This window comes from Cupressus sempervirens, chromosome 6, assembly GCF_028749045.1.
Source record: "Cupressus sempervirens isolate cs-2001-9-10 chromosome 6, ASM2874904v1, whole genome shotgun sequence".
NCBI lineage: Eukaryota > Viridiplantae > Streptophyta > Pinopsida > Cupressales > Cupressaceae > Cupressus > Cupressus sempervirens.
Genome location: NC_143123.1, coordinates 429,713,372 through 429,774,766, shown reverse-complemented (window position 1 = coordinate 429,774,766; position 61,395 = coordinate 429,713,372). Strand labels below are relative to the sequence as shown.

At 35.8% G+C, this 61,395-nt stretch overlaps 1 protein-coding gene across 3 annotated transcripts; it reads left to right on the top strand.

Annotated features, from left to right (window-relative positions):
* The first annotated feature begins 647 nt into the window (after positions 1–647).
* LOC149552878 (ubiquitin carboxyl-terminal hydrolase) lies at positions 648–24,425 on the top strand. 3 transcript variants are annotated; one of them, XM_089788419.1, is made up of 4 exons: positions 648–803; positions 21,395–21,877; positions 22,471–22,754; positions 23,661–24,425. In XM_089788419.1, exons 2-4 carry the CDS (start codon positions 21,637–21,639, stop codon positions 24,039–24,041), a joined length of 906 nt encoding a protein of 301 aa, XP_089644545.1. In that variant the 5' UTR covers positions 648–803; positions 21,395–21,636; the 3' UTR covers positions 24,042–24,425. The 3 variants fall into 3 exon arrangements, with proteins under 3 accessions (XP_089644545.1, XP_089644543.1, XP_089644544.1); XM_089788417.1 differs by having other exon boundaries at positions 648–918; XM_089788418.1 differs by having other exon boundaries at positions 648–918; positions 21,378–21,877.
* Positions 24,426–61,395: the final 36,970 nt, after the last annotated feature.

Below are 61,395 nucleotides of genomic sequence, written 5' to 3'. Positions count from 1 at the left end.
TTCAATGCACTTTAACTTTTTAATTTGTTTGTCCAATTAGAACAATTTATTATTCAAATACTTTTTGACATATAAAGTTTTCATATTTATTGCATTAATAATAATTCAATACAAAATATTTATTAACACTTTGATTGGTTATTTTCGCTAGAGTAGAGAGTGCAACTTTTTAATCTAATAAGAATAGTTTATTATTCAATTACTTTTTGCAACTATAAAGTTTTATTATATATTTATATTTAAATTAATTTACAAAATAATATATATTGATATTTCATATGTTTGTCCAATCAGAATAGTTTATTATTTAATTACTTTTTAAAACTACGAAGTTTAAATATATATTATATTTAAACTAATTCACAAAAATCTATTTATTGATAATTTGATTGGTTGAACTTACAATTTTTTAAGACAAAATACAACAAATTATTTTAAAGTCTTTCGAAAACATATATATTTTTTTCCTAACAAAAATCTCTAACACTTATTTTAATTATTATTGTTAAACAACACTTCATATTAATATTATTTCTTTCTATTCAACTCAACAAAAATCAAAACTAATATCCAAACTACTCAACTACCATCGGCACATTGATCTTGTTAATATATATTTTAATACGTCAATGCTTCGCCCTAAAATCATGCAAATGAGATGTAATCGTTCTCTAAGATTTGGACCGGTGAATGTTTTTCTCTCGTTACTCAGAAATCGCAACTCAAATCCCCTCTCGAATGGTCGGATCTAAAATCACTGTAAATTATTATTTATACGATGATTCATCATAAAGCTTAGCATCGTACGTAACTCTTTCGATTCTTTTGGAGCGATTTATATACAGTTTATCATTGGGAATGAATCCAACTACAAAACTAGGCATCTGCAATATTTTCAATTCCTGCAATTTCGAACGGGTACTACTTGACACAGTTGTTTTCTGCTTTCCATTTTTGTCATGGTTAAGTTCTTCAAGCAAAAATTTCATATCTTTATTGGCTTTGGGTTCTAGCGGGTTTAAACTTATAAAACCCTAATGTTGACAAAATTATGCTAAACAGTTCATTTTCATACTTTAAAACTCTTCAAGTAAAATCACCTACTTTGTTTCCTCTACTTGATGTGTCGTTTTATATACATTATGTTTACACAAATCAGAATACGGAAACCCTTTTTGACAGTTTTATTGCTATATCTTTTATAAGATACGTTGAAAGTTAGTGCTCTTTACAGTTTTTACTTGGATATTTGTGGAGGTAATGAATGTCTCTAAGATCTTTTTACTGGTTTTTAAATATAGTTTTTCTTGCTTTTACGGACTGCTTGAATTCTTAGGAACCTTTACTCTTTTTTTTTTCTTTTTCTTTATAAGTAGATTTTAGCTGTTAGCGCTTAACCCCACTGTATAAATGCAAGCAGTGCATTATCAAGCTTAGAGCACCTATCGGCTTATTTATAAGGAGTTGATAATTTTTTAGTATTTGTATCCATCATTATCTCTGCACAGCTTGCTTAAGAGGCTTACGCGTGGGCTGGATTATTATAGCGGTAACCGCTCTTTTATACAACTAGAATGGGTCTGTTGGCTTAACAATAATTTAATCTGGCGAAAACTCACTATGTAGCTGTTTCAATAGGCCCAGTTTACAACTAGAGAAACCAATAATATTTAAATTTAGCAAATTTTCCAGTGAAAGATGCAATGCGAGCGTTTATTTTCTTTTTTGTTTCACCAAAAAAGATAATTATGGGCAGGGAAGCTTTCTTGTCGGTATATCTTTTTGTGCTCGGACTTCCATCCAGCCTCATCGTGTTTCCGGCACACGCTGTCATTCTTAGTTTTCAGCACTTGAAGCACACTTTAATGAAAAGGCCTCAATGTATTTGTTCAATGAGATATACTTTTATATAATTTTTCTTTTACACGGATTTATTATGTTTAAGAAGTTGTAGCTTTCTCTTTGTTTATTCTTGCTTTGGTTTTACTGTTAACGTGCTCTAGCTGTGAAGAAATTACTGTTGAATGTTGGAGTTTCTTCATACAGCAGATCTATTCAGACGTTCTTGATTTGTAATTCTTTGTAGCAAAGTTGCAAATTTATACGAACCTTGCTTTTAAAGTAGATTTTATGGTCATTATTATCTAAAGTCTAAGATTCTGTGTTTTTTGTTTGTTTGTCAAGCTAGTAAAATTCACATCGGCTCTCCTTTTTTTTCATGGAAATTGCAATATCTATCTAAAATAATAATTAGCTTTAGAGGCTATGTTTTCTGAGTTTTTCTTCAGCTAAAATTCACTCGGGAATTGCGCTTGGTCTTCAATGGCTATTTTGTGTTTTTCAACTGACAACATGCTTGATGACGCTTGAACCTGGGCCATCATCATGGAACTTTCACCACTGTACAAGTGTTCATGAGACACTGGGCTGTAATCTCTATTTTTTTTTGTTACATTGCATCTGCTTCTCTCTTCTTAGTGTAGTAGATTGTTTAAATCATGCATACAAATTCTTTATAAAGCATCATGAGAAAGGCAATTGATTAATTTAGCTAAGAATACAAGTTCACCTGTCAGATGACTATTTACCTTAGTTACCGATTTGGGATACGAATCCGATTCGGGCACGTGAATCGGATCTGTGGATTTGTGATTTTTTTTTTCCCGGATTAGGATTTGTGGGGGATTCGTGAATATATATATATATATATATATATATATATATATATATATATATTATACTGATCTTGCCCAAGCCCCAACTAGTAACAGATATATATATATATATATATATATATATATATATATATATATATATATATATATATATATATATATATATATATATATTTGTTTCTCTCATTTATTAGTATAAATAATGCATAAAAAGGTCATTTTAGCACTAGAAAGCAAAAAAATATATTTAAAAAAGTCATATTAAATAACTTAGACTCACTTAAACCTGTCGATCCTTGAGGATTCATGCTGGATCCTTGAGAATTCGTGCCTGGATTCATGCAGATCCGGGCAGGATCCTTGTTTTACACAGTGGATTCATCAGACGAATCCACTATGTAAAACAAGGATCCTGCCCGGATCTGCACGAATCTGGATCCGGATCGGACCCGAATCCGGATCCGGCCTCTAGGGCACGAATCCGGTAACTAAGCTATTTACTAATGTCAACGACCCATGCAGAGCCTTTTGGATCATTTATCCTTGTGTGATAACGTTAAGGAGTGGTTGGCAAGATATCAGTTAGAGTGGAAACCTAGTATAAGTGGAAATAGTGTTATTTTGATAAATTTAATGGCTTCAGATGCTGCTCTTTTAGGCAATAATTTCATGTATTTAATCAACCATTGGATAATAACTTAATGGTGTCAAAGCTTCATTTGTTTTACAATTGATGAGACTCTAACAAATTACAGTTTAAGCCATTTCAGAATATTCAAGATGTAATGATTTGGGAAGATGTTGAAACATATGTTGACAAGACCAGAAAAACATACTAATTGCAGAGTGTTGTACATAATGTTGCTGATATTATTTTTTAACTTAAATGTAGATGCTTTGGAATGGTGTCATGGGGCAGTTTCATTTACAAAAAATCATCCTATTCCATGTCTTTCTTTGCATAGACATACAGGTTTCTCACAAATTTTCAGCCCTTTATGGAGTGTTTACAGACTCTAAATTTCTGTTGTTGGTAAATCTTGAAAGTAAATTATTTATTTGTTATTTACAAGAAAAAGTTTCGGATTGCTGCCAGTTTCTGACTATGTTACTACATATGCCTAGTGACTGGCCAGATTTGGGTTGAGTTTAAATTGGATACACGGTCTAGTTTGGTTCAAATGGATTAATTTGGGATGATCCCTGCATATGCCAAGAGTGTCCTTGTGAATCCCAGCAAACTTGTTGATAACTCGTAACATTTTTTACAAAATTTTAAATTGTTTCTTTAAATTTTATTCACCTTTGACTTTGATGGCGAGGTATTTTGGATGTACATTGAATAGAGTTTTTTGGTAAGTTTTGATGATTTTTAAATTGTACTCATTTGTTGGAAGTCTATTGGGAAAGTAAGATACTGAGAGGGGGGGGAGAATCAGGATCTATGGAAATTTTGTCCTTTGAAACAAATCTCAAACTATCATCACTAACCCTTAACTCAACAATACCACAAATCACATAAACAAGTATTGCAATGAAATGTCAGATCTAATCTACTGATCTCAATAATAAGCTTTACCCATAAACCCTCCAAAGTGAAGGTAAAACTGGGGTGGGGATGACACCCACAAATTTTCACTATTGCAGCAATAAATTGTGCCTGTTAAGGCTACAATGTTTGATTACTTCTGGTGATCTACCTTGTGAGGGCTCTGCCCTGCTAAGAACTTTAGAAGACTTATCTAGTCTACCTTGATTAAAGGATTTAAAATTTACAACAAAGTAAGCACTTTGTTAAGAGATTTACATAGGCCTGTTAGGACCACTCCGTTAAGAGATTTACCGTGATTCACTTGCTAGAATGTATTAGTTCATGATCCTTCAGTTAGCACCTTGATGCTTGATTACAGATCTCTTTCCAATTCATGGTCCTCTCTATGATCTGATAAACTCTGTTACATGCTTCACTACTTGGTTCCTTTGCCTGGTTTCTGCTTCTAACATCTAAACATAGCCTCTTTCGCATACACACTTCTTTCCTTCGCTCATACTTAATTTAGTGTTTGAATCCTCCCTAAATAGGGAATTGGTGAAGCTTCTAGATCAAGATCAATGATCTGTATTCAATACATTTGCCATTTATGCATTCCCTTTTTTTGATTGGTTGCATGCCTTGCATAGGGATTGATGATCAAAACAAAACATGTAGTCATCTCCTTGAATTACTCCTTGATCGTTTAAACATGCATAGAAGTCAGCCAAAATGGTTTATGTAAGTGTTTGTGCCATTTCAAACACATATACCAAAACTGGCTTACTTAGCATAAACATTCCCGGCGCTAGGCCATAACTGTTATCCATATATTGTCACTCGGCATTCGCATTGCTCTGTATAAATTGTCTCTTGGTATGCTTGCTTAGCTCCACACATATTGGAATTCTCGGCAACCACTAATTTGCTTGGCAATAACTACTGCTCGGTCCATACATGATATTTACACAAGTCAAATACATTGCTCGACCTTAGTAGAATGGCTTGGTCGCAGTGATGACCAACCAACTCTGCCTTAAAATGACTAAGTGTTTGACACTAGTTGGCAACATGACTTGGATGTCAAACGCTCATCATGTACTCGACAAATCTACAAGCCCTTGAATTGTGTTAAACACTCTAAAAGACTTCTATTTTTGGCTTATACAAAAAAATGGTGCGTGCCATGGAAGTTTGGTGGTTTTGAAGGTCATTTGGGCTCCTCTACCCTGTAGTGTCCCCAAGCCCCTAAAATGTGTGTGATACGTAGCTAGATTGATATTGACTTTAGATGCTTTCACTTTTTAACATGTTGAATTTGAGGAGTCCAAAAGTGAGCACACTGTGTTTTTTTCTAGTGTTGCTTTTGGGTTTCAAATGTTCCTACATCTCATGTTGATGATGATTTAGAAAATCCATAATGTTAAAAACTGATTATCGAGTTTGATTATATTTAATATTGAACTTGAATTTGGAACAATGGTTTTTTTAAATATTTCATCATTTACGTTTTAAATGATGTTCGATTTTATGATGGTTTTGTTGATTATATAATGTTATGTTGTAGGCTAGACCTAATTCTTCCGTTTAGGCTGTGGACATATACATATTTTTAGATTTTATGGTGGTCTAGTTGATAATTTAATGTTATGTGGTAGTCTATAAGCCTAATTACTGTGTTAAAGCTGCAGACTTACACATATTTTTAGTTATTTATGATTTTCACATGTTTTCTTTTATTAAACAACTCAACCTTGAATTTTTTTGGTTGGATCCAGAAAACAAGATTTTGACAACCACCTACAACTTTACATATACACATACGTATATGTAATGTGTATGCATAATGCATATATATGGATTTATTCTATTTACTCGTGCTTAATTTTATCTATGTTATCATATGTTAACTCTTAGTGTATTTAGTTTTGGTAGTTGGTTGTTGGTTTGTTGATTCTCTCCCTTCTTGCATTTGTAAGAGGGGCTTTGTAGATTATTATTTACATCTCAATATTTAGTATCTGCATTGGGTAAATAGCCTTGCGATTTTTTTTGTGTGTGAAGGTAGATTGTGGTCTTGGTAGGTGGACTACACCAACATTGTATCGAAGCCTCCAATCTGCAATCTCTTTGAGCTTATAGAGTTTTCAATAGTGTCTGTGGTATTTGAGTCCTCTTTCCTTAGAGGACATTTGATATCTTTGTTTTGTGTGCATCATCACTTGTGATGCAACTTGGACAATTTTATTCTCTCCATTGGGCATGCATGCTTGTATTCATCTGCCTGTGATGCAACATGGACAATTTTATTATCTCCATTTGGCAAGCATGCTTGTATTCATCCATGAATCGATCTTTGTACATTTTCCTTATATTCTATTGTCTCTAATTTTTTATTTTGCTTGGCGCTTTCACTATTGATTGCATTAGCTTCATTTGCTGTCCACTTTTTTTTTGATCTCAAACTGCCCACTTGTTTGTGCTGCCCACATTTTATTAGTCAAGCAATATCAAAAGTTGTTTGTGGCTTGGTTTCCTCTGCTCATGTGAACAAATAATTGTATTGAGGGTCACTATATTTGCATTGCTTTTCTCCATTTATTGTGTTTGAGTTCGCTTTTCTTTCACCACATAATGTTGGGTATTGTTTCGTCTGTAAGGGTATCACTAGCTTCATTTTCTTTGTATGCTTTGCATTTGTGATCATCTAGTTTGGTTTGTGCTTGGATCAACAACACACAAAGGAGGTTGCTTCTTGGTGGCAGATTTGGTCTAATCTTATGGGATGAACAATTTTTTGTGTTGCTAGCATAGAAGTTTAAGGGTGGTGCTCATTGGTTGAAGGCTTCATGAATGGGAAGGCTCTTGTGGTATCTTTTTGTGGTGTTTCTTACCATTCATTGGCCAATGGGCTCGCTGTTTCATCAGTTTTATTGTAGGCTTACATGATGGTTGTGGTTGCTCCCAAATCTTTGCATCAATTCCTTGCCTTAGGGGCCTCTCTATTGATCTTATTGATGCATAATCATTTGGGATTGAGTCTTTGCTCTTTTAATTTGGTGGTGCTCCTCCATATGATGTATGTTGGTGCCCATTATGGAGTAAAACTGGAGTTGCTTGCAGTGATAGTGAAGTTGAATGTTGGCAAGGGCTACCCACTACTCAATCGAGCAATCAACATTTCCTCGCTAGTTTATTTGTTGCTGTTGTTTTCAGCCAAGGTCATATGAAGCGATCGATTGTTGTCAGTTAAACTTTGTGGTGCCTGAAAAGTGCCTATTTATAGACCCTTTTCTTTTTTGCATAAATTTTTTAAATAGAGGACTTTTTCCAAAATTTGACATTTGACAAAAAGTCTTTCTCGTCAACTTTGTGACGGTTCAGGTATTCTTCAAATATTTTGTTTTTTGATACTCGTTTTCATTTCTTGAAGTCACTTCTTGATTTAGCACACTACTATTTTGTTGATCTCTATTCGTGATGTGAGAAGAGTATCATTGATGTAATAATGGGTTATTTAACACATACTTTTATTATCACTTTGATTGAGGATAATTATGATTGATGGGCAAAAAGAATTATCACACATTGTCAATGGCTTAATCTCTTGCCTCATATGTATCAACTCATTCTTGAGCCAAAGAAACAATGGAGTTTGGGGTTATCAAAATGATCATATCGTAGGGTTGATTGGTTGTAGCATTGTTCAAAGTTTTCTTTATGATATCCATTCCAATTTTCTAGGTATTAATTGCCCACACACAATTTGGACCATTATTTGGGAGATCTTTGGAGGTTTGCATGTTCCTCCATTCCCAAAAGATCTTGCTTCAGGTTGTCTTCTTTCGCCTGAGTGATATTGGTAGTATTTCCTTTGACGATGATACCTTAAAGGAGTTCGAATATGATGCAACACTTGAGAGTCACGATGATTTAGTGGCTACACCCACAACTCCTATGTCTTTAGTGGAAATTACACATTTATCTCTTGTATGTAATGCATTGCAAGAGGTATTAATTTTTCTTATTGATTGGGATTCCCATTTGCTAGAAATTGGTTCATTGTTTGTGTACTCTCACATTCCAAATTTCGAGGACACATTTAAGGGTTTATCTCTCTTATTTAATGATAGTTGTGGTATAGTTGTTGTCACTTTAGCTTTGTCTTTGGAGCTTGTTCATAATTAGTTTCCATTGGTTTATTGCTAAGGTATCTGATTCTCTCCAGCAAGCCTCAAAGTCTAGTTTGATTTTGTACAAAGTCTGGTCCATGTCAAATTTTCCCCAAATTCAAGGCTGCAAACTCTGGCAGAGGAACCCAAACAAAATTTGGAAGAATATTCTGCCTAGCAGCCGAATCTGGGCTAAATTTGGTCTCAAGACAACTTCTTTAACTTTTTAGAAATGTTTTTTTGTCTAAGTTGTTTTTTTCGACCCTCCAACCCTAAAAAGTGTCTAGTGAAAGGGCCAAATAGGATTCTTTATATGTCATTTGTGTTAATGAAAAAGAAAACTTGCTTATGTTGGAAATCCAAATTGACAGTGGGTAAACTCCAAATTGATGATTATAGAGGAAATTGCCCCCTTGATTTCGAAATATGTTCCATGCATGTGACCAAGCATGTGTATCATGTTGTATGTATGGCTAAATGATGCAATTGATATCCTACTGAACTAAAATATAGATATGGTGGTGTATTTGGCAGTGTTGCTTTACTATTATGTGCTGTATTAACTTATTTGTTGTTGCATACACACACACCCACATATTTTTAAGAATATATATGTTTTGTATGGACAAACCCATAGCCACCCCCCAAAACTTTCTAATGATCTTTGAACCTAAAACTTGAACTTGACTTTGAACCCGAGTCTGAACCAGCAACTTATGTTTCTTGTTTGCAACTTTCTATTGTGATTGAACATGTACTTGATTAGTTTGTGGCTTTTTCATCATCCAAGGACATAGCTATATATGAGTATATTTTAGAGATATCATTCTACATTTGAATTTTTGCTTCCAAACAATTTTTATCCAAGACATGGATCAGTCTTGAATGTGTACTTGGTTTATCTTCTTCCCAAGTGGAGAAATGTATTTTGTAGGCATCAGACTATATTTTGTCTTCAAGTACTCATCATTTTGGTAGGACCTTTTTTCCTTCTTTTGTGGGGTATACTATAATGCATGTAGTCCTTGGGGGTAATGTTTGAATCCACCATGCACCATCTTGTTTATAATGTGTGTAGTTGTTGCTGGGTATGATTGATTCCTCCATGCATTATCTTGCTTGTCTCTTTTCTCTCTTTTGGGGAGGAGTTTTTTCCATGTGCTTATCTTATTTTTCTGCTTATGAGACATTTCATTGCATTTGCATTCTACATGGGTACCTAAAATGGTTGTGTGTAGTTGAAACCCATATTGCATCTTGCTCATATTAAATAGAAATCTTCTCCCTAAGATGAAGAGGTACACGTGTGGGTTCGTATCAGGTTCCTAACCTCTCAACCAAAAAATAAAATAAAATATTGTTGGAAAGAGTTCATGGCAAACCTCAATTGGCAATGTCCTATGGCACAATAGTTTAGGGATTGGCTAGTAATTTAGGCTTTGGAAAAGATGAAGGTACATTTTAGTTGTATATGAGGAGATTCTAAGGAGTATCCTGTGAGGACTATGGAAAGAAACAAACAAGCGAATTATTTAGATGATGAACTATCAAAAGAGTAAGTTGCAGAGAATGGAAAGATTGGTGGTAGAATTGATTTCAAATGCTGCCAAGAATTTGGATCTTAAGAAGAATGTCTTCACTGGTTGGGATGATACAATTATTGTAGCCTTCTGTGGGCTTAGGTTCCCTCTTGTTAATACAATTAGAAAGGTTAATCTCTCCTGCAACCCTCTAAGAAAATGTTGATTTGATGAAACTTTAGGTTGATTGGATCAAGCTGAACTTTGATAGGGCCTCTAGGGGTGATCTGAGGCTTAGTGAGGTTGGGTGCTGTCTTAGGGATCATGAGGGAAGAATTCTTTGTTTAAAATTGGGTGTCTAGGGGTAATCCGTGGTTTAGTGGGTTGGGTGCCTTGTTAGGGATCATGAGGGAAGAATTCCTTGTCTAAAATCAGAAGGTTTAGAGACATGCACAAATAATAAAGTTGCATTTCAAGCGGGTCCGATGGGTTTGAGGTGCGGGCTCTAGTTGGGTGTGGAGAAAATTCATTTAAACTGTGGCTCCCCTGTGATTGTGAATGCAATTAGGACAAAATTGATTCTTAACTAGAAGTTAGGTAAGTGGCTTGGATCCATTCAATGCACCATTAAAAAATTCAAGGAGTTTAGGATTGTGCATATTTACTTTCAAGGGAACTTGGGGTAATAGGACTATTCTATAGGATTCAAGGTTGGTGCAATACTAATGCATGTGAGGGCTCGCGATGTCTTTATAAATGTGGTGATATGGGTGTTGTGTTTAGTGCTTGCTTACTATAAGAAACAAAGAACTAAGATTGGTCTGTGGTGTTGATTTTGTTGTATTATTGTCATGGATAATATAGTGAGATTGAAGTGTTGGAAATGAGAAATTACTTTCCTTAGTGAGACTTCAGTTAAAAGGCTAAAGAAAGTGGTCTTTGCAAGCCATGATTGGTTTTGCATACTATTCAGAGTGTTGGGTGATGGTTTCTTGAAGTGTGAGCATATATATAGGGTTAACTCAAATATTTCAACTTTCTACAATGTTTATGGCTTGCTTAGTGGATGCTAGTGAGCAAAAGGAGATGGTGGCTGCCTTATGGAGGAAACTGGTGAGGAAGTGTTTTCTTGGAGATTTGGATGAAGGTTTGGATAATGTGGATGATGGTGGAAGAATTCCTCTTCCCCAGAACTATTATGTCCCATGTTTGGATAATGTGGATGATGGTGGAAGAATTCCTCTTCCCCAGGACTACTATGTTCCATGTAGACGGGGCAAGGAGGTGCTGAAATACCCTATAATTCAGTATATGGATGACACAAATGTTAATGTTTTAGCCCAAAAATAGAGAGAAACAGCAATAAAAGAGCAAAAACTATACCCAAAACACTCAATACATTTATCTTGGGAAAACCCTACCATTGGAAGGGGAAAACCCAGCCACACCAGCAAAAATGACTTTTATTGATCATAAAATATATAAGTACACAGCTTTCCATTTGATTGATTTACAATATACCAAGCAATAATATAAATAGATTCCATAAGACTCTTTATCTTACACACGTAGGCCTCTTTGAGTCCCAAAAGTTAAAAATAAGACCCTTCATATTTTCACATATTCAACACTTCACATTTCCATACACATGCTTCTTCGCATGACATATGACAAGTCTTTTTTGCATAATATAAAATAAAATTTAATCACAAATATCTCTTTCAGCTGAAGATGACAATAATGGTGATAACAAATATATTTTTATCTCATAAAATCAAAGACAAAGATCTATATTGCAGCTACAAAATTCAACACTCCCTCTTAGCAAGAGAGAGATCTTTAATTAGGCATTCACACATAGCTGCAACCAAAGATGATAGATTCACATAACATATGTTATTTCAGCATAACATAATTCACCATAGTTACTTCATAAGCACATAGAATGGAGTCACCTACAACTTTCACCATGCATGCTTGCAGAGGGTAGAACGAAGACTTTTATCTCAGAACTTCTTCAAGAGAAGGATACATTTCCACCATGCCTACTCGCAAAGGATGGTCCATTGTACTTACTCACAGAGGGTGGAATGAGGGCTTTCACCACAAACTTCTCCTAGAGAATGCATTTCCACCATGCCTATTCATTGAGGGTGGTCCACCGTACTTACTTGCAGAGGGTGGTACGAGGGCTTTCATCTCAAACTCTCCCAGAGAAGAATACATTAATAACTGAGATTTTCCCTTAAGAAAGACTCCCTCTCAGTAGGGACAATTTCAATAACTGAGATTTTCTCTTAATATAGACTCCCTCTCCGTGGGGACAACTTTAATAACATAGTCTCCCTCTCAGTAGGGACAATCTTAATCACCAAAATAAGATGACTGACTATTGCATAATCTTGCAAAGGGTTGGACATCTCCCTTTGTCACATAATCTCTCTCTGAATATGAATAGTCTCTCTCTCTCTAAATATGATCTTCCATTTTTAATAATGTGCCACCAGTTTAGTATCAAGACTGCAAACAACATTTCATAATCTCTCACCATCCCATTGCATCTTGCAACCAAGAGAGATTCATAAGATCCATCTATCATAGAGATCAATGTAAACATATACTATCTCCAACTGTATACAAACATCATAGAATAGTTATCTCTTTGAATAAGTGCTGACCAATATTCCTATGATAATCATAGAACTTGTTTGAACAGAATGTGTTACTCAATAAAGATGTTATCATAAAGGAATGATAAGAATCAACATCTTCTAGAATAACCTGTCGTTCTCATCATGGGCTCAAAAGCAAGAAATTATATCTCAGACTCAATATTTATTTCTGAATGAGATAAAGATGCCATACATTCTCTGAATTTCATCAAACCTGTAAATTCAAAGAAAAACAGACTAACAATACAGAGTACTACATGTCTGGAGTACTTTGGGCAATAGACAAAATTATACAACTAAGAGTTCTATCAATGCAAACAATGAATTAGCATTCTAGAGTTTTACAGACTTTTCTATAAAAATTATAGATAGCATATCATTTAATCAAATTTATAACCAAGAACTTACCTTGAAGAATAATAAAATGATTAAATTTATAGAACTAAGGGTATAAATGATACTTGTACCTGAACAGATTGACAAACCTTTCTTACATCAAGAGAGATGGAGTTGCCCAGATTTAGATGAGTCAGACTGGCACCACTTCCAGTTTTCAAGCTCATCATCTCCTTGCTATCTCCTTCTGCATCACAACTTAGATTTGCTTAACTCTTATGATGTGAAGGGGCTATGCACCTGCTACTATTGTTAAGTAACATGGATCGGTTTCTGCAAATGTAATTATATTGCCATTGTTATAGATATTTTATAAATATGAGAGGAGACATGTCTTATGAAGAGACACGTCTCTATAGTTAATCATCATTAGTTATATATATAAAAGAATATTTATCTAATGATGATTTATCATCAATAATGAATCTCATGATCATATCAATCTGACAGTAACTAAAAACTTAACAACTATGACCTGGGTAAGGTTTGGAAGATCTGGCTCCACTAAGAAAGACACATAGTCTCTTGGCCCAAATGCATAGCTGGGCTCTCAAGCCGTATAGACCCATTGCTAACTTCATTGTCGCTGCTGCCAAAAACATAATCCTTGGGATAAACCATGAATGACTTGAAAGAAATGACCGACACAGCTAAACCTTAAAAATCAATATTTCTAATGACATATTGATGTAGAGCATACTACAAACCCAACCAATCAATGGGATCCATGCTGATCCTTTCAACATCCATTAAATAATTTCATTATTAGAGGCATCTCATGGGGTAAACAAAACACATTTCAACACAAGTTTTATCAACATTTCACCATTCACATAGTCTGATTTCTATTCCAGAGTATATCATCCAAACCATTTGGAAGAATTGTTCCAAACTATGCTTGCTAAAACATATCCAAATCTAAGCCCAATCCAATAAACATAATACATGCTATAGTCTCTACATCGAGACCTATTTTTACTATCATAAGCCAGAAATAAAATATGTAACCCTGCCTAGGGAATATAATATCTTTCTCATGACAAATCCAAGTGAAACAAAACCAATTTCACATGGACCATTAGTGAGTCTAGTTTCATAATTTGTAAGCCATTAATTTTTCCAATACATTAATCATTATACAAGCACGATTCTTTGCCTGCAACTCCAATGAATATCTTTAAAAACCGGTTTTCACTAAAAGATGTATTAACTTCCACAAATTTAAATGAAATTGACTCAAACCAAAAGGGAATGACAGCTGATTCACATATCTTTCCAATGAATCTATTTAGGTTGTCCAACCCGTCCAAATGTGTCCGTACCAAACCCTGCAATATGATTGTTTCCAGGGATTCTCAAATTTGCAAACAACCACTTTCACCAAAATGCTCATAACTTATTCATTTCTTCACATATTCACTCCAAACCAAAACAAAAAGGAAGCTTATTCATCCTAATTTAAACCATATACACTTTGCACAATATTTCTAGGCTGTTCATGTCTGTACAAGACATGGAATCAACATAAAATAGTTAACACCAATCAAAACAACAAATTGTGAAGACAACAATTGGTTCAAAATGATTTTCCTCTTCCCATTCATTCATTCATTCAGAATGACCCATACAATGATTTTACAGTGGTTGTGGTGGTTTATAACTTTCCAACCACCTTTTAAACCTATAATCCTTCCCTTTACAACATTATGCATTTTTGACAACATTTTATGCACTTCATGCATTTTTGCATTACAACTTTTTACTTAAATGTTGACAACTTTGCAATTTGAACTCCAAACTTAATAAATATTTTAATGGACACTTGAATCACCCTAAAATGGACTTAATAGACATTTTACATCAATTTTAGCCTTTATTAGGCATTCTTTCATATTCTAACCTTTTTGACCAAACTAGGACCTTAACAAGACAATACTAACAATGTCATACAAATGGCTTCACATAGGCTTACATGTGGAGCATTAATGGCTGCAACTCCATGGTGCCTTATCAGTCAGAGATCCACCTTTACCATGCTGCTTCAAACTCATCAAAAACAACTCTCCCATGTGCATCACCTAGGAGTCCCATCCTTCCTCTTTCCTTAGTCTTTTGGCATCCATTGGAACCTACCCATGGCCCTGACAAAACTTCCATATCTGCCTACACAACAACAAAACACCTTCTTTATGCAGCAAGATGGATAAGCACTTGCAACTAAAAACTCATCAACAAATCAAAACCAAATCTTCAAGGTCTTGGTGTGGATTGCCTCCTTCGGTGCTCTACCCACACACTCAAGATCTTCAAGCTCTGATACCACATATATTGAAAAGAGCATAAAAAGAAATCATCACTGGTATGAAAAAAATTGATGAGCTTCAGTGTCATAGATAGTTCGCTGTGACTTCAACACGTTAAAAAAAAATCGGTCAGTTTATTTGAGCAAGATTTTAATACAATTCTAATAAACACAACATGTTGGTGTTGAGCGCCCAGTATAATCATCAATTTACTATGTGGCACAAGGATATATTATTGTGCGGCTTAATCGCCTTCCAAACATTTTCCTTCTAGCTTCCATTAACGCATATGGTTATAAAATTTGGTTAGACAAACAATCACCTCCCTTAAAAGCAACTATTAGCAAATACAAGAGTTTTCAAACTCTTATATTCTTGCATATTAAATATCATGAACCTTTTCGATAAATGCTTATCAAATCCAGTGTCTTTAGATCAAGGAGAATGCAGTAAGAGAAAACATGTCTGATACCGTGCATTTTACAAACAAATTTCATTCAAAATTTTGCTCTAATTCTTGTTCAATACTATCTGCGAAGTTGCGAGAGTTTGCGACATATTGGGCCATTTTTTGGAATGCAATTACTTTACAAAAAGAACACCTCTCGACCATAGCGATTAGAGGGAATCAATGACACAACTACGCTAGGATTAGAATAAGTGGAGGCCATGCATCCAAATCCCAACTCCCTCAATCCGATCCCCGCCCTCGATAACCTTGGTAGGAAACTTATGTCTTGTTCTTCGCCAATTCCCTATGTGAATGAGATTAGAAGTCATCCCGAGTAGTGTTGCTTGTACAACCACACCTAGTGTGAGCACAACAAAACTCTCTTTGCATCACTAACGAGTCCACTACTCATATATATATCGATGCATAGAAAATTATAGAAGTTCTTTACAAAGTCATGTGGTCTCAAAACATTCCAGCAATAACTTGATACTTTGCACAAAACAAGTCCAAGAATAGAGTCCACGAATTCATAAACTAGTGTTAGATTGACAACTTTTACAGTCGGTTCTTCTTTAGAACCCAACATGAACAACAATAGCACAAAACTTGAGAGTTTCCAAGCTTCAGGAAAAAGTCCCAGCGATGTAAAGATGATCTTTCTCGACCTGGGCTTATATTACATGATTTGCTAATATTGTCTGAAGGTGCTCTTAACATTTAATAGGACTCCCGCTCTATTAGCTCACACAATTGTCAATTAGGGACTCCAATACTGTAGAGAATCTTGGTGCATTGCTCACATGATGCCAATTCTGAGTGAAATGCACAAAACCAAACTCATAATTTGCAAAATTGACAATGATGAGAGAAACATTCCTTTAGATGCAATGCCTTCTTAGTACCCAAAAACTCATGCAAAAATTGCATGGAGCGTTATTGAAGTGGTGCAGTGTTGTTGCTCAAGGTAAACATGAATGATCTCCGATGCATGAATCCAAAAGAACAAATCATCAATACATTTACACATTTGACAATAAACATACGAGTGAAAACACTTAATGGCGATAAACAAAACTCCCCACAACAACTACTTAAGTTGGAAAAACAAGAGAAAATATAAAAGAAACTCTCTTATTGCTCTTATCCAACTAGGCTTTGATACCATGTTAATGTTTTAGCCTAGAAATAGAGATAAACAACAATAAAAGAGCAAAAACTATATATAAAACACTCAATACATTTATCTTGGGAAAACCCTTCCATTAGAAGGGAAAAACCCAGCCACACCAACAAAAATGATTTCTATTCATCATAAAATATTCAAGTACATGACTTTCCACTTGATTGATTTACAATATACCAAGCAATCATATAAACATATTGCATAAGACTCTTCATCTTACACACGAAGGTCTTTTTGAGTCCCTAAAATAAGACCCTTAATATTTTCACATATTCAACAAAACACATTTCCATATGCATGCCTCTTCGCATGATGTATGGCACATGTCTTTTTGCTTAATATTAACTTAAATATCTCTTTCAGTTGAAGATGACCATAATTGTGATAACAAACATATTCTTATCTCATAAAATCGGAGACAAAGATCTATATTGCAGCTACAAACTTCAACAGCAAAGGTGGCTCAGAGGCAAATGATTGTGGAAAGAAATGTTTTATTCCTGAAGCAAATGGTGGATTTGTTTGCCGAGGGCGGTCTCAGTTGTCTCTAGAGTTACCGTGTTGCAAAAGGCTTGGTTGTGGAGGAAGATAATGCGGAGGAGGTTGTTGAGGAAGTGTTGCTTGCTCTTGGGGTTGCGGCGGATGTGACAATCTGTAATCTCGTTGAACATGGTGGCTACAGTGGCGACATCTCATTTTTGGCTGCACGGCTTGTCTAGGGTTTGAGTTGGCTTTGCTTTGGTTCATGTGGCTTTCAATATGGTTTCTGTTATAGGGCTGTTAAGATAGTAATGTAACTGGGGATCTCCCCCATTTTTTGGATCTCTACTAATTGTACGTTGATAGTATAGTTTATGCAGGGTTGTTTTGGGCGATCTACTAGTTGGTAGTTTGGCTTCATAGTTCGGAGTAGTTTTGTAATGTGGGATAAAGCTGGGTTTGATACTGCTCTTTCATACTCTAGATGTAATTGTATTTTGAATCAATATCAGGGTGCAACCCCATTAAATTGTAGTTTAACAATTTAGGAAAAAAACCTAAGTTGAATGTGGGGGGGGTGTGGAGTAAAAATGGATTTATGTCTATGTTTATGTAGGTTATTATATTTAATTATTTGTGTATTTAGTTTTGGTAGTTGGTTGTCAGTTTTCGACTACCTCTCTCCCTCCTTGCCTTAATAATATAGGCTTTTTACATTATTATTTTCATCTCAATAGTTATAATTTTCATTGGTGAAATAGCCTTGTGTTTCTCTCTATGTGTGAATTTGGTTGTTTGTAGATTTTGCTATCGGGAGGTGGTCTACACCAAGAATACATACAGACATATATTCATTTACTTAAACATATATAATCTCTCCCTCCTTGCTTTTATAAGCAAAGGCTTTGCACATTGTCGTTTGCATTGCAATAGTTATTATTTGCATTGGTGAAATAGCTTTGTGCCTGTCTCTGTGGGTGAAGTTGATTTGCAGATTGTGCTAATGGGAGGTGGTCTACACCAACAATAATTACATATATGTGTTTGCGTGCGTGCAAATAGATTTCTTGATATGTTTTATCAAGAGGGTTGGCTCTTAAATTGAATTTATTTCATTTCTTTTCACCAATAAACTAGTGGCTGTCCCATATCTCGAAAGAAGTTGGCCACTTGGCCTAAGAATGATACTAGGGTGGCCTGAACAAAGTAATGAAGTCGAACTCACTTTACATCATCTCATACGTCAGCCAGCATGCAAATCATATTGTGATCAGCCAGATATTTGTAAAAACATTATTAGACTTCTTTGCTCTTCATGATGTTTTTGCTGATGTAAATATATTTTGAATTTTCCACTTTTCTACAAATCTGCAAAAAAACTACACAGGTATGCTCATTCAGACTCTAGAGATCTACTCATATAAGACTCACAGGTCTGCTGAGTTGAAGCTCATAATTTCCAGTATGCCACTGATTAGCCCTTTGATTCCAGTGACTTCAATCCATTTATCACACTCTCATAAACTTCCCATTGTCACATTCTATGTGGTGTTGGTATGGGCACACTTGATTTATATATAAGCTGGTTGCAATATTTGAGCACAATTTTTTTGGAATGCATAGTGGAACTTTGCCCATCTTGATTACAATTCTGATCTTGTTGCTTTTTATTATATGAATTATGGCAATGAATTATTCGACGAGTTACTCACTGCTGGTTTTGGTTCACAAGTTCTGCAAGGACTTGCAGAGTTTTGCATCACTCGCCTGTAAACTCAAAAGCAGGAAAAAAAATATGCATATGTTTTTAGAATCACACTCCATATACATTTATATTAGAACTCATACATTTAAGGTTTAAATATTTGTTAATTTACAAAATGTACATAAATGTAAACTAATACTGAAAGGCCACATAAGCAATTAAATTTAAACTTAAAGCATTGCAAATAATTTAACATATGGCAATGAATTATTCAACGAGTTGCTCACTGCTGGTTTTAGTTCACAAGTTCTGCAAGGACTTAATAGAGTTTTGCATCACTCGCCTGTAAACAAACTCATAAGCAGGAAAAAAAAATATGCATATGTTTTTAGAATCACACTCCATATACATTTATATTGTAACTCTCATACATTTGAGGTTTAAATATTTGTTAATTTACAAAATGTAAATAAATGTAAACTAACACTTAAAATCCACATAAACAATTAAATTTAAACTTAAATCATTGCAAATAATTTAACATTTAGGACCTTTAAGTAAATGTAACCCATGATATCAATGCAGTGACACTTGACAGTGCTGAAAAGTAAAGCATGTGTTGTTTTTATGAGTGCAAGATATAAATTTTGCCCTTTTACATAAAAATGCATCTGGAAATACTTGAAAGAGCTACCTTAAAAATGCATGTCATAAAGTTAAAAAAACCCTAAAAAACTGTGCAAATCTCCAAAACAAAAAAATTAATTTCAAGTGAGAACAGCACACAAAGTTGAAACAGCAGCAGTACAAAAAATAATAACAACACTTCTAAAACACCATTGTTTTTATGCAAATACTTATTGGCCTTCATCAGATGATGCAATTAGGAGATGCCAGGGAATAACAGCCTTCCTACTACGTTCTTGTTGGCTTCTTGACTGTAATGGTGCAAAATTCTGAAATACATTAAAAATATGTTTCATGAGTATGTCAATTAATTTGTCCTGTTTGTCTGGGGGCACTGCAGGGCTCCTGGACAAACCTTGGGTGGGCTCTGCAGAGTCCTATTAGCGTCTAAAGTGGACCATGTATGAATTGGACCTCGAACTGGGGAGTAATCTTAATGAGTCAGTGATATTGATAATTTAGAACTGTACTTACATGAGCCTTGATAACACTTATTGATTGAAGGATCCATGAAACTGCAGAAATGATGATGGAAGCATATTATCTCTGCATAGTGCTCGAGTATAGGTTCAGTTTTTTGAGGAATAATTAAAACTTATTTGTAGGGGCTTTAACACTCTAATTTTTGACGATGCCCTTGCTTGTTTAGGAAGTTGTTTAGATGACAAACACAGAGCAATTACCAGCCAACTTAAAAATGATCAGGGCATTCTTTGAGGTTTTTATCCATTTTGGGTTAAAACACAATGTACTTGTAGATTTTTATTCTACAAGATGCAGAGTGCATTGTTGAAAGGCTGGCAAACCAAATTTTATTTTGCATAATATATATTGGCATATATAATTTGGACTGTATTTTTTGGGTTTGTGTGTGCTCTACAAGGCAAATATTTTAAGCTCAAGCTCAACTTTTATAATTTTCTATTGTAAACAAAGTACATTGGAAGCACTGGAAATCTAATTTACTTTTAAAAGTTAATACTATCTTAACTCCCTATGACTAGTGCAAACATGCATATACTGTTAGATCAATCCACTTTTTGATAAAGAATTGCTACAAATGACAGTAGCTGTAGTAACATGAGAACTTTTCTTTGCCATAAAATAAATGCTAGTTAATGGATTAGCTGGCTAGTCAGACAATGGTTGTCTGATTTTCTTATAGCTGGATTTCTGGGTCAAGTAATGATATCGCCTTATTTGGTTAGACTCGTATGTTTGACTTACATTTATGATACTATGTAAAAGTTAGGTATGTTTTTAGTTCTATTTATAAAGGCAATTTTTTCTGGAGCGCTTTAGTTTTGGGTCCTTTTCTTGTGCACTATTATTACAGGATTGGAAGACATCTAAAGATCACATGTATTGAATTATTAAGTATGTTGGTAAATCTTGTTTTTGTTGAACTTTACCTTCTACTTCATTGTAGCTTGGTTGTGTTTACTGTTTCTGTAGTTGTGATATCCTTTTGTTTTATCTTGGATAAAATTCTAATGTCTTTTTAGTTTAGTAACCTAAGTTGCTGCTTGTTTTATAGAGATTGATTTTTTTAGGTATCTGATGAATAAGTTCATATAATATTAATGGCTTATGTTTTAGGTTTAATCCACTTGCAGGTGTTCAGAGACAATCGTCATTGAGAGAAAATAGGAGATCCTATGGTTGCTGGCAGGACTATTTGTTAAGAGATTGCTGAAAAGAATGTCTGAACCAGGTGTATGTTTTGTTCTTTATGTGTAATTTCCATTAGATGCTGAATATTGGTGAGGTCCCAGTTCATTTCAGCTGCAAATAACTTGAATATCAAAGGCGTTGTTGAGAAACTTATTGTCGAGGTCAAAGGTTAGTAAAAGAAAACATGAGGCGACAGGGTGGATATGGTGGTTCCAATGTAAATCCTCTAGTTGCTGCTCAGATGCAGCATATTGCTGCTCAGAGAATGCAACATAATCCTGGTTTGAACCCTTACCCTGCAAGGCCAGATGTCCCACCTATAGAGGAAGAGCAGCGCTATATGTCTGCAAAGGCAGAAGGTCACTGGCAGTGGGAGGGTGGTGATCCAAAGGGGCCAAATATGCCACCTCATATTTATAAAGAAGGTAACGTGACGAGTTTCCACCCAGATGTTAAGTAATCTCCTTTGATGCAACTGTTGAATTTGTTTATTGCTCTTTTTATAAAACATCTAACAAAATACTGCTCTGATGACTACCGCTGGTTGTTGATTTAGGCTTAAGATTTAAGGCCTTTGAGTTTTGTGCCACGAAGTGGATATTTCCACTGTCATTGTAATTACTAATTCCCATTGCCTGTGCCAAACTGTTTCTTTTTCTCTTCATGTAATATTAGATATTGATTAGCAAATGGTCCTAGAGTATATTATGTGTGTTTTATTCCACAATACGGAAGCAAAATTGTTAACTTTATTGATGATGAAACCATTGTATAGGTTGTCAGAAAAATAGTGAAATTTTGAATGTTATCTGCATTTCTTAAACTTACATCTGGTTTGACTTTCTTTCTGACACTACTTTGGGAAACAGGTCTAAATGACTAAAATGCATTTGGATATTAGATTAGTTTTGCTGCGTGGACAGCATTCATAATTATTTTAGAAGAGTTAGATTGTAATAAGAGAATTTATAGGACTAGGCATGTATGTTTGACACCTTTCTAAGTGCATATATTATAGGTCCAGGTCCTCCAGATCCAGGCAGTGGCAACATGCTTCCTACAGGCCCTGAATCAGGTAGCCCCTTCTATCCAGGTCAAATGCCAGATTCTAAAGGACAGCCAGAAAAAACAAATGTTAAAGATGTCAAAGGATCTGAACATGAGCAACAAATTGATGCTGGCTATCAAGAATCTCTACCTCAGACACTAGAATTACTTGAGCAGAAATTTTTAGATGAGATTATGAAGTTGTCAAAGGAGCAAAATGATGCAGAGGATGAAGAAAACATCAGGCACCAAGAGGTTTGTAATTATTTTTTCTCCATTTCTTATAAATTCATCTTGCTTTACTCCATTTGAAGAGTTAAACATCAACATTAGTTAATTTGTCAAGTTTCCTTCGAGTTTTGGTCTATAGTGAAATTTACATTAGGGATGCATGCTTTGCAGAAATATTATATTGAGTACACAATAGTCCAATATGATAAACAGTTTTCTTACAAGTTCGTTTGCTGAACTTAGTTTGATGATCCTCCTATTTTACCTATATGGTAAATCAGTGAACTGTCTGAATCCTTTTCATAATGACTCACATGTCTTTCTTCTTCAGTAGAGGTTTGTTTTTTAAAATCATATACATCCATCTCCTATCCCTATAGCTGAGGCTGAGGGTAGCATGTCACATTAAGAAACAAATCAGGGAAAGGCCTGCACAGTTCTGTTCTATTTGCTGATGTTCCTAATATCAACATATGCAGACTCTCTTAATTTTTAAAACAAAAGCAGATCCTGTAAGAAAATAATTCATGGATTTAAAAGTCCTATGGATCAAGAGACAATGTCCCAGGGCTTGCATGCTTGTTTTGTATTATCTGCTCACAGAATTTTCCTTGTTTATTTTCATTAGAGTTCTCAAAATTTTCTACTTGTGTTGATGTGTTAGAATAGATCTGTTTAATTGTTTATTCTATTATTCTAGGAACGTGTGTTGGTAGAGTTTAAAACAAGATTCTGCTGATGATGCTCTTAGCCAATAACATATAATCAAATGCATGTATAAAACTGAAATTACTTCAGAATTTTATCACACATTTCTGTTGCAAAGTTTAGTCGTAATCTTAACTTGCGCATGTGGGGAAAGAGCTGTTATCCACTGATTGTTGACTATGAAAAAGCTTCTGATTTGTATTTTCCCTTTTTAAATTGCAGCGTACCAGAGAGATAAATTATCAATATCAAGAGAAGTTGAGAGCAATGCGAGCTCAACAGGCTAAATACCGTGAAGAATTTTTACGCCGAGAAGCACAAATAAGACAACAGCAATATCAACAGACAACTTTAAGTCAGCTACAGCATAATCCTGGTGGTCCAATGGGTGCATTCAATGAGAATATGCATGATCATCATGGTCATGGTGCTGGTCTTGTGGAGGGTCATCCAGGCTACCCAGGAGGTTATGACTCTTATAATAGGGACAGGGCAGCATTCTATGGTGGTGGGGGACATCCATTCAACAGAAATCAAGGATATGATGCAAGGGGACCTTATCCTGGGGGCCGAGTATATGACTCAGCCCCACGCTATTACTGAAATTTTCATAAATTAGTGTTGAACTGATAATATCAGCTGCATTCTTTTCATCAGTTCTGGAGTTGATGTCAAACATCTAGATTTGAGTTGATGTGATAAAAGTTTTACTGCATCTTTTGTTGCATTTCTTTAGTACATTTTTTATGTCCTAATATAATCTATTGATCCTTGACCACGTATATTCTCAGTACATTTATATTTCAAGTGCAACCCCATCTTATCTTGTGCTTCAATATTTACAAGTTGGGGACAGAATTGACCATAGTTGACGATAATTGATTTCTGCCAGCATTGTCTATCTTTAATGGTAGAGATTTTGTAATTGAAATTCTCAATATGTAATTGTTGGTAGCATTTAAGCCTACCAACCTGTTTTAGGACAAAGTTCTTTTGCCTGTTGTTCATTGAAAGGTGGTTACAGTTTTTAATAGAGTTATATTTGTGGCCTGATTTTTAGCTGAATTATGGCTTTTACCTGTGTTTATAGATTTTAGTTTTGTTCGACTTAAAAAAACGAGTTTCAACATTAATTACTTTTGTCCTGCTTTACCTGAGTAAAACATTTTTTCCCATTTTCTTTTGTCATGGATTTTACATGTAGTATAGGCTTGCTTATATTTCCTTTCAACTTAAAGAGTAAAGTGAAACATGCTAACATGGCATTCTTTGTAATAACTTATTTATTTTCGGTGTACTGTTGTGAGTTATTGTGCATCTTTTTAGATGATATCCAATAACATCTATTTTGGTGATTCAATCTGGGCTTGATGTGTATAAATCCTGTTCAGTGTAGGGCCAGAGAATACTTCATAGGGTTGAGGAAGAGATCGTGTTTTTAGTGTTATTAGATGTGTGCCTGCGGTGGCTTTTTGTTTCATTGAGCTGCTTTATAATTACGCCCATCTCATAGGCCTTTTGGCCATTAGTTCTATATTGTAAAATTTGTTTATGTCAACGGGTCATATCCAACTTGATATCTGGGATATGTTTAGTTTAAACTTTAATGCTAGTACTCTGATGGTTTGCGTGTTTATATACGTATGTGAGCAATTACTCTTAATTGTAATGATCCATTTTTCCTGTTATTCACTGGGAGGATAATGATTCTCTCACCTCCCTTACCACTCAATACGGTTTTGGTTTATTATTGAGGAGAAAAATTTCTTCCACACATGGTTCTTTTTGATCCTATGAAGGTGCATTATCTTTCTCTTTGGCTGTTGTGTATGCGCCATCCATGGAATGCGGGAAAAGGCCTTGCAATACCCATTGCTGTTTGGTTATAGGTTGGTGGTTGCATAAGTTGATTCATCATTAGTCTGCATGTTTGTGAGAGGGTTATAGGAGGTTGTAATGTGAAAATTGACATAATCATCAGTTTTCTATCATATTGGAGTAGGTGAGTTCGAAATGCAAGAGATTTGCTATCACACTGGTATTTAGGTGTACGGGTTGTGTTGACTTGATCTTAGCACGTGGAGGCTGAGTAGAATGTTGTGTGGTATGTTGACATCATTATGGATGACATTGATTTGTGAATTGACTTTCACTTAATTGTCTTCAAAGTTATTCATGCTAAATCTAAATGACTTGAAACTGATGATATCTGCTGTTATAGCATGGTTTTATAGGTGTTGACATTTGCACCAACATTGAGAAGCTAAGAGCATGAGTATCTTATAGCGTGATTTCTGCTGTGTGATGGTAAAATATGATGCTATTATTTTGTTAGGAGTTAGAACTACGATGCTATTATTTTGTTATAAGCACAACCAGAATGCACACATGTTTGCATATTATGTTAGCGATTGCTAATTCTTCTTTCAATCTTCCCTGAGAATTAAAATATGCCGATATGTCTGAGACAAGAAGCGAGGATATTGTTTATATTAGATTGGAAACAGTCGATTGTATAAATGATCTGAAATGCATTTATATCTTTCAGATGCAACAAAGATATTTGATTATTACATGGTCATTACCCCAAGTAGTAACCACATTTTTCATCAGACCAGTAATGGTGTTTTTAAGGGATGCCTGATTTTTTAATTGGATCTTTTTCGGGTGAAAGCATACCTGTTTACAAGTGAGATTTAAAGTTGTGTAGATTAGAAGGGGAACAACGAGCATTACCAACTGGTCTTATTTCCTATGTGATACGGGCCCTTATTTTCAAGGAAAATAATACTGGATTGACGGGCCCTTATTTTTAAGGAAAATAATACTGGATTGATGAACCCAGTATAGTTGTGAGAGTTTTTGGTACAACATCAACCCTTATGTCCAAGTACTTCAATGGCTTTTACAATATAATTAACCATTTGTCATTCGTTAGTCTTGTAAAACGGGGCTCTTTAAAGAGTCCCAATTCGACGGTAGTAAAGCTACCGATCCTTTAATGTTCTCAAATGAATATAATTGTGTTGAATGATAACGTAACTTACAAAAAGGTGTGATGAAACTTTTGATAGTATGCAGAGGACGATAAATAGTATCCATCCTATTTTTTAATTAGAAGAGGTGTGTGCCCAATTATATGCTGTTGATGTAGTAATTCATCATATAGTCTCTCAGGCTTTTATATATTGCATCTCAGTTGCCGGTTTGGATTCTGGTACGGATGTGGGTTTGAGATTCGGATTCGAAAGTTGTCCAAATATATATTTTGGGTTGGGTTTGGATTCGTTTTGGGTTTGCCCATACAAAAATATATTTAAAAAAAAAAGTGTTTTCCAACAACAAATAAGTCCATACACCACTCTGCTAATAGTAAAGCAATGTAACAAAATACACCACTATATCTATGTTCCATTTCAATAGGATATTAATTGCATCATTTAGCCATACACACAACATGATACACTTGCATGGGATATATTTCCATATCAAGGGACAGTTTGAGAATGAAAAGAATCATAAAAAGATATGTGCAGTTATCTGATTTTTTTAAAAAAATTGGTTATAGGACTTCTAACCAAGCTAGATCACAAGGTGAGATTCAGATTTGAAGTCCTGGATTCAAAGGATATTTACTAAATTAGGCAAAAAAAATACTTAAAAGTAAAAAAAGTTGTTTCGAGACCAAATTCGGCTGGGTTCGACGGTTGGGCAGTAGATTCTTCAAAATTTGTTCCAAATTCTGCCCAGGTTCCTCTGACAGAATTTGCAGCGAATTTATGGTGTTGTAGGCAAATTTGGGGAGAATTTGACAAGGACCAGACTTTGTAAAGAATTGAACCAGACTTTGAGGGTTGTTGGAGAGATTTTGGTAACTTAGTATTGGATACAACCATAAGGAAGCCACACAAAGGGCATGACAATTAGTACAATGAGTGAGAAGAGCTAATGTGAAATGATGTTACTCGCTGTTACTTAGGTTTCATATGCAATTGTTTAAAGAGTGAAAGCCTTTATTTTTTAGTTCTATTTTTCTGTAAAATGATACTAACTCTTAAATAAATTATACTCTTCAAAGTCTCCTTTTTATCTTATTTTAATTTGTTAGATGCCCAAAGAAAGGGAGTACTCTAATGGGAGTCCCAATATGTTCTACTTTTCATGAATTGACTTACACAGCTAGAAGGATCCTAAAATTTATGTATGCTATGGAGATGAAATGGGAATATAATTTGATTGTAGAATTTATTTGAAACTCACTCGTGTAACTAATGTACAGAGAAGTTTGTACTTTCTGTGATATATGCCCCTTCCTCGGTTGGGGGTTCTTCTTCGATTCTTGGTGGTTCTTCTCTGGCTACAACTGTGGCTAGGGCAGTTGTCTTGTAGTGTCTTGGCTTGGGGTTAGGGCTGTTGATCGTTGATAAGGGCCCAATTCTTGCGTGTAAGTCTATTGCCCTTTGGCTGAATGCGAGGACAAAAAGAGGAGATTGATCACAACACTATTGTTTTCACTTCCCATTGTGTGATGTGTTGGTTTCAAACCTTCTGACTAAACTTTACACGTTTGGATGTCTCCGCAAAATTGGGAGCCAATCCTCACTATTATTGTTCACATTTTCTCTATTGCTAAGGATTATTTTATTGTCAAATTTGATAATGCTGAAGATATAACTAAGATCTTGTATGATCACTTCTTTAGCTAGGATGATTTTTTGGTGTTGGTGATGGTTAAAACCACGAAATCTAGATTTTAACCCCTCTTTTGAGTTGTTTAACAAGTTTCCTATTTGGGTCAGACTCCTCAACCTTTCCTTTTATCTATGGATCTTGTTAAAGGAAGTGGGTGGGTTTTGGGGTACTTTTGATTATGGATAAGGATTCTTTTGATATTTTTTAGTCTACTTATCCTTGTATTTTGGCTAATGTGGATGACTCTAAAGGGCTCTGAGTTGAGATAAAACTTGAAGCTTTCAAGGGTTCTTGGATCAAATTGCTTGACTACGAAGGTATCCCGTTCAAATGTTGAAGATTCTTTCAAATTGGGCATGTCTCAACTTAGTGTTGTTTAGAGAAAAAGAAAAGATTCATTTCTTGGTGGCACAGTGTCTTTTTTGAGAATTATACTATCAGGACAAAAAGTTTCTCCTAGGACGTTGCGTTGGAATCTCCTCCCACCTCTTTGCCATACAAAGATTGTGTTGAGGCCAACTTGCTTCAAGTTGCTTGTGTGTAATCTTTCCAGAAGATTGGTAGCATTAAACCTTTGGCGGGGTTCTAGTTGGAGCTTGTGTCTCCAATGCTGAGAATGTTGTTAGAGCTATTGTTGTTAATTCCTCCTCTTAAGATTTTGATGTTGCTTTTGGGAAGAATGGTGCGTCATTGATTTCTTCAGCTTGTGGTAGGGCTTTGGCTAGTTGTGGCGCCTCTCTAGTTGTCATTTTCCCTACTCGTTATGCTTCTACTCGCCCTTCTTGGGTCCTACTATTGGTCTTCCTACCTAGGGTGTCAAAACTTCTGCACTGAGCTCAATTTCATGGGAGGATGCTACTAAAGTAGAAGAGGGATGTATTACGATCAAAGGAAAAAAATCTAAATCATCTTGACTATCTTCTAAATATGACACTTCATTCTGTTGTGGCTTCACAACACATGCCCCATTTTCAACTTCGAAAATGGAGACCCCCCCTTTTTCTTTTGAGGCTAAGAAGCATGCTCTTTAGAAAAGGGTATCTTTCGAGGCACCTCAGGGTTTGGGACTACTGTGGTGTAGGTTTAGGAATCGAAAAAACAAGTATTATCCAAGATCTGGCAAGCAGAGGAGCAAATTTTATGCACTAAGGCAAAGTGTGCACCTTTTGCATGTGTGCAACTTCCCAAGGTCCCCTTTTGTTGGCATGTGCCAAGGTGCACCCATGCACACCTTGATAAGGTGTGCAGTCTCCCCCATTTGTGCAAGATAATTATAAATAGGAGTGGACCCCCTTGAGTCTACTCATTGTGATCATCCAACTCTCGACTTGTGCAATCACACACCTTATGACCTCCAACACTTTTGCAACAACTAAACACAAGGTGTGTGACATGCACACCTCCTCTTTTCCTTGAAGGAAGACCTTGTTCAACGATCAAGGTGCACCAACTCCACAAGTGCACAATTGCATGCTTTGTGTACATGTGCTAGTGCATAGCTACGCGACACGTGCCTATCTGTAAACCTAACTCCTTGATTGACTAGTCTTGTGCTATTGCACATCCTGTACACCTATGCAAGTGCGCACCTTATAGCTTTTTTTAGTCATTTGTCTAGTTTGTCAAATTTTTCAAGTCAAGCGTCTTTAGGGCTTCCAAGCAACAATGTATTGATGTTTGTCCTTTGTGCAGGTTATCATGGCGGCATCAACTTCTGCAACAATGAAGACCACACCTAAATCCATGACCTTCAAATTCCAAGGTGCTTAAGAAGTTGTGCTTCATTGACTTGCCCTCGGAGATCAAAGAAACAAAGCTCAGACATATTGATTGGAATGAATTCCTTGTGCTGTGCAACAAACCCCATGAGAGATCAGAGATGATCTCTGTGCTTATCTAGTGGTTTGGTGAATGCGACATCACATCCAATGTCAGTACAATCATTAGATTTGATTAACCTAGGTCAAACACTATGTACCTAACAAGAAGGTGGTGAAGAGTGTGACATGAGAAATTGTCTTTGACATCCGACCAAACAATATAGCGAAGGTATTCCACCTCCCTAAGGCCGATGAATATGGAGAGATCACTTATGAGAGTGCATATCACTAGTACAAAGAAAACCAACAAGAAATGAAGGACATAATGCTGGACAAGTACTTTATCACCAAGATCCCACATAATAAGAGACTAGGAAAAGTGGATATGACATGAGGGTACATGATTGCAGATATTGGCTACTATATTGTCCTCTTAAGCAGAGTGATGGAACTTCCTGATGCGAGCCATCTAGAGACATGGATGGTGCACTTCATAGAAACAAGCAGAACTAGGCGCTGCAAGATTGATTGGGGTACCATCATAAGAAATTTATTGGATGAGCAACTCATTTCAGTTTATAATGACCCATAGTTTTATATGACTTCATCTATAGTGTACCTGTTGGCAACCAGAGCGAAAAACTACCCGGGTCTAGTGAGGAGAGGAAACATACATGACCCCAATGCGTGGCCACATATTGTGTACCCACCATTGGTACAAAAGAAGCTCCCAAAGGAGAGCTTGGAACAGAGGATAGTGAATCACGCCTTCATCTTCACAATAATATGCTTCATAGAAGGAGATTATGCGAAGAGGCTTTCAACAGAGGCAACAAGGGTGATAAAAGTAGGCGAATATTTCATATAATACAACACATTCACATACAACCAAGTGGTTGGGACTCTCTATCGCTCGAAGAAGCTGGCGTGTTATCCATCAGATAGGCTAGTGCTCTTGGAGATTGCCAGGCAACTGGCCTCGACATATGATATGGTTCGAAAGAAGCATAGGAAGACATGGGTATGACCAATTAACACTGGACCTTATGAGGTGATGCAGAAGCAAGATATTTGCACTTACGAGGTGGAATGGGAGAAGTATCCTCTGGAGGATTACTTGGTGGCCCACTGACACAGCACAAGGTAGGAGAATCCCCAAAGGAGATGTCCTAGCCCCTAGCAATATAACCACGTAGCGGAAACACAATAGCAAGAAGCAATAACACAAGATCTGATACCAAATCACAACTCTTTATTTATAAAATAGCTGTTACATGCAATGTGCCGAGCTATAAGGCCTTCCCGGTTACGGCCAAATACAAAGCAAGTAATAGTTCTGCAAGATCTCTCAAGATCCAAAACAATAGCAAGTCTAGATCCACACTCTGGTAGAAACCTCCAAGATCTCAACTTGTGCTCGCAAGCCACCAAACAACCTCCTTGTTTCTAAATCATAGCCACTAGCTCTTCTCACAAACTCGCAACTCCACCACAATCCTATTGTAAACTGCCTCACATTCGGCACTCTGTCCACAGACTTAGAAAAACTCACTCCTCACTTCCTCCTTCTCTCCAAGCTTCTACTAAGAAGAGATCACACCTTGAAGCTTTCACACGTTGAAGCCTTCACACCTTCTAGCTTGATTAGAAATGCTCATATGCCTTGCTTAAATAGGCACTTACCACCCAAGATGTTACAAACACAACCAATGTGGGATAAAAACCTTCAACAAATATTTAATTCCCACCCAAATACAACTAAGCACCCAACAAATATTAAATGCATGATTTAATAAAATGTCCACAAAATATTTAATTCCCACCCAAATACAGCTAAGCAGCACCACGTGACCCAACAAATATTAAATACATGATTTAATAAAATATCCACAACCTTCTAGAATTACACCTACACACCTTGATAAATGGAATGACAACCATTTTAATTTATTTTTTCTATGTACGCCACTTATGCACCTCGAAAATAGAAATTCCTCTTTTCTTTTCTCCTTGTTTTCTATTTATATTTTTTTTCTTCCAATTTTCGTCACTTTCTCTCTCCAATTTTTATTTTTATTTTAAAAAAATTTTATTCTTTTTAAATTTTCCCATGCAAGATGCTTCTGCATCAGACTCCATAGCTAGATAGAAAAGTGTGCTCCACACTTTGACGCCAAAAGAAAGATCTCCAACCATCTTAATCTTCATCAAAGGTTTCCACCTCAATTGGCACATCATCCACATCTGCATCCATATGTCAAACACTAGAATCTCAACCATCCAATCAACATGCTCACTCCCAGGAAAAAACTAAACATAATGCTTCATTAGCAAATCCTCATCCACATCAGCAACTAGTGAATCCACACCAGCAACAACAACCTCCACATCAGCAGCAACAAACTCTACATTAGCAACACAAGCCAAACTCCCAACACTAGCAATCTCATTGCTCACAACAAGATGCTCTGCAACACACAACTCATCACCAACAACGACCAGATCGCCCATGACCAAGTGCTCTACAATTTCCATGTCTGACTCAACCAACTGATCATGAAAACCAATGTCTATCCCAACATCAACAAGGTTAGGAATATCCTTAGCAACAACCTCTAGCTCCTCTCCAGGTTATGTATCAGGCTCTAGAAACTGATCAACAAAACCAACCTCTTCCACCTTGACCTTGTTATGCCATCTTCTTTTCGAACAAGTCTCTTAACTGACCAAACAACTTTCTTTCCGATCGATAGACTCTAGCTCCACAAATGTTCATGAAATTCCTTCCTCACCCCATCCCTAACTCGATCAACCAAGCTAGCTTCAAACTAAGCAGTCATCTCAAAAAACCTTCTCTCCACCACATCATGGAGATTTGCAATCATCTCAGGGTCCAAACTTCTCAGAGCCATCTCACAAGATCTTTGTAAACCCTCTGCAACAAATCCTTCCCATGCTCCTTGTGACAACCTTGAATTGTTTGCAAGTCAGATCACAACCTACCACCTTGCATCAACAATCAAGAACTACATCACAAGTCTAGGACAACAAATTTGCAATCCACAAGCTCTCTACAATCATGCCTCAACAAGTTCAATCTTCCATCTTCGCATCCATCTGCAAACCCTCTGCAATTGTAAGTTAGAACCACAATCTGCCACCTCACAACCAAGAGATCTAGGACTCCAGAAAGAAAATCCACCACCAGATCAAGACCAACTCAGATCTACTTCTCCAACCCAAGTCCTGGTGCAAACTGCCTCAGCTTTGGCGATCTGTCTACACACTTAGGAACTCCCGATCTGATACCAACTTGATGCAGTGCAAGACAGGGGAATCCCGAAAGGAGATGTCCTAGCCCCCAACAATATAACCACGCAACAGAAACACAATAGCAAAAAGCAATAACACAAGATCTAATACCAAATCACAACTCTTTATTCATAAAATAACTATTACATGCAATGTGCCAGGCTGTAAGGCCTTCTCGGTTATGACCAAATACAACGCAAGTAATACTTCTGCAAGATCCAAAACACTAGCAAGTCTAGATCCACACTCTAGTGGAAACCTCGAAGATCTCAACTTGTGCTCGCAAGCCACCAAGCAACCTCCTTGTTTCTAAACTGCAACCACTAGCTCTTCTCACAAACTCACAACTCCACCACAATCCTACTGTAAACTGCCTCACATTCGGTGCTCTGTCCACAGACTTAGGAAAACTTGCTCCTCATTTCCTCCTTCTCTCCAAGCTTTTATTGAGAAGAGATCACACCTTGAAGCTTTCACACGTTGAAGCCTTCACACCTTCCAGCTTGATTAGAAATGCTCATATGCCTTGCTTAAATAGGTATTGACCACCCAAGATGTTACAAACACAAGCAATGTGGCATAAATGGTAACTACAACTACCTTCAACAAATATTTAATTCCCACCCAAATACAACTAAGCACCCAACAAATATTAAATGCATGATTTAATAAAATGTCCACAAAATATTTAATTCCCACCCAAATACAACTAAGCATCACCACATGAACCAACAAATATTAAATACATGATTTAATAAAATATCCACAACCTTTTATAATTACACCTACACACCTTGATAAATGGAATGACAACCATTTTAATTTATTTATTCTATCTACGCCACTTATGCACCTCGAAAATAGAAATTCCTCTTTTCTTTTCTCCTTTTTTTCTATATATATATATTTTTTCCTCCAATTTTCGTCACTTTCTCTCTCCAATTTTTTTTAAAATTAAAAATAAATAAATTAATTCTTTAAAAAAAAATAAATTTTTTTTTTTTCTTTTTAAAATTTTCCATGCAAGATGCTCCTGCATCATCCACCCATATTTTGATAACATTGGGATGATTCAACATTTTGTAGGCAAAGATTTCATTCCAGATGCCACCATAGAAGATCATTGGTTGAACTATGTAGATGACTATGAAGTTTGGATAAGTGACTATTGTAGGACGACTCCAACATTGGAAGAAACGGTCCTAAACCTGCACATACCCCTCAAGGCATGGAATAAGGATAGCCCCAATATACTAGATCCCATCTACAATAGAGACAAGATCTTTGAGCATCCCATCATGAACACATGGGTGAATAGAGAGGAGAATGATGATATCCAATGTCAGGCTAGACATGTTATTGATTTGACAAAGCCATAGAAGATCATTGGTTGAAATGTGTAGATGACTATGAAGTCTGAATAAGTGGCTATTGTAGGACGACTCCAACATTGGAAGAAATGGTCCTAAACCTGCACATACCCCTTAAGGCATGGAATAAGGATAGCCCCAATATACTAGATCCCATCTACAATAGAGACAAGATATTTGAACATCCCATCATAAACAGGTGTGAATAGAGAGGAGAATGATGATATTAGACATTGGGCTAGACATGTTATTGATTTGACAAAGGATTGGGTGAAGAAGCCTTTCCACTTGGATGCTGTGCCCAATATCCCAATGCTAAAGGCACCAACGAGACTACAAAAGGGTAAAGGGGCCAAAGTCACTGCCCCCACTTACAAGGAGAAGTCCCCAGTTAGACCTAAGACAATGCACAACCATGAAAGGGACGTAATTTACATCCATAGGGAAAAAAATCCTAAGGGCAAGAAGAAGTGGAAGACTATAGAGGTAGAGGAGGCACAACTCGAAGAACTACTAGTTCAAACAAAAGCTTCCCCATCAGTCCCTAAATAGAGAAGAACAAAGATAGTAGTGGTTGGATTAAACATAAGGAGATTGAAGAAGAAGAGCACTCCTTCGCCTTATATTCTCAAGACTATCCCAAATATTGAAGAGGAGGAGGAACAAGAGGATGGAATTTAATATCTTCCTCTGAATAAGAGGACCCATTCAACAAGGGCCTTTAAAGAAGAAAGAAGAAGTTCAACACAGACAACCCTAGTAGCCCAAGAACAACTGATCTAGATTGAAGAATCCATGGATCAAGAACATGAAGCATGGAAAGAGTCCACATTAGAGGAGGGGTCATATCAATTTGATCTTGGTGACTTTGACTTCATGCATGTACCAACCATTTGGAGGAAGGATAGATAAGGGATATGCCACGCTAGGAGCCATTGGGCAATGATTGGAATACACTACCTCCACTTCCTTCACCTCTGAGAAAAAAAAAGACACCACCACCGCCTCTGCTAGAGCAAGATGTCATGCCCTTGCCTCCTCTGATCATAAAGAAACAACACCACTCTACATAAGAGGAGGTATATGTAGTGTACCATACAAAGGGAGCTTCTAAAGGACAAGTTGTTGCATCAGAAGAGCAAGCTCCACCTAAAGTGCAACCACTCTCTTCCCCTCCTAGAACCATAATGGCCACCCTAGTGGTGGAACAATCGTGAATAGAGAAGACCCTAGAGAGGGTAGAAAAAGAAAAGGGACCAACATCAATGACGACTTCATCATCTGGTTAGTATATGTCTCCGATGGGCACTAATCCATCTTGGTTGAAACAAGAGGTAGAGACCCAAAAAAGGAGGAATGTGAAGATCCCCGAGGAAGGAATGACAATTTTAACACAAGTGATGAAGCCGATAATGCCTATCTGAGAGGACCCGAAATAACCAGCCTTCATCATAAAGAATAAGAAGCAATATTTGGTGGCACACATAGCCTTTCCTCCTCATGCAAATATGAAGACCATCACCACTCAAGACCACCAAATGTAGGAGGTCATTTTGGGGAAGGGCACTAAGGATACGACCAAAGTTTTGACAACTATGTGTTAAACATGAGTTTCTCCATTTAGACCAAGGTGAAGATGAAATTCATTTTAATAACAAAATTAAACCTTGAGTTTTGGATTTTCTTCCAACGACTGAAAAATCTAGAATGAAGTTTTGTGAGAGTTTGTAAAAGAGGTAGCGAGTCCCATTGAACCAAACTACCCTAAGATTGCTTTATCGGCTACCCTTGAGAAATGAGCTCTGGCCCTGAAACCAAGTGATACATTTTTGGATGCATGTAAGAGATGATGTTTCAGTTTTGAAGAGAAAGGAGTAGAGATAATAGAGGCGAAAAGCATCTATTACATAGTATATAGAAGAATGTGGAAAAGATGGAAACAATGATCAACCATGATTTTGGGTTAATGGACGAGGTGTCCACCTAGACTAATGTTCTTGAAGCACTTCTGACAATAAAATGGTAGAGATAGAGAACACTTCTAGGTGTGTATGCATGAGAAGAGATGGAAAAAATTGTGATTGGATTGAGAAAATACAACCTGGGAAAAAGGGCTTGTTATCTTTATATGAAGATATCCAAGAGATGCTCGGTAGGATTCAAACCCATTTTTTGGAAGCAAATAAATATTATAGTGCGACTATCTTGGAGATTTTTGATGACAACCCCAAAACATGCTTATGCTCAATGGAAACCATTGTACAACAATTCTGAACATCTTTCAAGGCAATGTCCTCCGAGGATGATGTTCAGTGATTATTCAAAGCCGAGGAGACACTGAAGGAGCTAGATTCCAAATTAGATGATTTTTTAGAAGTGTGAGAGGAGACTCATGATTCTCATAGGGAAGTGAAAGAAAAATGTCAAACCTTAGATTTTCAAAATCCCTTAGAGATTACTTTAGCCATCCATAAATTCAAGACAACCCATTTGAACATTGTTTTGGTAAAAAATCAACATGACCTAGATGCTAGAAATTAAGCATTTTGGACTTGGAAAATCCCTACCAATTTTGATCCTAAAATTACTAAAGGTGTGTAGGTGCGCATATTTGCATTTTGAAGTTTTGGTGGAAGAATGAATTTTGTCTCCAATGGTCTACGTGTGAGTAACTTCCCAATGTGCATAGGTGCGATAATTTTCAAACACTTCTAGTTTAGCAATAGTTAATTGCTAGTTCTAGTTTTGAGGCATTTTCATTAACCAAAAACACATTTTTGCACTTTTGAGGATAATTTAATAGGTAGAAACACATGGATAAGGCTGAGTTCTCATTTTTGGAAGCACCAGAAGTTGGAGTTCCATCTAGAATCTTCTTTCTTCTTATCTCCTTCTTCTATGTCAGTTTAAAGTGATTGTATAGCTTCATGCACCATGCAATGATTAAAACAAATAGTGCAGACCTACTTAATAGTTAGTTAGAAGTCTATCTGTACATAATTTTCAAAAAACTAGTATTTTTAGCATGCTTTTTGCAAAGAAAAAGTCCTAGATCTGAAAATTGCACAAAGGATGGGGTTTCTTATATATACAAAAATGTAATATGTATTTTGATGCAATAAAGTATGCTATTCGTGCTCTCATTCTATGTGTAGTGTTTCTTGTCGGAATGTGTGTTTCCTTTATGAATTTTTATGTTCATGAATACTGATGGAGCCAATATTTTTGTTGTTTTTTATTGTTTGTGTAATCAATTAGTTTTGTTGTTTTCCATATTTGTTAGCAAATTCCTCTGTTGTTACAAATTGGAGAAAGGATCACCTATTTTTTCATAGCGATTTGTCTCGTGTGTCGCAATTTTTGTGGTTGCACGATTTGATGAATTGTGAAATATCATTCATTTTTCATTAGTTCCTTCGATGATTGCATCAGTGGAGTTAAGAACGCGCTGCTTTTGATTTCATTGGTTTAGTTCTTGATCCGTTTGAAGATTTAATTTATAGACGCTTTTTTTAATATGACATATCTATTAGGAATTTCATTTTTTACAATTTTCTTTAATTTGTTATTACCATATCTAAGTAATTTTCTTTGAACATATAGTTAGAATACGAATTCATTTAGTTACACTATTAAGAAATTGCATTCATTGTAAAATTTAAAAATACAAAAATTGCATTGGTTTGCGATCACATTTTTTCTAGGTTTTGTAGAATTTATAGATACCAACAAAGGCCTCCTTGTGAACACACATTTATGTTCAATTGAGCTACCTATTAGGTTGAAAGACAACCATTTGGAATCTTGGAGTTGGCTAACTTGATCAACTTTTCAAGAGAGAAATTCGTAAGGATTTCTGCCATTGTCATCATACAAAATGATTGCTCAACAGAAGTGGCACTAGAAGGAGGACCTTAGTTACAATTTTACAATTTTGCAAATTTTTAGCTCCATAGGTGCACAAATTGGAAAATTCTGATCCACTATCTCCCTTACAACAAGCATTGAGGTCTTCACCCAGAAGACACTAGCTCCTAGAGCTCAACCATTTCCGTAAGCCTCACAATGAAAAGGGGATCGCCAAACTCCATCCATGCATGACATACATTCCATCATCATCATCTTCCCCACAATCCACTAATCTCTCCATGCCATTTTGCTCAACTATCAGCAATAACAAAGTTAGCCACCACCATCCTTACCCATGGCTTTCTTTGCGAATGTTTAGGATTCACCAATCATCCTACAAGGTCCACTTCATGACCTACCTAAATATTCTGATAATTTCTATCGAAATACATTTATGGAGAAACACAAACAACAAAAGACCACATCAAGGTTTTCAAATAAATATGCAACAAAAAAGAAAATTCAATCTGAGGACGTGGTCCTCCATTTGTTCCCATATACTTTGGAGAAATAACATTCAACTAGAATGTGAATTTACAACCAACATCCATCACAAATTAGGTATCTTTTGAGAAGTCGTTCCTAGACCAGTTTAAGACATTCATTAATCCGACTATTTTGCACCACTATTTTTTATCTATCAAGAGGGACCCTTCAAAAACCATCTCTTGGTTCAATCACCACTTCTACATGATGTACAGGATGCTAGAATCCCCTTGCATGACACCTCTTGGAGATGCAATACAAATATACTTGAATTCCATGGATTAGCTCACATCAATTTTCCTGAGAAGGCTTCCTGCTGCTGACATTGACACATTAGAAAAGGTCTTTTAAGAAGTGGTTACCTTCAAAAAATAGGCTAATCCCAATGGTGGGGGAAGCATGGTAATTTCTACCAATGCTGCCACAATGATCCCACCTTACCTTGTGGGGGCATAAGTAATGCCAAACAAATTTCCCCTACTAAATCCTGTACTAGTACAATAGTTGGTTGCTATCCCTATACTTGTCATAACATACTCAAGGTATGAGCCTGCAAAAACAACATTTTTTGAGCAAAAAGTTACACCACCCACTGAAACAGATAACATGATGACTGAATTTGAGCAAATGAAGAAGAGCATGTCCCAAATAAAAATTGAGAGCGACCATCCTTGGTTGTCACAAGGACATAACAACAATTTTCAGCGATCTAATGCAACCCTGAATAACAATAGTTATCGAAAAAGAAACACAAAGAACTTCAACTCCTATAAGAGTAATATTGCGAGAAATAATTTCAGCACAACAAATCACAATAGTGGGCCTCCATGAAAAAATTGATAGTGGAATACTCGGTCCATCAATGAGAGAATTATTTCTAATAGCAACAACAATGTTCAGTTTGTTAAAATTCATCAGATGGACATAAACCAAAATGTCTCCAACCACCATAACAACATGTTCTTTGGGGGAAATAGGGACCTGAGTCAAAATTCTCAAGATGTAAATGACATGCCTTCCCTACAATTCAACATGATGTTATTAGAATCCTATGAAACCCCACTAAGTGTGGATGGAGAGGACTCAAAAAATGAAGAGATCATTTTCCTGTTCAACAAGAAGTAGAGCCTGAGCTAGCCAAAATGTTTGCCTTCCACAACAATAATTGAAACATTTAAATTTTGTACAACTAGAGGGAACCTTTGATAGAAGGAATTCCTCCAATACTAAAACTTACTCCTCTTGATCCATGAGCTAGTAAAAATCTTACGCAACCATGCACACCCAATTAAATGCAACACTCTCAAGTGCTTGGAAATGCTCTCATTGTGATGAAGAATACAACATAGTCAACTGAGAAGTACAATGCAATAGAAGTGATGCAGGAGCATCCTGGGTGTAAGAGCAATCTTGCATCACCCAAAAATATTTTATTTTGTCATTTCTATTTTAATAAGGACTAGTAGACATGGAAGTTACTATTTATGGGAACTTACTAGTTTTAGTAAGTTTCTCATACAAGCTCAGAATGTTCTCATATTCTACATGAAGGTTCATTTTGGAATTATAAGCCTACCATAAAAATCTCATTGCTCCAACATAATTATCAGAGAAGCTTATTGCGGATTTTTGATGGAAAAATTTGCAAAAAAATCTTTAGGCTCACTATTGGAGGCCATAGATTGCCTAGATGAGGTCTGAAAAATTGATGGAAGGGTGCTAGCACGGTTCTGAGCCTATAGATTAGAAGTTGGAATTTTTGAAAAGTGGTTATAATAGCCAATCATGTTAGATTGTGGTGACTGATTAGGAAAGTACTGTACATATTTCATAAATTCTTTGGGGCTTGGGGCCCTAATTTCTCAGGATTTTGGGCCGACATGTAATTATTAATTATAACCCTAAAGTGGTAAAAATACTCATATAAAAGAGCTTAGGGTTAAAGATTGTTACATAGTTGTGATGCAAAATTGGTTCTTGTGGTGGTATTGAGCTATAAGGGATTACAGATTGTAATAAGGTTATAATCACTAGATCGTAATAATATCAAACTTGTTATTTGGTGGACGTAGCCCAGAGATTGGGTGAACCACGTTAAATCTTGGTGCCTTGTGTTCTTTTCTATGTGATCTATTATTTTCTATTATTGGTTATATTTGCATGTAATTGTTATTTCTGTCTGTGGTTTAATTCTAAAAAGTGGTATTAGAGCAAGGTTGTTTTTCTAGTTATCCTTTGCAGGAAAGTCTCATAGTTAAGTGGGAGTCTCATGATTGAGTGGGAGCAATGGTAGACGAGGGTAAGCTGAGGGTTGACAGGTTTAATGGGTAGAACTTCTAGTTATGGAAGATGCAAATGGAAGACTATCTTTATTAGAAGGATTTATGGAAGTTGTTGAAAGGTAAAGCCAAGAATCAGGGATCTATGTTAGATGATGAATGGGATCTTCTAAAGAAAAAAGAACTTGGAAGCATTCAATTATGCCTGGCACCATCAGTGGCATTTAATATTACAAAAGTAAAGACAATAGAAGAGTTGATGAAAACCCTACTGACATTGTATGAAAAGCCCTCTGCTTCAAATAAGGTATTCCTCATGAAGCATTTATTTAATATGAAAATGGCAGAAGGTGGATTTTTTGCAGATCATTTAAATGAGTTTAATACTATTACTAGTCAGTTATCTTCTATGGGTATCAATTTTGATGAAGAAATTAAGGCTCTCTTGATTTTGTGTTCTTTGCCTGAAAGCTGAAATGGCTTGGTAATGGCTGAGTAATTATATTCCTAGATTTAGTACCCTAAAATGTGAGGATGTGATTGGTGTTGTTTTGAGTGAGGAAACTCGTAGGAAATCCTTAGGTGGATCTACATCAGGAAGTGCTTTAAATGCATAATGCAGGGGCAAAATGACTAAGAGAGGAAGTAATTCCAAAAATCATGAGAAATAAAGAAGAAAGTCAAAGGGGAGGAGGTCTCAATCAAGAGGACCAAATGACTTCTGGTACTATGGGAAACCAGGTCATAAAAAGAAAGATTGCTGGAACTGAAAGAAAAATGAAGGAGATAAACCAGATGGAGACAAGGAGGCAAATGTGGTAAGTAACAAATCCAAATAGGATGATTTGCTTCTATCTTTAGAAAGTGTTGATGATTCATGGGTTTTAGATTTTGGTGCTTCATTTCATGCTACACCTCATAGAGGTTATTTCATTGATTATGTCCAAGGGGATTTTGAGCTTGTTTATTTGGGGGATGATGAACCCTATTAGATTGTTGGAAAGGGAAAAATTAAGATTAAGTTTTAGAATAAGAATCATTGGCTACTACATGAGGTAAGAAATGTTCCAAGGCCGAGTAGGAATTTAATTTCAGGAGGGCAACTTGGTGATGAGGGTTGTGTAGTTACTTTTAATGATAAAAATTGAAAAGTTTCAGAAGGTTCCTTTGTAGTAGCAAAAGGTGTGAAAGTAGGCACCTTATATCTTTGTACAGGTCATATTGTTCCTTCTACTTTAATTTTTTTAGAGAAAAATGAATGTTCAGGAACAATTGCTACAGTTGAGTAGGGAGAAAAAATGGCTATTGTAAATTCTGATATAGTGCTATGGCACAACAGACTTGGGCACATGAGTGAGAAAGGTATGAAAGTACTTCATTCAAAGAAAGTTTTATAAGGTCTAAAATGTGTTAATATGGATTTTTGTGAAAGTTGTGTGTATGGAAAACAAAAGAGAGTGAGTTTTGTGAAGACAGGGAAGGAAAACAAAAAGGAAAAATTAGAGCTTGTGCATACAGATGTATGGGGACCGGCTCAAGTATCTTCCCTTGGTGGATTTCATTATTATGTTACATTTATTGATGACACAACTAGAAAATTATGGGTTTATTTCCTTAGACATAAATTTGATATATTTCAAACTTTTAAGAAATGAAAATGCTTGGTTGAAAATGAGACTGGTAAGAAATTAAAATATCTCAGATCTGATAATGGTGGTGAGTATTGCAATCATGAATTTTAAGATTATTTCTCCACTAATGGTATTCATAGATAAAAAAATGTTCCAAGAACTCTATAGGAAAATGGAGTGGCTAAATGCATGAATAGGTTTATAATGGAGCGCACAAGGAGCATGAGATTGCATGCAGGGTTGCCCTTACACATGTGGGTGGAGGCTGTCAATACTGTTGTATATTTGATTAATAGAGGTCACTCTACTCCTTTGGGCTATGATATTCCAGAGGAAGCATGGACTGGTAAGAAGGTGAGTTATTTTTATCTCAAGACCTTCTGTTGTGAAGCTTTTGCTCATATAGATTTTGAAAATAGAACCAAGCTGGAAGCTAACTCAAAGAAATGTGTATTTTTTAGATATGGCATTAATGAATTTGGTTATAGGCTTTGGGATTTTGAAAATCATAAAATTGTAAGAAGTAGGGATGTCATATTCAATGAGAAAGTGTTGTACAAAGATCTGTTGTAGCAAAATGAGAAGAAAGAAGATGATTATGTAGTGCTAGATGATACTCCAAAAGATAATGTTCCAGCCATTCCTCATGATGTGCAACAACTACAAAAAAAAATACCACACACACTAGTGAATGTTAGATGGTTAACAAGACAAATTAGACCTCCAGAAAGATTCTCTCCCTCTTTGTATTCAATTTTACATACTGATGCCGGTGAACTTGAATGTTATGACGAAGCTGTGCAAGTGGATACTAAGATTCAGTGGGAGTCTGCAATGAAAGACGAAATGGACTCTTTGCTGAAGAATCAGACATGGGATTTATGCAAGTTGCCTGCAGGTAAAAGAGATTTATAGAATAAGTGGGTTTACAGGTTGAAAGGAGAGGAAGGCGGTAAGAAAAAATCTAAAGCCAGGTTAGTTGTGAAAGGTTTTGCACAGAAAAAGGGTATTGATTTTGATGAGATATTTTCTCCTGTTGTTAAGATGACTTCTCTTCGTACTGTTTTTAGTTTTGTGGCTATTGAAGATTTGCATTTAGAGAAACTTGATGTTAAAACAAGCTTCCTTTATGGTGATTTGGATTGAGAGATATATATGGCTTAGCCACAGGGATTTGCGATCAAAGGTAAGGAGACTTAGTGTGCAAATTGAAGAAATGTTTATATGGATTGAAGCAAGCACCTCAACAATGGTATCTGAAATTTGACAGTTTTATGCATGAGCATGGATACAATAGGTGTCATTCAGATCATTGTATTTATTTTAAAATTTTGGATGATGACAAATACATTATTTTATGTTTATATGTTGATGATATGCTCGTAGCTGGGTCTAACATGGATCACATTAAGGGGCTGAAATGCCAATTAGCACATGCATTTGGTATGAAGAATTTGGGGACAACAAAAAAAATCCTTGGCATGAAGATTTATAGAGATAGGAAGAACAGAAAATTGATGCTATCTCAGGCTAATTATGTGGAGAAGGTGTTGCAACGTTTCTCTATGGAGAATGCTAAAGCTGTCAGCACACCTTTACTTGGTCATTTGAAGTTGACTAAAGAGATGTGTCCCAAGACACCAGACGAGGAGGATAAGATGTCCAAGGTACCCTATGCTTTAGTTGTAGGAAGCTTGATGTATGCTATGGTATGTACCAAGCCAGATATTACACATGCAGTGAGAGTTGTTAGAAGGTATATGAGTCATCCAAGAATTGCTCATTGTAATGCAGTTAAATGGATTCTTATATATGTGAGAGGAACATCTAATAAGTGTTTACACTATGGAGGCTCTACTACTGATTTACAGGACTATGTTGACTCAAATTTGGTAGGGGATAGTGATACTAGGTGGAGTACTATAAGTTATGTCTTTACTGTTGGTGGGGGTAGAGGTGAGCTGAGTTTCTCGGTTATAGAAGATTAATGCTCTATCCATTATAGAGGCAGAGTATGTTACTGGTACAGAGGCAACCAAGGAGATGATATGGCTTCATTTCTTCTTAGAATAATTGGGACATCCTCATAAGGATAATTATTTGTTCAGAGATAGTCAGAGTGCCATTCATCTTGCAAAGAATTCAGCTCTGCATTCAAAGACCAAACACATACAGTTGCGGTACCATTTCATTCGGTCAATTTTGGAGGATGGATAGTTAAAGTTGGAGAAGATACATACAAATGACAATCCAATAGATATGTTGACAAAGGTAGTAACAACAGAGAAGCTGAACTCCTCTTTAGCTTTGGTTGGTCTTCTAGACTGAACATGAATAAAATAATAGCAGAGTCTAGGGTGGTTTGGTCTAGTGGGAGCCTCATGGAGTAGCAACATAGCTATAGGATCAATCTCCAAGTGGGATATTTTTGTTTAGTGTGGAGCCTGATCAGTCCCAAAGTGGGAGATTGTTAGATTGTGGTGACTGATCAAGAAAATACTGTACATCATAAATTCTTTGGGGCTCGGGGCCCTATTTTATCGAGATTTTGGGCCGACATGTAATTATTAATTATAACCCTAAAGTAGTAAAAATACTTGTATAAAAGAGCTTAGGGTTAGGGATTGTTATATAGTTGTGATGCAAAATTGGTTCTTGTGGTGGTATTGAGCTGTAAGGGATTACATATTGTAATTAGGTTATAATCAGTAGATCGTAATAATATCAGACTTGCTGTTTGGTGGATGTAGCCTAGGGATTGGGTGAACCATGTTAAATCTTGGAGCTTTGTGTTCTTTTCTGTGTGATCTATTATTTTCTATTATTGGTTATATTTACATGCAATTGTTATTTCTATCTATGGTTTAATTCTAACAAATCAGAGCAACAATTTGAGAGTTATGGCCTTTCGAAGTTGGGCTACAGAAATATCTAAAATAATTTGTCAAAAATGTATTTAGTTAACTCTATATGTATTTTTAAGGTCTATCGGCCCTAGGTATTAAGTTTGAGCATCTAGAACCTTCCTGGGTGGCATAAAATTGCCTATTTAAGAAAGACCTGGACATTGTCTAAGACAACTCTTGGTGGTAGTTCGCAGCTTAGTCTTGCAGATTACTATAATGAAGGCACCCATGTGGGTTAGGATATTGTACTTGTGAATCTTGTAATTCTACATTTGTGGCACAAATAAGAAGTCAATATTTTGTTCTCACATTTGGTGTTGTTTCTTTGTTTCTGTTATGAGTTTATGGTATTAAGGGGAGCACCCTTTATCAAGTGATATAAAAGCTAGAGTTCTTGAGTGTGTGGATAGATCATTGACTATGAGGCAGTTCCCACTAGCACTATGGTTTGGCTGAGTATGTAGACAAATTATCAATTGTGAGGCAGTTTCTACAAGGGTTTCTGCGGAAGCGCAAAAATGCCTCCACAAAGAGAGCATGGTGAAAGATCTGTAGGTGTTACACCTAATGGTTTTTGAGCCCTCCAAAGACAAATGCAAGCATTGGAAGAAAAAATGTGCAGAGGAATAAATCTTCCTATAAGAGATGAAAGCGAGGATGAGGAAGAAAATGCTGAAGCAGAGATAGTTCTAAATAGAAAGAAATAGAGGCTTTTTAGGGTCATCTCCAAGATTGAAAAAAAACCTAAGTTTGAGGTTCCCACATTCCTGGGAAATCTTAACCTAGAAAAGCTAATCGATTGGATCAGTGAATTGGAGTACTTTGAGTATGAAGATATTGAGGATCTAGATAGGGTCAAGTTTACAAAGGAAAAACTGAAGGGACATGCAAAGATCTGGTGGCAGGAGGTTCAGTTGGAGCAAAATAGAAAGGGAAAGGAAAAAATCACTAGATGGCAACAAATAATAGCTAAACTAAAGCAAAAATTCATTCCTGTGGATTACAAGCTTGATCTATTGAAGAAAATGCAAGGAATGAAGCAAGCGAGAAAATTTGTTCAAGAGTATACCAAAGATTTTTGTCGAGTTCTCATTAGAATCGACCATGCAGAAGCTGACAAGGAGAAATTCTCCCATTATGTTAATGGGCTAAGGTCAATCATTTAGGACGAGATGAGTTTGGTTTGAATGAATAGTATTGAGGAGGCATAATAGTTTTTCTTAAGAGTTGAAGAAAAACTAAACAAGAAGTTTGACAATGAGAATTGTGAAAGAGGTCATGCTGGAAGATCTTCTGGATGGTCTTATAGAGGCCATAATGATGATCAAAAGAATAGGGATGAGGCTAGAAGTAGCAGTCAAAGCCAAAGGGGAAACAACTCCAATTTTTTTCATGATCAGAACAATAGAGATCAGAGAGAAAGAGGCAGAGGACAAGGATATGAAAGAGGAGGCTTCTGTGGGAAATGTTTTCACTATAGAGAAGAAGGGCATAGATAATTTGAATGTACCCAACAACAAGGAAGGATTGATTGAAGACTAGAAGGCCAAGCCAAAGTTGCACATGTTGATGAAGATGCCAAATCCTCACATCTAAAGATGCTGAAAGAGGAGAAGTCCTAGTTAACAAAAGAGTCCTACTGAGTGGTGAGAATGAACCTGATCAAAGAAGGAACTTGTTTCGCACAAGGTGCAGATGTAAAGATAAGTGTTGTGATGTGATCATTGATGGTGGAAGTACTAAAAATCTAGTGTCATAAATGATGGTCACAAAGTTGAAGCTAAAGAGAAAGAAACATCTGCATCCATATTATATTTCTCAATTGCAAGATGACCACAAGGTCATGGTCAATGAGTAGTGTTTAGAGAGTTCAAGATTGGAAGCTACCAAGATGATGTAATTTGTGATATAATACCTATGGACATATGTCATATGTTGTTGGGTAGGCCATGACAGTTTGATAGGCATGCTGTACACGATGGGCAAGCAAATACCTACACTTTGACCAAGGATGGAGTGAAATATAAGTTGAAGCCATTGAAGGATAAAGAAGAAAAGCTATGTGTCATCTAGTGTGAAGTCTGATTAGTCCCCAAGTGGGAGATTGTTAGTTTGTGGTGATTGATCAGGGAAATACTGTATATACTTCATAAATTTTTTTGGGCCCTATTTTATTAAGATTTTGGGCTGACATGTCATTATTAATTATAACCCTAAAGCAGTAAAAAAACTTGTATAAAAGGGCTTAGAGTTAGATATTGCTTCATAAGGTGATGCAAAAATTGGTTCTTATGGTGGTATTGAGCTGTAAGGGATTACGAATTTTAATCAGGCTGTAATCACTGGATTGTAAAAATATTAGACTTGCTGTTTGGTGGACGTAACCTAGGGTTTGGGTGAACCACGTTAAATCTTGGTGTCTTGTATTCTTTTCTATGTGATCTTATTATTTTTTGATATTGTTTATATTTGCATGTAATTGTTATTTTGGTCTGTGGTTTAATCCTAACAAGTGGTAGCAGAGCGAGGTTGTTTTCTAGTTATCCTCTGTAGGATAGTCTCACGATTGAGTGGGAGTGATGGCAGATGAGGGTAAGCTAAGGGTTGACAAGTTTATTGGGTAGAACTTTCAGTTATGGAAGATGCAAATGGAGGACTATCTTTATCAGAAAGATTTATGGAAGCCTTTGGAAGGAAAAACCAAGAATCAGGGATCTATGTCAAATGACTACTGGGATCTTTTAGATAGAAGGGCCCTTGGAAGCATTCAATTATGACTGGCACCATCAGTGACATTTAATATTACAAAAGCAAAGACGACAAAAGAGTTGATAGAGACCCTAAAGAAATTGTATGAAAAGCCCTCCACTTCAAAAAATATATTTTTCATGAAGCATTTATTTAATATGAAAATGATAGAAGGTGGATCCATTGTGGATCATTTAAATGAGTTTAATACTATTACTAGTTAGTTATCTTCTATGGGTATTAATTTTGATGAAGAAATTAGGGCTCTCTTGATTTTGTGTTCTTTGCTTGAAAGTTGGAATGGCATGGTAATGGCTGTGAATAATTCTATTTTTGGATCTAGTATCCTAAAATATGATGATGTGATTGGTTTTATTTTGAGTGAGGAAACTCATAGAAAAACCTCAGGTGGATCTACATCAAGAAGTGCTCTAAACACACAAAGTCGAGGCAGAATGACTGAGAGAGGAAATAATTCTAAAAACTATGAGAAATCAAGATGAAAGTCAAAGGGGAGGAGGTCTCAATTGAGAGGACCCAAAAAGTGTTGGTACTGTGGTAAAACAGGGCATAAAAAGAAAGACTTCTTGACTCAAAAGAAAAATGAAGGAGATAAACCATATGGATACAAGGAGGCAAATGTGATAAGTAAAAAATTCAAAGAGGATGCTTTGCTTTTGTAATGATTAATGAGTTTTAGATTCTGGTGCTTCATTTCATGCTGCACCTCATAGAGGCTATTTTATTGATTATGTCCAAGGGGATTTTGGACTTGTTTATTTGGGGGATAATGAATTCTATTAGATTGTTGGAAAGGGAAAATTTAAGATTAAGTTGCAGAATGAGAATCATTGGTTACTACATGAGGTAAGAAATGTTCAAGGCTGAGTAGGAATTTAATTTCAGTAGGGCAACTCAGTGATGAGGGTTGTGTTGTCACTTTTAATGATAAAAATTGGAAGGTTTGAAAAGTTTCCCTTTTAGTAGCAAAGTGTCTGAAAGTAGGCACTTTATTTCTTTGGACAGGTTATATTGTTCATTCTACTTTAATTATTTTAGAGAAAAATGAATGTTCAGGAACAGTTACTATAGTTGAGCAGGGAGAACAAACAGCTACTGTAAATTCTGATACAATACTATAGTACAATAGGCTTGGGCACATGAGTGAGAAAGGTATGAAATTACTTCATTCAAATAAAATTTTACTAGGTCTAAAATGTGTTAATATGGATTTTGTAAAAGTTGTGTGTATAGAAAACAAAAGAAAGTGAGTTTTGTGAAGACTAGGACGGAAAATAAAATGAAGAAATTAGAGCTTGTGCATATTGATGTATTGGGACCAGCCAGGTATCTTCTCTTAGTGGCTCTTATTATTATGTTACATTTATTGATGATGTAACTAGAAAAATATGGGTTTATTTCCTTAGACATAAATTTGATGTATTTCAAAATTTCAAGAAATGGAAATGCTCGGTTGAAAATGACACTGGTAAGAAATTAAAATGTCTTAGGTCTGATAGTGGTGGGGAGTATTGTAGTCATGAATTTGAAGATTATTGCTCTACTAATGGCATTCATAGACTAGAAAACTATTCCAAGGACTCCATAGGAAAATGGAATGGCTAAACATGAATAGGACTATAATGGAGTGTTCAAGGAGCATGTGGTTGCATGATGGATTGCCCTTACACATGTGGGCAGAGGTTGTCAATACTGCTATATATTTGATTAATAGAGGTCCCTCTACTCATTTGGGTTTTGGTATTCCAAAGGAAGCATGAAGCAGTAAGAATGTGAGTTATTCTTTTCTCAAAACCTACAGTCGTGAACCATTTGCTCATATAGATTCTGAAAATGGAACCAAGCTGAAGCTAAATCAAAGAAATGTGTATTTTTTGAATATGGCATTAATGAATTTGACTATAGGCTTTGGGATTTCAAAAATCATAAAATGTTAAGAAGCAGGGATGCCATATTGAATGAGAAAGTGTTGTACAAAGATATGTTGAAGCAACATGAGAAGAAAGAAGATGATTATGTAGTACTGGATGATACTCCAAAAGATGATGTTCCAAAAATTTCTCATGATGTGCAACAACTGTAACAATAAATACCACATGCACTAGTGAATGTTAAACGGTAAAAAAAGATGAGTAGACTTCTAGACAGATTTTCTCCCCCTTTGTATTATATTTTACTAACAGATTCTAGTAAACTTGAATGTTATGATGAAGCTGTGTAGGTGGATACTAAGATTTAGTGAGAGTTTGCAATGAAAGATGAAATAGACTCTTTGCTGAAAATAAGACACGAGATTTATGCAAGTTTCCTGTAGTTAAAAGGGCTTTATAGAATAAGTGGGTTTACAAATTGAAAGAAGAGGAAGGAGGTAAGAAAAGATTTAAAGCCAGGTTAGTTGTAAAAGGATTTGCACAGGAAAAAGGCATTAATTTTAATGAGATATTTTCTCTTGTTGTTAAAATGACTTCTATCCGTACTGTTTTAAGTATTTTGGCTACTGAAGATTTGCATTTGGAGCAGCTTGATGTTAAAAAAACCTTCCTTCATAGTGATTTGGATGAAGAGATATATATGGCTTAGCCACATGGATTTGAGGTCAAAGGTAAGGAGAACTTAGTGTGTAGATTGAACAAGAGTTTATATGGCTTGAAGTAAGCACCTCGGTAGTGGTATCTAAAATTTGATAGGTTTATGCATGAGCATGGATACAACAGGTGTCATTTAGATCATTGTGTTTATTTCAAGAGGTTGGATGATGACAACTACATTATTTTATGTTTATATGTTAATGATATGCTTGTAGCTGGGTCTAACATGGATCATATTGAGGAGATGAAACACCAATTAGCACATGCATTTGCTATGAAGGATTTGGGGTTAGCAAAACAAATCCTTGGAATGAAGATTTTTCGAGAAAGGAAGAATAAAAAAATGACATTATGTCAAGTTGATTATGTTGAGAAGGTATTGCAATGTTTCTCTGTGGAGAATGCTAAAGCTGTCAACACACCTTTACCTGGTCATTTGAAGTTAACTAAGGAGACGTGTCCCAAGACACAAGAAGAAAAGGATAAGATCTACAAGGAGATGATATGGCTTCCATTCTACTTGGAAGAATTGGGACACCCTCAGAGAGATAATTATTTGTTTACCAATAGCCAGAGTGCCATTTATCTTGCGAAGAATTTTGCTCTGCATTCAAAGACAAAGCACATATAGTTGCATTACCATTTTATTTGATCCATTTTGGATGATGGACAATTAAAGTTGGACAAGATACATACAGATGACAATCTTGTAGATATGTTTACAAAGGTAGTGACAAGGGAGAAGCTGAATTCATCTTCAGCTTCAGTTGGTCTTCTAGATTGAATAGGTATACAAGAACAACACAATACAGGGTGGTTTGATCTAGTGGGAGCCCCATGTGGTAGCAGTATTGCTACAGGATTAGTCTCCTAGTGGGAGATTGTTGTCTAGTGTGGAGTCAGATCAGTCCCCAAGTGGGAGATTGCCAATTTGTGGTGACTAATTAAGGAAGTACTGTACATCATAATTTTTTTTTGGACCCTATTTTATCAAGACTTTGGGCTGACTTGTAATTATTAATCATAGCCCTAAAGAAACAAAAATACTTGTATAAAAGGGCTTAGGGTTAGGGATTGTTTTATAAGGTGATGTGAAAATTGGTTCTTGCATTTATATTGAGTTGTAAGGGATTACAGATTGTAATAAGGTTGTAATTACTGGATCGTAAAAATATTGGATTTGTCATTTGGTGGATGTAGCCTAGGGTTTGGTTGAACCATGTTAAATCTTGGTGTCTTGTGTTCTTTTCTGTGTGATCTGTTATTTTCTAATATTGTTTATATTTGCATATAATTGTTATTTTTGTTCGTAGCTTAATCCTAACAATATATAGTTCTGCCAAAATATATTTTGTTGATAGAAAAGAGTTCTTCAAAAGTATGAAGTGTGAGCTTATGTGTTTTCTATAATTTCAAAAGATAATAAAGAAGAAGTAGAGAAGGTACCTACAGAAGTTGCAAACATGTTGGGAGAACTTTTTGATATTGTATCAGATAATGTATCTGATGGATTGCCCCCAATGAGGAAGATCAGTCACCAGATAGATTTAGTCCCAGGAGCTAGCTTGCCAAACAAGGCAGTGCCCAAAATGACACCAGTAGAAAGTGAAGAGTTGAATAGGCATGTTCATGAGTTGTTGCAGAAGGGGTTGATTCGAGAGAGTCTGAGTTTATGTGCTGTACCAATAGTTTTAGCACAAAATAAGAATGGATAATGGAGGATGTGCATAGATTCTTGTACTACCAACAAGATCACAATCATGTACAGATTTTCATTGCCAAGGGTGGATGATATTATAGACTGTTTGAGTGGAGTTGAGTATTTCAAAAAGATAGATTTGAAGAGTGTGTACCATCAGATTCATATCAAAGAAGCTGATGAATGGAAGACTACTTTCAAGACCAAAGAATGACTGTATGAGTGGTTAGTCATGCCTTTTGGGCTAACTAATGCACCAAACACTTTCATGAGGCTCATGAATGAGGTACTAAAGGAATTAATGGGTAAGCTTGTCATTGTTTACCTAGATGATATTTTGATCTTTAGTAAGACATTGGAGGAGCATTTGATCCATATTTCCAAGGTGGTTGATAAGTTGAGGGAATAAAAGTTGCTGATAAATTTGATGAAATACAATTTTGTAAAGAAGGAGTTGGTGTACTTGAGATTCATAGTTTTAGTAGAAGGTCTAAAAATGGACACAGATAAAGTAAAGGCTATCCTTGAATGACCTACTCCAAGAAGTGCAACAAAGGTAAGATCCTTTCATGGAATGGCTAATTTTTACAAAAAGTAAATAAGAGGTTTTAGCAGTATTTGTGGACACTTGATTGAAACAACGAGAGAGGATAGGAAAGAATTTAAGTGGACTGTAGGAGCATATAAGAGTTTTAATATGTTGAGACAGAAAGTTATCGAGTAGCCTATTTTAACACTTCTAGATTTTAACAAGGTGTTTCAAGTAGACTATGATGCTAGTGGTACTGAAATAGGAGCTGTTATGAGTCAAGAAGTTAAACTTATTGCTTATTTCAGTGAGAAATTGATGATGCAAAAAGAAAATACTTTGTTTATGATCAAGAATTTTAAGCTATAGTTCAAGCATTGAAGAAATGGAGACACTATCTTCTTCCTAAGGAGTTTGTTTTGTATGCTGATCATCAAGATTTGTAATATTTGAATAGTCAAGGAAAATTGAACTAAAGGCATTTAAAGTGGGTTGAGTTTTTGTAGAGTTATACATTTATTTTGAAACACAGGAGTGGGAAGTCTAGCAAGGTTGCATATGCTCTTAGTAGAAGACAAATTTTGCTGACATAAATGCAAATAGAGGTGGTTGGGTTCAAGGAACTCAGTATTTTGTATCTAGATGATCTTGATTTTGGTGAAGCGTGGAAGGCTTATACAAAACCTGTTACACTTGACAGGATAAAGTGGTTGGATTTCATGATCCAAGATAGTATATTGTTCAAAGGACGTCAGTTGTAGATTCCTAGAAGTTCAATGAGAGAGAATCTCATCAATGAGAAGCATAGTGGAGGATTGACTGGACATTTTGGCAGAGATAAAACCTTGGCTTTGGTTGAGAATTATTATTGGCCACAGTTACAACAAGATGTAAAGAAGTTTGTACAGAGTTGTAGAATCTGTCAAATGGGGAAAGGAGTAACACAAAAATAAAGGGTTGTATCAGCCATTACCTATACCAGAGAAGCCATGGGAGGATGTCAACATGGATTTTGTTCTTGGATTACCCAGGACACAATGTTGGCAAGATTCTATTTTTGTTGTGGTGGAAAATTTTTCAAAGATGACAAATTTTATTCCTTGCAAGAAGACTAGCGATGCTATTTATGTAGCATAATTATTTTTTAAAGAAGTAGTGAGACTACATGGTCTACCAAAGAGTATAGTTTCAGATTGAGATACCAAATTTGTTGGGTATTTATGGTATACATTGTGGAAAAAGTTGAAGAAAGATTTGAAGTTCAATTCATCATATCATCCATAGACTGACGGAGAGACAAAAGTTGTGAATCACAGTTTGGGAAACTTGCTAAGATCTTTGGTTGGAAACAAGCCAAAAGGATGGGATATGATTTTACCACAGGCAATATTTGCATATAATAATTATGTCAATAGGAGTACTAGTAAATCACCATTCCAAGTTGTATATGGGAGTAGTCCCAACAATGCTTATGAATTGAGGCATTTGGATAAAGGAGAGATAAGTAGTGCTGAAGCAAGAGAATTTGCTAAACATTTGAAGAACATCCATGAGGAGGTGAGGAAACACATCATAAAAATGAACACACAATACAAGGCTAAAGTAGATATGAAAAGGAGGTATAAGGAACTTCAGATTGGAGATGAAGTAATGATTCATTTGAGAAAGGAGCATTTTCTGGTGGGTACATATAATAAGATGTAGATGAATAAGTTTGGACTGTACAATATAGTGAAAAGGCATGATTTTGGAAATGCCTATGAAGTGGAGTTGCCTGTCGAATTGAATATTTCACCAGTATTTAATATTTTAGATTTGATAGAGTATTATGAAGGAGGTGATGGATATGAAGTTGCAGAAGCATAGTGGAGTATTCCAACAGCTAGTTTGGCTACAAAGGAATTGAAGAGATACTAGACATTTGTATTGGAAAAAGTACAAGGAACAAAACTTATGAGGAATATCTAGTCAAATGGAAAGGGAGGCCAGTAGAGGATTCATCATGGCTAGCAAAGGAGGAGGTTAACCGACTTGGTTTTCCTCTAAGCACCTAAGATGTGATGGAGTCACTTCTCAAATTACTCCAGGTGTCTAATGTAGGAGCATCCTGAGTGTAAGAGAAATCTTGCATCACCCAAAAATTTTTTATTTCTAGCCTTTTCTATTTTAATAAAGACAAGTAGACAGGGTGGTTACTATTTATGGGAACTTTTTTATTTTTAGTAAGTTTCTCATATGAGCTTGGAATGTTCTCATTTTCTACATGAAGGTTTAGTTTTGGAATTATAAGCCTACCATAAAAATCTCATTGCTCTAGCTTACGTATCAGAGAAGTTATTGCAGATTTTTGGTGGAAAAATTTATAGAAAAATCTTCAAGCTCACTATTGGAGGCCTTAGAGTGCCCAAATGAGGTCCAAAAACTCGACGAAAGGGTGTTGGTGCATTTTCAAGTTTGTAGACCAGGAACTAGCATTTCTAAAAAGTGGTTATAATAGCCAATTGGAGCAACAATTTGAGAGTTATGGATTTTCAAAGTTGGGCCACTGAAATATCTAAAATAATTTGTCAAAAATATATTTAGCCAACTTGATATGTATTGTTAGGGTCTATTGGCCCTAGGTATTAAGTTTGAGCATCTAGAACCTTCCCGGGTGACATTAAATTGCCTATTTAAGAAAGGCCTAAACATTTTCTAGGACAACTTTGGATGGTAGTTCACAACTTAGTCTTGTAGATTATTGTAATGAAGGTGCCCATGTCGGTTAGCATATTTTACTTGTGAATTCTGTAATTTTGCATTTGCAATGCAAATAAGAAGTCCATATTTTGTTCTCACATTTGTTGTTGTTTCTTTGTTTCTGTTATGAGTTTATGGTATTAAGGGGATCACCCTTTATCAAAAAGTGTTGAAAATAAGTAAGGCAAATATCTTAATGTATGACATGCTATAGGGTTTCTCTAGTCAAAGGGAAGCCTTGTTGAAAAAATTGGATCACACTATGACAATGATTGACACAAGCACCCAAAAGGTGTCAACACCTCAGATTAACACCATCGAAACTATGCCCACCATGTCCAGAGATAAGATAGAGATGCTGCCATTTTTATTAAGCATCAAAATCTTTGGGAAAAATATTTGTAATTTCCTCATCAATTCTAGTGCCTTGAGTAATGCCATGCCATTTTCAATATCTCAAAGGCTATGAGTCACTCTACAACTTACTAATCAAGTGGTAATACAACTTGGAAAAATGGAGGGAAAGGTCATCAGAGTACTAAAATATGTGCACATCCAGTTGGCTAAATATTCTATGATCTAGGATGTTATTGATATTCATGTAGTAGACATCCTTGAAACATATGTTTTTTTTAAAGAAAAGAATGGACCAGATGCTTAAGATGATGGTTCACTATAGACTTTACCCAATTATGCTTGTCATGGAAGGGACTAAATAACCAAATCAAAACTAATGTCGAACCTAAGTTGAAGAAAATGATCACAAAATATAACACTCCTAATGAAGTACTATTCCTTTAATCCAAACTAGGCTGCTACAGAGTCTTGGTATTTGATGTACTCTAGTTAGAAATGTCTAACATAAACCCCACTACAAGATTTCAAGAATTATCCATACATGATGAATTGTTCACTTAATTTGTGGTCAACATGGTTTCCAACTTGCAATAGCTAGGGGATGATGTAGACCCAAATATCTTGCTACTCCTTGGATTTTGCATACTACATCATGTTAGCCATTCAAAGCTCAAATTCCCAAGTTGCCAAGATGTTGTTTCTTGAGTATTGATCCAATTGTCTTAATCCACAAACACAAAACTTGATAACCTCTTGGTGGTAAACAATGAGGCAATGAATAAAACTCTCAAGGATACCATGAGGGATCAAAATAATAACAAAATTTTGATTCACCAGGATGAGTTCAACATGATAATGATGCATTTATAGAGGAAGTTAAAGAGGATCCTAATGCATCATACAATAATACATCTTTGGATGGTGGGGCCTTTTCATCTCCTCTTGAGGGATTAATCACTATTTGTAGAAGGTGAAACTTTGTGAAAGGACAAGTTGGGTCTCGATGGTAGTGTAGGCTGAACCCCTTACTTCCAAGACCACCAAATTGATTGAAGAAATCTAGGATAAATAATGTGAACGAGATGTCCTTGTATTTTAGGAAACTGCAAGCATCATGCCTAGCCCAACTAAAGGAAATATGGAATGGGTCCCCATGAAAATTTCTTTCAAAGATCAAGTGAAATAAAAAGTCAAGAAAAACAAACAAAAATCCAAAGCACTTGAAGAAGGGATGTGGACTCTACAATTTGATGGCTCCACATGCAAACAAGGAATTGAGTTGATTAACCTTAGAGGTAAATCTTTCTATGTCACATAACACCTAGAATTTATATGCATTAACAATGTGGTGAAATATGAGGCCCTTGTGTGAGGTCTTCTTTTCCAACTTGAGGATAACTTCAAAGTGCTTGTGGTAGAAGGAGATTCATAGTTGGCAATTCAGTAAGTGAAAGAAATTTACTATTGTAATGAAAAAAGGTTGATGGCCCATCGCAAGATATTTTAGGATTTGATGGATGAATTTGAGGTGCTAAATGTCAAATCTATTCCCAGAAGGAGAAATGTAGTCGCCAATGTGCTTTCTATCTCTGCTAGCACAATGCAACCTATTGAGAAGACAAAGCTTAAAAGGTTCCCTATTTAACTTGTGGCTACCTTGTCAATCCCATATAATATTGCTAATTTTTAGGTTTTCCAAGATGTGCAACAAATCCTACAATTCATCATGTGTAATGATTTGTTTGAAGGGAAAATAATTAATGACAAGCATGAAGGAGGCCAAGAAAAAGAGGAAGAAGACTAGGATGACACCATAAGCCTAAAAATCAACGCTATCCCTAAGGGGATGGTAGAGTTAGAATGCATTTTTGACTGAGATGAATCAACATGCCATAAGAGAACTTATAAAAAAGAAGTAAGTGATTAGTGCGAGTCTTACAATTTGGGCACCGAAGATGATCCTAAAATGGTCAAGATTGGGATAGGATGCAACTCTAAGGAAAGGGATGAAATGTTCTGCCTCCTCACAAAGTACATGGACATTATTGCATGAAGTTATGATGAACTCAAAACATATGATCCCAACATCATTATACACAATATTCCTCTAAAGTTTGATGTGAAACCTTTTTGTCAAAGGCAAAGACCCTTGAATCCAATCATTGAACCATTAATAGTGAAAGAAGTTCAAAAATTGTTGGATACCAAGATCACTTTCCCTATCTAACACTCTATTTGGGTTGATAATTTGGTGCTAGTAAGGAATAAGAGAGGGGATATTCGACATTTTGTAGACTTAAAACTCTTGAACCGAGCATCTAAGGAGGACAATTACCCACTACCTTCACTTGACAAAGTACTGTAGATTGTGAATATATCTAAGATGATATCATTTTTGGATGAATACTGTAGATACAATTAGGTAATGGTGGATGAAGAGGATAGATTGAAAATGATATTCACCACAAAGTGGAGAACATTCATGTATACACGAATGCCCTTTCCGCTAATCAATGTTGGAGCCATGTTTCAATGAGCCATGAATGAAGCTTTCAAAAAATTAGTAAATAGGCGTATTGTGATCTACATGGATGACCTTATAGTCTTATCAAACAAAAAGAGTAGCCATATTGCATATTTGAAGAAAGTGCTTAATCGATGTAGGAAGTTTGGCATTTACCTCAATTCCAAGAAGTGTTCATTTGGGGTTATAAAGGGGAAGCTTCCAGGACACATCATTTATAAAGCTGGTATCTCAATTGAACCAAAGAGAATAGAAGCAATACTAAAATAGTTACCACCCAATAAACATAAAAAATTAAAATCCTTCTTTAGAAAGATTAACTTTGTGTGGAAATTCATCAATGGATTTGTTGAAATAGTATGCCCTCTTAATGACTTGTTGAAAAAGGGAGTAAAGATTGAATGGACTCCAGAGGTCAAAAAATATTTTGAAGATATTAAGGTGGCCATTCCCACTACCCTATTACTTGCAAGCCTAAATTATTAGTTACCATTCAAGGTCTACTCTTTTGCATTATAATATTCATGCACAAACATTCTCACACAAATGAAGGATGGTTAATAGCAAAGGCCCATTTCTTTGATGAGTTTTCCTCTGAAGAACACTAAATTGAATTATGCTAATTTGGATGAATAGTTATTTTCTCTAGTGAAAGAAATCAAGAAGTTTTACCACTATATACTATGAAGCAAGGTGTACACCACTGTACCTGACCTTGCAGTAAAGTCACTATCAATGAAGAATGAGATTGGTGAAAGAAGAGGGAAGTGGATGAATATCTTGCAAGAATTTAACTTGGAAATTGAATCCATTAAGCTCATAAGAGGGCAAGGCTTAACTAAGATGATGGTAAAAAATGAAGGAAAAGGCATAGTTTTATGTGTATACACAAGGGAGGGAATCATATCAGATATCTGGTACCAGAACATTGTGTATTAACTCTTGTAAACCTAATGCCCTCAAGGGATGGATAGTTCAAAATGTAGATATTTGAAGATGAAATACGAGTTCTATATTCTCAAATACATAAATCTCTATAAGAAAACTTATGAAGGGATATATCTGAAGTGCATGAATTGTGAGGAAGCCAAGGATGTGTTGGAGAAATATCATGATAAATATGACACCAGACATGGGTCAGAAGAATCTACAACTCATCAGATCCTGAGATTAGGCTACTATTGGCCTACCCTTTTAAAGGATACCCACGAATATGTCTATTCTTGCAATTTTTGTTAAACTAGAGCAAATAGAGAGAGAGAAACCCAACTATGCCTTTGCAACTAGTTTGAAGTATGCCTTGTTTCCAAGTGGGCGTTGGATTTTGTAATCACCTAAAAATGGTCATCTAGACTATTAACCCCCTTTTTCAACATTTTGGCTAAATTATTTAATCATTTACCTAGGCCAAAATTCTAAAAATTTAATTAATTTGATTTTAACCTATAGTTTGACTATAATATCCTAAGTCCATATTTGATTAAAAGAACATGTCCCCTTTTAATCAAATAAAAGACCCCATGCTTCTAACCCACTCTAATGTGCACACATAAGTATTTTTCCTTCTTACAAATTTTATATAAAAGACTTTGTCTCACATGAAAAGTCAACTCTTTGTCATTGGTGGAAATGATATTGCACATGGATCACACTAAAAGTCAATTCCCACCCTTGATCCCTCATTTATTGATCTTGATCTCAACCATCCATGCATCTTAAAAATGAAGAGATCTCTCCTTCTCTAAGGATCCCAATTTTGAGCTATTGTTATGCTGCAAGTTTATTTACAGATTTTCTTGGAGCATTTGTGGAGAACTTATTTCTTCTTGTCTCATTCTTGCATTATCATTCTAGTTTGAATTCATTTTCCTTAATATAGTTTACTTTTGCAGTAACATAGTTCACCTAGTTTAATTAGCATGTCTTGGTAACACTATCATATTGTTAGCATAGTTGCATTGTGCATCTCATCTTAGCATGGTTTCATTCTTGCATTACTTATTTAAGAGTTCTTTGACACTAGCACTCTTTCTCTTGTCTAAAGAATCTCCCATTTCATGGCTTACTAGAAAGTGCTACATTCCTAAGGCTCAACTAAGAGCCCTCTTTATACTCATTTGTATGCCTCTTGCACTCCATGAAAAGGGAGCTCTAAGATGCCATTCAAGCTTTCCAATCTATGGAATATCTTGGATAGAATGGTTCATAAAAGTCACAATAAATGCCTTCAAAATCTCTAACCCCATCCTCATGTGGGATAAGGCTAAGGAGAAACCAAGAAGCCATACCAAGTTCCAATGCCTATGGGTCGGCCTCTACCAGATTGCTGAAATTCTAGGGGATAACA

What these genes read in the sequence shown, in the direction of transcription:
- LOC149552878 (XM_089788419.1), top strand. Translation starts at nt 21,637, where the DNA reads ATGAGGCGACAGGGTGGATATGGTGGTTCCAATGTAAATCCTCTAGTT. An exon ending in ACCTCATATTTATAAAGAAG is followed by an intron (nt 21,878 to 22,470) that starts GTAACGTGACGA and finishes CATATATTATAG; the next exon opens with GTCCAGGTCCTCCAGATCCA. An exon ending in AAAACATCAGGCACCAAGAG is followed by an intron (nt 22,755 to 23,660) that starts GTTTGTAATTAT and finishes TTTAAATTGCAG; the next exon opens with CGTACCAGAGAGATAAATTA.